This window comes from Onychomys torridus, chromosome 4 (assembly GCF_903995425.1).
Source record: "Onychomys torridus chromosome 4, mOncTor1.1, whole genome shotgun sequence".
Lineage (NCBI taxonomy): Eukaryota > Metazoa > Chordata > Mammalia > Rodentia > Cricetidae > Onychomys > Onychomys torridus.
The window spans coordinates 135,772,051-135,830,793 of record NC_050446.1 but is presented as its reverse complement, the minus strand read 5'-3'; the positions used below and the strand labels follow the sequence as shown (position 1 = coordinate 135,830,793).

The window sequence follows — 58,743 nt, the reverse complement described above, 5'->3', positions numbered from 1 at the left end:
TAGGGCCTGAGACATAAAATAGTCACATGGCTGAACAGGTAGGAGGTAATCTCCTGACACGGGAGCGAGGAAAATGTCAGCTTCATGTCACTCTGTAATAATTTGACACACCTTACAGCAAGGTACAAGAGGCTGCTGGGGCAGGGGTGGAGGGAAGGGAGCTCAACGCTGCAAGAGCAGAGTTCACAAAGCACCAAGGGTCCTTGGTCTACGTATAGGGGTCTAGGGGCTGCATGTGGCTAGCCAGATGGAGTGCAGCTGCCTTCCCTGAGGGCAGAGGTGCTTGTAAAATGGAAAGCCCAAGAGTCCTCACATTGTTCTCTTACACTCCGCTTTGCTTCATCTTTGACAGTTTTGAGGAAGTTGGGCAGTAGTAGTTCCTACTTGGTAGGCCCGCAGGCCTATCCTCCATCCCTCTCCAGGGTGGAGCAGTGTTGAACCTCTGGCTTCCCACGCCATACTTCACAATTTACATCAGTGTATGTGTGGAATGTGTGGGGTCTTTAGCTTTTTCTGAAAGAAAGGTGAAAAGTACTTTCTCACTTAATGATACTTGTTGGACGCTGACACAAATGTGTTCCAGGCCAGCCTGAGCTAGAGGGAGACCTACCTGCCTTTAAGATACATTTATGCTGCCATAGTGGTTCACTCATTGTAATTCCTGTCTGGCATTCTGATGCATTAAATTCTACCCCTTTGCATCTGCCATCTTTCTGTTGGAATCTGTCCTGTGGAGGTCTAAGCACAACTTTCCACCTGTGAGCACACTTGGGTTGTCAGGCTTGCCTAGTGAAGTTTTACCTGTTGCATCAGCTCACTGGCCCAGTTTCCATTTTTTTACTACCAAAAAAAAAAAAAAAGGCTCCAATTTAGCCAGGTGTGGTAGCTCATGCCTGTAATCCTCAAAAGGCTGAGGCAGGAAACTGCCAAGTGTTCAAGACCAACTTAAAAGATTTAATCGGGGCTGGAGAAATGGTTCTGTGGTTTAAGGCACTGGCTACTCTTCCAGAAGCCCCAGGTGCGTTTTTCTAGCACTCACAACTGTCTGTAACCCCAGTTCCATGGGCTCTGATGCCCTCTCCAGGGCCTGTGCATTCCTGGTAAGTACATCACCACCCAGTCACATTTCCGGCTCTATTTGGTAGTTTTTATCTTATGTATATGGGTGTTTTGCCCACATGTATGTGTAAACCACTCACATGCCGGGTGCCTGTGAAGCCCAGAAGAGGGTATTTAGGTGCCTCAAGAACTGGATGTTCCAAACAGTTGTGAGCCACTCTGAGTGCTGGGAACCTTACTGGGTGTTCTAGAAGAGCAGCCAGTGCTGTTTAAAGCCCACATGAACAAAACTTATTTGGAGCTGATAAATCTTTCGTGTGGTGCTGCACCACCACACACCTTGAGGTAGATCTCATCGTTTATAAGAATCTAAGTTTCCAGAGGCCTAAATGGTGGAGTGAGGTAAACACAGGTTTGCTGACACTACAGCTCAGTGGGCCATAAGATGTGAAAAAGAAATAGAAGGAAATATAACCTGGCTTCCAAGCAAGTGGCAGCAAGTAAATAACGCTTATTCAAAACCCCATGTCAAAGCTGCCACTGGAGGTCACAGGAACCCACATTTCAAAACCAGGAGATTTGGGCTTCTCCCTGGTCATGAATGCTGATGACATTGGATCCAGTTTCATCTCTCATGAGCCAGGAGCCTTGGGTTGTTCAGAAAGAGTGCAGTTCTTCTGCACACAGACACACTTGGAATGGCGTCTGCCATGCTCTCCACACATAAGTGTTCTGCAGTGGGAAGCACATTTTCCCAGCTACTGTGGAGACTGTTGGTGAGAAGGCATGCAGGTAGCCTGCAAAGATGCTGGTCCCCACAGCCACTTCAGCTCACAATTATGGCCCCTGGAACATGTAAGCCTGTAACAGGATCCATGTGAAAGTCCAAGAGGAGACTGGGAGAAACATCAGGTAGGCTGCAGTGGCCACCTTGGCCCCTGACCTATGTGGACCACACCATGGATGGTTTCAGCTTCTACAAGGGAAGACAATTCTAGCAGTCCTGTGGAAAAAGAATAAGCCCTAAGCTGGGGATGTGACCCCATGGCTAAGTAATCCCCAGCATTTTTAAACAAAAACAACAAAAGCCCCACTGTCCACAACAACGCAGAGAATGCCAGCGGCACGGTCCTGAAGAGTAACAAAGTGGCGGCTGTAGCAGAATTGTTAGAAGTCTTATTAATAAAATCAAACCCGAGGCCAGGTATTGGGGTGAACGCTGGAAGATCAGAGACACAGAACAAGCCACCTCACCTCACCAGTTCCTCAGCTGATCCTGTTTCCTCAGACTGCAAGCTTCTGAGTCCTCATCTAAACGGCTCTCAGCTGAACTGCTGCTCCAAAGCCTAAAAGCTTAACCAGCCAAATGCTTTTAGTTTCTGGTCTTCACACCTTATATATCTTTCTCTTTCTGCCATCGCTCCCTGGGATTAAAGGCACGTGTCTCCATGCTGGCTGTATCCTTGAACACACAGAGATCCGCCTAGCTCTGCCTCCCAAGTGCTAGGATTAAAGGCGTGCACCAACCACAGCCCAACTTCTGCTATGGCTTGCTCTGACCCATTTTCTAGCCACCATTTCTGGCTCTGTTCTAGTGGCTGTCTGTTCTCTGACCCCAGATACATTTATTAGGGTGCACAATGTTGTGGGGAACACAATACCACCACAGATGGCACAGGCGTGGCTAGCATTTACCTGGGGGAGGAAGAGTTTCTCCAGAGGGCAAAGGCATCTGAAAGGATGCCCATGCCCATATTTGCAAAGAATATAGATGAAAACTCACCTTTGAGAACCAAGGGATGGGGGGCTTAGTACTAGGAATGCAAAATGGCACAGCCACTGGGGAGCTGACTTTGGCAGGCGTGACTTTTTTTTTTCATTTGTTTTATTAATAGACTTAATTCTTCAGAATAATTTTAGGTTCATAAGAGAACTGAGCAGAAAGTACAGACAGTTCACACTACCCTGCCCCCTACACCCTTGCTTCCCAGGCTGCACCTTCCAGAGGTGGGTCTTTTGTAACCAGTAAACTTTTCCCCACAACTCAAATCCTAGATGTGTACACAGGGTTCACTCAGTAGGTGATGCTGTGCACCTCTAAATGAATGCTGCTTAGTTTCCAGCAGAAAACCAAGGTCAGAGCAGAGAAGTTTCAGTGTCTAGTAGGGCTGTGTCAGTGGGAACAAATGTTGTGTTTTTACATAGTAAAAGATGGCAGGGCACTAAAGGGACTATGGCTGGACACCTCTTTTCATAAGGGTTTAGTCCCATGCATGAGGGAAGCACCCTCATGGCCTCCTCACCTCCTAGAGGGCCTGCCTTGTAATGCTATCACATGGGTACAGTTAAACCATACCAACATTGTATAGTCCATGTATATTGTTTGAGACTGTCTCCAAATACCCAGACTGGCCTCCAAATCTTTCTTTTCCTTTGTAAGCTTCCTGGATGTTTCTGGGGTTACAGGTATACTTATTGTGCCTGGCACATTCCCTATTTAATACTGACACACACACTCTGTAACAACACCAGAACTCACAGTTCACCTGGACCCCAAGCCCTTCCCTCCTGCCTTCCCAAACAAAACATCATGTTGTGATAGCACACTGTGGCCTATTTAAAGGAACTTCTCTCAATAACCACAATTAAGTTTCCCCAAGTCTTAGGATTTTTTTCCCTTTTGTTTTTTTTTTCAAGATAGAGTTTCTGTTCGTAACAGTCCTGGCTGTCCTGGATCTCGCTCTGTAGACCAGGCTGGCCTTGAACTCACAGAGATCTGCCTGCCTCTGCCTCTCAAGTGCTGGGATTACAGGTGTGTGCCAACACTGCCTGGCATTTTTTTCTGACTTTTTTTAAAAAGATTTTTTAATGTGTATAGAATTTTGCCTGATGTATGTAGGTGCACCATGTGTGAATGTGGTGCCTACAGTGAACAGAAGGTGGTGTCTGATCTCCTGAACAACAGTTATAGGTTCTTGTGAGCTACCATGAAGGTTCTGGGAACCAAATCTTTGTCTACTGAGCCATCCCTCTAGCCACACAGCCTTTCAATGGGGTGACTGTGCCAAGGCCCGTGTGTGGGAGTCAGGGAGCAACTTTCAGACGTTCAGGAGTTGGTCTCTTCTTCCATGTGAATCCTGGGTATGGAACTCAGGTCACTAGGTCAGGGGGCATGTGCCTTTACCCCTTGAGCCATCTCACTGGTCCTCCCCATGCCATTTTAGGGCTTGAGGTCTCCTTTCTAACACTAACATTCGATGGCCTGGATGTACCTGTTTGCTTGCTGAAGGAGTTCATGGTTTCTTCCAAGTACTTGTCATGATTACAGCTACTGTAAACATCTGTGTACAAACTCGTATGGACATAATGCTCTCTGTTGGTAAATACAAAAGTGGTTGCTGGGTTGTTGCAGTAGGGTGGTATTTAGTTGGGTTTTGTTTTTGTGTTTTGAGGCAGGGTCTCACTGTGTAATTAGATTGGCCTTGAACCCAAGAGCTTCCTGCCTTCCCCTCCAAGCTGGGATGGCAGGTATGGAGCACCATGAGCATAGCATGTTTAGTCTTTTTTTTTTCCCCTTTGGTTTTGAAGACAGGATTTCTCTGTCTAAACAGCCTGGGTCTCTGGAAACTTGCTTTGTAGACCAGGCTGGCCTCAAACTCAAGAGATCGGCTACCTCTGCCTCCCAAATGCTGGGGAAAAGGTGTGTCCCTGCCACCCGCCTCTGCATGCCTATAGCAGTGCTGAGCATCCTGCTGCTCCGTGTCCACCTTTACCATGTGTCAACAGATCACACGTGCTTCCTTGTTCTAGGCTGCCATCCCCAATGCTCGATTCATTGGGTCATCTATGGTTCATTTCTGGTGAGGTGACAATATTTTTGTTTGTTTGTTTGTTTGTTTTAATGAAGTGTGCTACTTCCATGTGACCCACCTAGTATTTCTTAGGCATTTATCTAAGAGAAATGCAAGCTGATAGGCTAGGTGTAGTGACTCACACCTGTAATCCCAGGTGTGAGGAAGCTGAGGGTAGTGGTTTCAGGCTACACAAGACCTGACCTCAAAAAAAGGTCTAGATAGGTATCTCAATTGTTAAAGTACTTGCCACAAGGCCCTGAGTTTGAGCTTCAACACCCACATAAAAAGGTCAGGCACAGTGTGTGCTTGCAGTCCTAGAGCTGGGGCGGCAGAGACAGGTGAATTCCTGTAGCTCACTGATCAGCTAGTATAGCCTAATCATGCACTTCAGGTCCTGGAGAGTCACTGTCTCAAAAACCACATGGATGGCACCCAAAGTTGAACTCAAGAGGTGTAACTGTAACAAACAAAGCAGAAAGAAAGGAGATGTCTACAGAAAAACCTGTGTACAAATATGTGAGTGGTTTTCTTCACAACTGCCCCCAACCTGAGACAGCCTAAGTATCTGTCAGCTGGTAAGCAGGTAAAAGGTGACACTCCAGTGCTTAGTAACAGAAAGAGACACACTCCAGCTCACACACGCCCACAGTGACTTTCAAAGATGCACTGTTCAAAATGAAAACAGTCAGACTGAAAGGAGGGGCAGAATCTTGGGGACAAAGCCAGGCTGGGGTAGTCAAGGCTGGAGAAGTTTCTCCAGTGGGTTTTGGCAGCATGTGGCCATACAACAGTATGAACTTGTTGGAACTCATGATGTTACACCTCTCGAGAAGAGACCCCACTTCCCCACCAAGCAGATGTGAGCTCTGGGCAGCTCCACCTTCTGGTGCTTGCTCCTTGGGGTCAGACTGGAGGTAACAGGCATGATGTGCCCTAACAGTCAGGTATTGTGGCGAGCACCTGTGGCAATGGTGCCATCTTCCCTGCACAGCTGGTGAATTCCAAGCACATCAATACTGGAGGACCATCTGTGCCTCTATCGACAGAGCCATGACACTGGATAAACTTTTGGGCTCCCTCCCAAGTAGCCAGGCTGACCTCCAACCCAGCTGTTTTATGGCTTCTGACAGCAACCTCTAGTCCCCAGGAGAGAGGATAATTAAGCAGAGCTGCTACAGCTCAGAAGTCTGAACCTGACATGCCACCCTTTAATGCCCTCTCCACCAGGACAAGCTATTTTAAGACAATCAATTTGCTAGGCCAGTTCTACAGAATATCCAGTCCAAACACCTACTCCACTTGGGTATGAGGACTTGTCTATAGCTCTTTCCAGAAAAGTCAGAGCCCCGAGACAGTGAAAAATTGTCCAGTGTAAACTAAATGTCAACCGCAAGCCATTTCCAAAGAATCTCTACTTGGGCCTGAAAGTTAACATTTATATCTTCACAGATCTGTGCACAATCCTCAAAAACAAACCCTAGAAGTGACTGATTTTTCTGATATAGATGGTATTGACAATTATAAAAATAAACACTTCTCAAGTGTATTTTCTTGCCTGACATTTCTATGTGTGGTGGGAGGTTGTTGGTAAAGGCCCATGCATAGGCATGATGAGATGAGAACGCAAAACAGGCTGAGGTCAGTGGCCAGGCCAGAATGAATAGCAGATATCACTGTCTGCTGTAGACTGTTGCTCCCCTGCACATGTGGTCAGTGTAGATGGCTCTGAGGACAGTCTAAGAAGGATAACTTCCACAGAGCACACCAGGAGCTGAAATGCAGTACTCACTGGAAAAACCTCACACCAAGCATATAGAAGGTAGTGAGGAGCCAAAGACAGCAGTTTTTGAGAGGTCAGCTGCTTTAACAGGCTGCAGGTCCCTACATGTGGTACTCACATTAGACATAGAGAAGTCTAAAGGCTGAGACAGGGGGAAGTCATGACTCTGAGGACTTCCTGTGCAACTACTCCTCCAGGTCCAAGAACTTGAGGAAGGGCAGTCTTCCTTGCTGTGAGCCTAGTGCCAATCAAGACTTTTGGTTGGTGCTCTTGACATTTTGGGGTTATCGGAAAGTTGTTTTCCCCTCAGTAGTGGGGATTGAGCCTAGGGCCTCATCATATGCTCTAGACGAGCACTCTGTTCTTTTTACTCTGACAGAATCCCAACTAAGATTTCTAGCTTAAGTATGCCTTGTACTTGTAACCCTGCCTCACACTCCAAGGACCTAGGATTCCAGATCCACTACTAGGTCTAGCTAATGTTAGATGTCTCCACCCTTTAGTCTGTGGAGGTGTTAAGGAGGCATAAAATTTGCAACTCCCTTTCTAGAAGGAGAACTTTCCAGAGCCTGGCAGGAGCCTTCCCTCAAGGGGCTGCCTGCAGGGCTGGTTCACTAACAGGGAGAGGGGGCTCCCAAGCGTTTCTTCTGATTTTCTAGTCTTAAACCTATAGGACCTAGGAAGTAGATGGCATATCGTCTATACTGGAGTATATCGCCTGCTCAGACAGCTAGTTCAACCAGGACTAAGATTCCAGGGCACTGGGGCTGTGTGACATCCTCCCACACATGTACAGTCCTAGGCCTGCTCCGTACAAGACTCTGGAGTGTGACACTGACCCTCTGACTGACAGGAGTAGTCACCCTAAGCTCTGGGGAGCCTGAGAGCTCTGAATGCCTGTGGAAGCTGTTCTGTTGGAACTCCAACGGTCCTCTGCTTCCCAACACAGGGCTATGAAAGCACATTTACATGTACGTATGTGGGCGCAGTATCCTTCCTCCTTAAGAGCATTATACTCCCAGAGCATCGTGGGTCCTCAGCCAAAGGACTTCCTCATGTTTACTCTCCAGCAGGGATTGAAGAGCTGGATTTTGGAGGGGCAGGTTCAAAATACTGATGTACATCAAAGCCAGGCCTGCTTTTTCCAGCCAAGACCTGGCAGGATGCTAGTGACCTGGCTTCAGAGAACTACCAGAGTAATGAGATACAGCAGATAACTTAAATCATTTAAGAAGTTATTTTTTTATATAAAACACTCCAAATATGTTTATCTTCTCACTCTAAATCTCTAATAGGTCATGTTCCTTGGACTTGTGGAAATATGACTCATTTCTATCTTCAATTAAATAGCAAGGGGAGCTGTTTGAGATGAGGTCTCACTACGGGCAGCTAAGTTCTGTTTTCTAAGACATGATCTCATATACCCTAGGCTAGTCAACTCACTTTGTAGCCAAGGATGACTTTAAACTACTCATCACCTGCCTCTACAACCCAAATGCTGGGATTATAGGCACGCACGCATCACTGTACTCAACTTCAGAACATTACACTTTGAAAAGCCTGCTGCCCTTCCCTCCTAGGAGGATGTCTCAAGTGACAGGGACCACTCTGCAAGCACCAAGTGCAAGTTTGTGCTCACACGTGAGTGTGTGCAGGAGGCCATCTTTCAATATGTATCTTCCATGGGAAAGCTCATGATGGAAACTTTCAAGAGCTGTGCCGGGTGAGGAGTGTGCCAATGACGTACTTTTGGTGCTCCTGACATTTTGAGAGTGACAACTTACACATATGTTGATGAGGCTGCAATACAAACTGATCACTGTTATATTCACCTGGCACACAGCTGTCCTTTCTAGCAGCCCTTATATTGCCCTCTCCCCTTATATTTCTGGTTTAGGCACATGAACACAGGAACTGGATGTGGGGGCTGTGTACATAGTGAGGAACCCTAAAACACGCAGAGCCTTGCCTCAGCAGATCACATGGAGATGCAAACCCACTGACGTTACTCCATTCACTGGTCAACCTTCTCAGCTTTCTACCTTTTTGTGGGAATGAGCTGCATGTATGTGTACATAGCCATGGTCCGGAAAGGCAAATGACCCTCTCAGAGGCACAGAGGGTGCCCTGTTCTATCAGACACTTCACAATCTCCTCTTGGAATGATGACAAAGTCACAAACCTTCGGATACATCCCAGAGTCATCAGAGGCTTTGTTAAGGGGTCTCAGTAGATGGAGCAGAGATGCTGGCCCTGGGAGATCCCCTGGCTGCCACAGAAACGCCTTCAACCGGTATTGACTTTTCAAAGTGTTTTAATGACAGAAGTGGTTTGGAAGCCTGGACACAGTAAGAATGCCTTCTTATTCAGAAGTGTCTGATGTAGTGACTCACACTCTATATGAATACACAGGTGTGCAAGTGTGCCAGAGCACAGGTATGTGCACACAGCAGATTGTCTTTGATGCAAAGAGCTCCACTGTGATCCTTGGTGTCACCATTTCTACATAAAGTCCATCACTTGACAGGAATACAGAGATGGACACGCCTACTTGTGTTTAAACAATTTTAATGACACCAGGTGAGTAGATCCTGCTTCTAACCTCCCACTGCACACAGCTTGATGGGACTTGCCTGGACTGGAACATGCATGCCAGGGAAACCAAACACAAGACTGCAGGGGTCAGGAAGGGAGTACACAGGTGAGGGGAGTGAAGAAATGATCCCTCAAAGACGGAGTGGTCCACAGTGACAGTGAAGCTGTGGGAGTGCTGTGGCCAGAGGCAGGGCCTCCTGGTAGGCTGGGAGCAGCCCTGGGGACTTCTCATCCAAGTCACAGTGTTCCTGCCACTCTGGCTTGTCACGGGGACACTTTTTGGACAGTACAGTGGTCATTAATGTGTTTGCTACTCTTCAGCAGAATATTCAAGTAGTTTCAATTTAAGTATTTTCTACAGTAATCTTTACCTTATTCAGACTGGTAGAAAATACAGAATCTGGCAACTTGTCACTTCATTTCATGGGTGCCCTCCACAAGGAAGTGGACCCTGGCCTACAGGTTATTTTCAAGGTCCATATTCCTCTCCTTCTTTGGGTCTGGGTTTGAAACTCTTCCAGAAACCCACCCCATAGCCTTGAGAGGAGCACACAGACCCCTCTGGTTCTCCCTTAGTTACACATCTGTAACAGAGTGCTGCCAGCTCAGCTGGCCTTGTGCACCTCTGTCAGGTGTGAAAAGGGTTGGGGACTTCTGAGGCCTCAGTGAATGTGAAGACCCAAGTGGAGCTTCATGAAGGGGCTGTGACACAGTAGAGTGCTGGGCAGAAGTCCTCCATCAGGTCCAAGGCCATCTCCATGGTCATGGCTAGAGAAGCAGGTGTCTGCCACTAGGAAGCTCAGGTACCACTCACAGAGTCCAAGCTCCCAGGCCTCCTCCTGGGCTCCCAGGCCTTACTTAGTAGATGTCTGGGCAGTCTGAGAAATTACGCTCAAAGTAATCCCCTGCATACAACCAGTCAGGAGTCCCTGTGTAGGGGTTATCGCCTGGATAGAACCACCTGCAGAAGACAAGGAAGGTGGTCAGCAGATGGCAGGGTCCTTCTAAGTCCGTCTTCTCACAGCAGTGTGTGATACTGGAGAAATGCAGTCTGAGGCAACAGTCACTGACAGTGACCGACCAGCCTCCACGTGGCTGTGCTCACCCACATCACCACCACATCACTGTCTATTTCTCAACAAACCTCAAGGCTTTAGTCCAACACCCAATTCTCCACAGGGCTACTTTCAAAGGCTGGTCTCCTATGTGCATGGAGATGGTACCCGTGCAGTTGAACCTCACCAGGTTCAGTCTGCACCCCTGCAGCTGCACTCCACCAAACAGAAGCAACTAAGGTCACCAGGAGTACACCAGGAAGTGATGGGCTGGTCTTACAGCGGGCCACGTGCAAAGCCCTGAATTTCATCCCTAGTACCACAAAGAAAAAAAGTAGAAGTAATCATCCTCTATGAAAACACTGTCATTTTCACAACGGATTATTTGTTTGCTTGCCTGCTTTTGTTTTTTTCAAGACAGGGTTTCTCTAAGTAGCCCTGGCTGTCCTGGAACTCACTTTGTAGACCAGTCTGGCCTCAAACTCACAGAGATCTGCCTGCTTCTGCCTCCCGAGTGCTGGAACTAAAGAAGAGCACTACAATTGCCTGGCTTGAGTTACCTATTTTTAGTACTTATTTCTTGAGACAGTGTCGTCTTATGTAGCTCAGACTTGCCTGTAACTCAGGCTGGCCTCAAACTCAAGATCCTCCTGCCTCAGCTTCCAGAATGCTAGAAGTAGAGATGCAAGTACCTACACTGGCTTATGTTCTTTAATACTTTAAAAGGCCAATGAAGGGAGATCACTTTCAACAGTTTTCCTCTAGAGCAAGGACAAATTCCAAAACCGTGGACAGTAAAGGCACAGTATTAAATCAGAAGCCCATGCATCAGTAAGGGCTCACAGAGGCTGGCACAGTGGTGAAATGGTAGTGTCTGCCACACACATAAAGCTCTGGGTTCCATCTTCAGCATAGTAGAGAAGGGATGGGGCAAAAGACAGAAGAAAAACTGGTTTCAAAACCCCAGCCCCATGTTAATATGACCTAGAAAAAAATAGCACAGGCAATGTTCTCTCAGCTAACCAGGTCCATAGCTACTCTGGGGCCTGAAATTTGGAGCTGCTGGAGTTCAAGACTAACAACAGTGAAACTCATCTTAAAAATGAAAAGAATGATGAAATAACCAGCTTTATAAGAACTGAACTGTTTAAACATCCACAAATTTTTACAAAAGACTAAAAATATTTATGTGCACTTATATAGGTACCTTGCTCATGCTTAATTAGTATAGTACTTTGACTACTGAAGAAAAAATACAACCAATGTAAGAAATCTGAGTCAGAAGTAGGGCTAAAGCTCCTGGCAGCTGGTATAAGCCCATGAATCATAACACATTCTCTGCATGCTCCCCATGTTGGCAGAGGGCTCACCTCAGGGCTGCATCTTCACACCCACAACAGAGGTTTTCCTGATACCACAGCAGGCTGGCAGCAGGACCCAGGCTTCAGCCTGGCACCACATTGCATGGGGATAGAGTAAGTGATGTGTGTGTGTGTGTGTGTGTGTGTGTGTGTGTGTGTGTGTGTATGTGTTACCACAAGGTATAAATGTGGGGACAACATCAAAATTCTCACTTGTTTAAATGAACCGCTGGGTTCAGGCTATATTTTGTCTTTAAACTGGCCATAGTTAAGAAAACCATTTTGGGGCTGGCAAGATGGCTCAGAGGTTAAGAGCACTGAATGTTCTTCTAGAGGTCCTGAGTTCGATTCCTAGCAACCACATGGTGGCTCACAACTATCTGTAATGAGATCTGGTGCCCTCTTCTGATGTTCTGCAATGTACACATAATAAATAAATCTTTAAAAAAAAAAGAAAGATTGGAATGATGACATTCTCCAGAATCGCTGTACTGTCTTGATGAAAGTACTTTTGAACAAGAAAAGAAAAGAAAAACCATTTTAGGTCAAATACACTGTGAAGCATGGCAACAGGGCCTGGGAGTGTGGTGACTTGTGTCCTATGACAACCAAATGGTTTTAAGCAAAATATGTGCTAACCAGGGACACTGGCCTTTAATGCATGGTTCAATCATAAGCACTGAAGGGAGCAGTGCGGGGAAAACTATCTTTATGGACCCACAGATTGCTGCTACTTAGCCATAGAGGCTGAACAGGAAAGAGTGAGTAAAAGGGTACTACCTATGATGTGGGTGTGGCTTCCTCACTGCCCAGGTGTGTAAGGCTTCACTGTTCAAACTCACCTAGTCCGCCACTCTGCTTCCTCTTTGGCACGTTCTTTTCGGGCCTCTCTCTGCTTTTCCTCTAGTCGTTCCTTCTCCTGGCTGGCCAGATCTAGGTCCAAGGAAGGAAGCAAGCACTTAAATCTTCCGGTTATGTCAGAGAGCCAGACCCCATCCTGACCCCTAGAGGACCCCACTTGCAAAGTGTGGGAAGTGAACTTTGGCTCTAGTATGTCAAGTGAGTTGTTCCTGCCTGGATGAGTGAGGGGCACTTCCCCAGGACAAGCACAGTGGGAGGCATCGCACTGGACCACAGAGAGTATTCATTACTCCAAGTGTGGTCTGTGATATGCCAAGCAGTTTAATGGCACCTGAAGTCCAAGTGGAAAAGCAAGTACCTGAAACAGTGAGCTCACAGAACCTCCAAGTATAAGATCCCAAATCTATTTGCTGTTAAAAGACAAGTCTACTGAACTTTCACCTTGCAGGATAAACTCTGGCTTCTGATGAAGGGCAACGAGTGAATTCTGAGGGAGGAGTACCACCTGCCCAGCACGGATCAGGATGGAGAGTGGCCCTCCAGACATTCTGTATTCATTTGTTACTTCAATGTAGCCTTGGATCATAATGATAGGCATTCCCAGCAGAAAGCTTTGTTGGTATTCAATCTTACCTTGTAAGCAAGAAGCACGCTATCACACCGAAAACCTGTGCACAGTGCTCATTTGTGGTGTGACTGCCTAGTCTTGGGTTAGAATGAGAAGGACCAGGGCAATGGCTCTGCTCATATGAGCTTTGCGTGAAGTCAGTTCTGAAATGCACTCTACCTCTGAGCTGCACTCAACTTCTGAAATGCAACTTTAACCCACTGAATTAAATAAATAATAAAGTATTGGGATTTGGATTTTGTTCATTTTTTTTCACTCATTTTCTTTTCTGTCGTTGCTGTTTTGAGATAAGGTTCTACTAGGTAGCTCAGTCTGGCCTGGAGTGTATATTAATCCTCCTGCCTCATCCTCCCAGGAACTGGGATATAACAGGTGTGTGTTACCACACCTGGCTAACACATTTTCAATTTAATTTTAACATTTTTACAAAGGACTGGTCTGCGGCAAGCTGACGTTAAAGTTGTGCACCACCTTTCAATGCTCTGTAAAGTACTGTCCTTGGAGGGCAACACCTGTTTGTTAGTCTGGATGACGGGTCTGGGCATCCTTCTCACAGAGAAAACCTAAGCTCACCCACACAAGTCCCATGGGACCCAGCAGTTACCCATGTTGCCATTCTCCATGCCTCGGATGTCAGGGCGGAGGCGGCAGTCTGTGGGTGGCAGGGTCTTCTCCATGCCTGACTCCAGCTCATTGAGACTCACAGTGAAGCTGGTGAAATTGTACATCTGCAGGAGAAACCAACAAGCACTGTTACAGTAGTTGCAAAAGAATCTGCATCTGTCCTGGCCTGATCCACAGGTACCCTAAACCCATGATAAACAGTCATGTCTCACCCGCTCAAAAGAAGGGCAACTGTGTCCTATTCAAATAGCAAAGATGTTTATCCTGACTTCTGAGGTGTCCATCTATTCAGTCACTGTGTGTTGAATGTTTGGGAGAAATCTCAAGCTCTGCACCTGAGCCAGGACTGCCATTTGCTGTGCACATGGCACCCCTCAGATTCTTTTGTAGCCTTTCCAGGCCTTGACTCCACTCATCTTCCTATCAGCCTTCTCTTCTTTCTTGCCATCATCTAAGAACATGTGGCTTAAGGGCCACAGGGAATGTTAAATTTTCTCTGATCACCCCTGCTTGAATGATTTCCAGGATACTATCCCAGCTCCCCAACTTGATCCTCAGGTGGCCACAGCTCACACCTGATTCTTTTTAGAACGCTGCTCCATTACCACACCCTGCCTGCTCTGGAACGAGCTTGCCCTTAGAGGTGGTAGCTCCCATAAGGGTGCACTCTGCCTTTCCATGGCCCTGTTCCCACAAACCCCTGGTAGGCATGAAGGACTAAATCAGAACACTGAACCAAAAAGGAAGAAGAGTTCCATCTTAAAAGAAATTTTCCTCAACAACACATAGGCTTTATTCTTCTAAAGATACTCAGGCAGAATACTTTCATGCTCTCTGACGGGAACAGTGTGCAGTGACTGTGCTGTGCCAGGTTGTTTGTGGCTGTTCACGTTGGCAGCTTTGACACAAGCTGGAGTCATCTGGAAAAAGGAGCCTCCACTGAGAAGACGCCTCCTCAGGATGCCCTACAGACAAGTCCATGGGCATCCTCTTGACTAATTACTGATGTGTGACCCACTCCTGGTCCTGGAAGGTGTAAGAAAAGTAGCTGAACCCAGGGAAGAAGTCAGTAAGCAGCACTCTCCCATGATTCCTGCTTGAGCTCCTGCCTAGTCCCTCAGTAATGGACCGTTATCTGGAAGTGTAAGCCTTCCCTCCCCACATTAGTTTTGGTCAGTGTTTTATCACAGCAATACAAGTAAACTGACAGCTGGCAGTGGTGGCGCACGCCTTTAATCCCAGCACTCGGGAGGCAGAGCCAGGCGGATCTCTGTGAGTTCGAGGCCAGCCTGAGCTACCAAGAGAGTTCCAGGAAAAGTGCAAAGCTACACAGAAAAACCCTGTCTCGGGAAATTGGGGGGGGAGTAAACTGATATAGCTGATATAGTAAGGCAACATATTTACAAGTAAATGGGCCACTTTGTTCTATTTATATTTATTTATTGTGTATGTATGTGGGTGCGTATGTGTAGATCAGCTGATTCCTTCCATCTACCATGTGTATCAAGGATCAAACTGAAGTTGTCAGGTATGGTAGCAACTCTTACCCAGTGAGCCATGTCACTGGCCCAAACAATCTTCTTGGTATGTTGCTAGGGACAGAATTTAGGGCTGTTGTGGGATAATCTTTTTGTACACCGTGAAGATGACTTTGTCAAGGTGCCTTCTGACTGGTTTAATAAAAAGCCAATGACCAATAGTTAGGCAGGAAGAGGTTAGACAGGACTTCCGGGGAAAAAGAGAAACCTGGAAAGGATCTAGGCGTGTGAGAGATACCAGCTAGATGCAGAAAAGTAGGATGTACAAAGTGGGAGAGAGGTGAAAGCCATGTGGCAGAACATACTTTAATAGAAACAGCTTAATTTATAGTTATAAGAGCTAGTTGGGAACAAGCCTAAGCTAAAAGCCAAACTTTCATAATTAATAATAAGTCTTCACATATTTGTGGGCTGGTGGTCCAAAGAAGGTCCAATTAAAAAGCTTACTACTTTTGGTGTCCAGCGTTGAGCACGTATATTCAAGCATGGAGCAGCTGGCTACCTAGTGGGTAGGAATAGAAATGCCTGCCATGCAGGCTCAAAAACTTCCCAGAGCTGGGGCAGATAAATGTTGCTCCTGCTGGGGTCTACACACATGAGGCTGGGCTCTCACCGACTTGAGGGTGGGCAGAGCCAGCCTGCAGCGCCATGTGCTAAGCAGAGCCTCATGATAGCTGGGATAGCAGGTTAAGATTTGACTCTAACAACTGTGTGTAACTCCAAAATCTGTCACCCTCACACAGACATACATGCAGGCAAAACACCAAATCACATAAAATAAAAATAAATGAAAAGATTTGGCTCATGCAGCCAGAGGAGACTACAGGTGCACAGAGAGCCAGGTCCAGGCCGAGAAAGCCTTTGAACAGGTGTAGTATGCTTGAAAATGTGCTTAGATGCTAAAGGAAGAAAAGAAAATGAGTATAGGCAGTCATAGTTAAAAATGGTTCAAAAATAATAAAATCTTTAAAGAAAGAGTAAACTAATATAAAAAAATAAGCCATGTAAGGATGGGAAATACAGAGGGCAGCTGGATCCTGTATGGTGTTTTGTGACTTTGAATGTTCTGAATGCTGATGAGCGAAGGGCAAATGTTGCTTGAGATATTAAGATTATGGAAAAACCTGCTGAATTCAACCAGTCTATATATTTTAAGGATGTCTTAACTTTAGAATGGAAGTCAGAAAATTTGCTGTGTTGGGGGAGAAATGCAGATTAGTAGTCATCTATAACAATCAAACTTGTAGTCAAATTAGGTATGTTTTCAAGGTCAAACAGATATATTTTAGATACAGGTGGTCTTCAAACACTTCAGAGACCTACAGAATATGGCCTTTAAGATTTTTGTTTGTTTTTTCAAGACAGGGTTTCTCTGTGTAGTTTTGGTGCCTGTCCTGGATCTCACTCTGCAGACCAGGCTGGCCTCGAACTCATAGACATCCACTTGGCTCTGCCTCCCAAGTGCTGGGATTAAAGGCTAAAGGAATGCACCACCACTGCCAGCCTATGATGTTTTAATAACAAGGCTTTTCATGACAGTGAGAGACATTTGCTCCTGGCAGCACCAACCTACTTCAGAGAAGATGATGGCCATCAAAGAACCTCCATATAAACCTTGCTTTCTATGGCAAAGCTATCCATTGGTCAAGGAACTGTCTTTGCCTCAATTGACAGAATGCTGTCCAAATGGACAAGCAGGACACAGAGGAAGTGATTGCCAAACTTTGCCAAGACAAGATAGGACATTCCTTCAAAATTCCTGTTTACAGCAAAGTCCGTCAGATATTCTAGGCCTGCAGACCGAATAGATGCCCAAATGTTGCAGAAGAACCTTAGGTGATGGTTCAGGTAGCCAGCTGTCTCTGTCTTTTCCATAGTTTTAGTAATATTTACCAAATAATTTTACTCAGGTAATATTTTATCTTTCTCAGGTCTAATGGGGTTGAAGACTAGCTAGTTATACTGTTTTTGTTACCAAATTCAGAAAAGAAACTTATAAAAAGATATAAAGTTTATTTTTTAATATTAGTATTTCTTTTTTTTTTTTAAAGATTATTTATTTATTATATATACAATGTTCTGCCTGCATGTATGCTGTCACACCAGAAAAGGGCACCAGATCTCATTACAGAGAGTGTGACTCACTATGTGATTGCTGGGAATTGAACTCAGGACCTCTGGAAGAGCAGCCAGTGAGTTCTCTTAACCTCTGAGCCATCTTTCCAGTCCCCAAGATGTAAAGTTTATAAGGTTGAGAGACATAAAAGTTTAAGTTATTTGTCTAAAAAAATGTCTTAAGGTGTAAAAAGATATTTTTAGGATAGTAATACAAGTTATGATAGAAAGTGGTTTAGGTTAAAAATAAAATGTTGGATTCATCAAGATAAAATAGAAAATAAGAGTATTTTCTCTGAATTTGCTAAATACTAATGGACTGTACATTGTGAATGTAATTCTTACCTGATAACTGTTCTTATTGTACATAGTTTTACTGTGTTAGAGTTAATACCTTTTCTTTTTATTTTAGACATAAAAGGGGATATGTTGTGAGATAATCTTTTTGTACACTGTGAAGAAGTGTCTTTGCCAAGGCACCTTCTGATTGGTTTAGTAAAGAGCTGGATGGCCAAAAGCTAGGCAGGAAGAGGTTAGGTGGTTTAGTAAAGAGCTGAATGGCCAAAAGCTAGGCAGGAAGAGGTTAGGTGGGACTTCTGAGTAAAGAGATAAACCTGAGAAGAATCTAGGCTTGCAAGAGATGCCAGTGTGATACAGAGCAAGTTGGACATACAGAGTTGGGGAGAAGTAAAAGCCTTGTGGCAGAACATACATTAATACAAACAGCCTAATTTAAGTTATAAGAGCTAGCTGGGAACAAGCCTAAGCTAAAGGACATGCTTTCATAATAGGTCTCTGTGTCATTATTTGCAGGCTGGTGATCCAAAGAAAGTTCAACGAAAAAGCTTACTACAATTTAGGGCCTTGTTTGTGCATGCTAGGCATTCCATCACTAAGCTACATCACAAGCCCTGGAGCCTTTCTCTTTTTAAAAATAAATGTATATTATTAGTTTTTTGTTTTGTTTTGTTTTTTTGTTTTGTTTTGTTTTTAGGGAGGGTTGAGACAGTGTTTGTGCAGTCCTGGCTGTTCTAGAACTCAATCTGTAGACCAGGCTGGCCTTGAACTCAGAGATCCACCTGTCTCTGCTTCCTGAGTGCTGGGACTAAAGGCATGTGCCATCATGCCTGACTTTATTTTGGTTTTTGAGATATGGTCTCACTATGTAGCCCTGGCTGTCCTGGAACTCACTCTGTAGACCAGGCTGGCCTCGAACTACCAGAGGATCCATCTGCCTCTGCCTCCCAGTGCTAGGATGAAAAGGTGTGTACTGCCACACCTGGCTACTTTTTATTTTATTTATTTAAGATATATTTATTTATTATGTATACAGTGTTCTGTCTGCATGTTTTGCCTTCACACCAGAAGAGGGCACCAGATCTCATTCTAGATGGTTGCTAGAAATTGAACTCGGGACCTCTGGAAGAGCAAAGTGCTCTTAACCTCTGAGCCATCTCTCCAGCCCTACTTTTTATTTTTCAATTACATGTATGTGTTTATACCTATGTATGAGTGTGTATAAACACAACCAGAGACCAGAGGTGTTAGACCCCCTTGGAGCTGGAGTTACAGGTAGCTGTGAACTGTTGACATGGTGTGCTGAGAACTGAACTCAGGTCCCCTGGAAGAGTTCTGACAGTATGGAGAATGGAAGCACCAATGCTGCAAGTATACAGATTTAGCCATGGGTTCTGCATCAAGATATCAACGCTAGGTGGATTTCTGTACACAATTCCCAAGTCACACATGGGCACTACAGCAAGCAGAAGTCACGCTCAGGCTAGACCATAGCATTAGAGTCACATGCAGCTCCAGGGAGGAAGGGCCCTCAGGACTGTGGGGATGTGATGGAGCCTCCCTGTTTGCTTGGAAACAGCTGGTTGACTACATACAAGAACAAGGTAGAAAGTCGTGGGCCTGCCTGGGATGGTACAGACAGGACTAATCTGCAGCAGACAGGCCTGGTCTCAGAGAGGGGTGCTAAGGTGTAGGACACAGACCTGAGCTGAGTTGGGGGGCCGGCTGTTGATTCTCCAGAGAAGCTTACTGCCAGGGATGACTTGCACAGTCTCCTGAGCCACAGGAACCTCGTCCGTCATATTGTCACTGTTAGCTTTCTCAGGGCTGTCATCCTGAAACACAAAACACCTCATGATGGCCTCTGGCCAGGAGCCCTGTCCTCAGAGCACTTGGAGACTTGCTCCCAAGGCCCTGTGCAAAGCCAAAGCCTTTTCTAACTGAGGAGAAAAGAATTAAAACTCTCTCCTGTTAGTAATGCCATCAGACTTCAGGCTCCTGCCTCTACATGGCTTTGCTTTCTGTAGAGTTGTGACAGGCTGGATTTCTACTCTCTCACAGAGAAGAGAAACAGGTTGAAATAGAAGCAGGTATACATACTGTCTTCTCAGAGACATGCTTGGCCATATGCCTGCCTGCCTTCTGGACACATAACACATTATCTGAGACAGAGGGCCTCCTGATACCGTCTGTTGTACAACCAAAAGCAGTTCTCCTGGGCAAGGTCACAAGCCCACCCCATTTTAAGAGACACAGCTGTTTGCCTTTATGTAGTCCTTGCCTTAACAGTCTGGAACTTGCTGTGTAGATTAGGCTGCCCAAGACTCACAGAGATCCTCCTATGTTTGCCTCCTCAGTGTACTATCACATCTGGTGAAATTTTTTTTCAAGATAGGGTTTCTCTGTTTAGTCCTGGCTATCCTGGAACTTGCTCTATTGACCAGGCTGTCCTCAAACTCACAGATATCTGCTTGCCTCTGCCCCCTCCCCCAGTCCTGGGATTAAAGGCGTGTGCCACCTGGCTTGAACTATCACTTTTAATTTTAATTTTGCTTAAGAATAATTCATAGTCACCAGTATTCCAAAATTCTTAGAAGAAAGTCTTTTCCAGGACTTCCTGATTGTTGAATATATTACTGAGAACTCAGAGTTGGAAGAACAGAAATGAAATGCACTTGACTTCTTAAATAGGTCTCAGCTAACTCAGGCAACACAAGAGAGATTTATTACAAAGAACTACATGAAAGGGCTTGCATCCCCTTGGAAGCTTCCAGCTTATAAAAGCAGCTACAACATAATCAAAATCAAGTCAAACTCACCTCTGCCCCCATTCCAGAACCCAGACAGAGGGCAGTTTTGCCTGGACAGACATATTCCACGTATTACATATACCTCCTGGCTGAGGCCACAAAAGCAGTGCTTCTGGAGGGCTTACCCACCTCAGGCCCCACCCTGACCAGGGTCAGCTGGAGCAGGCACTCACCATCTTGGCCTTCCTGGTGTGGTCACTTCTCCTTTCATGCTTCTTAAAGGACTCATATGAAACAGGATCAATGCCCCACAAACATTCTGTCCACTTGCCGTAAATTATAAAGAGCTTCTTCCTGCTGCAGCAAAGGAGTTTAAACAATTAACAGTCATCTACAGTGCAGCAGCTGGATGCTGACCTGGTGCGCCCTTTCTGTCAAGTGTCTGCATTCTGGGGACACAAGGGAGAAATTTTGTATTTCAGAACCTCAGGCATGCTGTTGGCTATCCCTGATGCCAAACAGAAAATGAAGACACAAGAAACCTAAACCATTATCAGGGCCTTAGAAAACAAGGGGAAAAGCACAAACACATTTTCCTAAAAGCTACACGTGCCAACCTTTTGCTGGGGTAAGTGCTCTACTACTGGGTTTTGATGTACTATGAGTCCTTCCAATCTTGTTTCTATCAAATCTACCCACAATGCCTCCAAGGTCACGTGATGGTATTTGCTCTCTCCTTAGTTGTCACCTACTCCTTCATCTAGTCTCAGCCCCAGAAAGCCCCTCAGCTGTCACAGATGCCGCCTCACACCAAAAGGATCAGAGCCATTTAGGATGGACTTCTTCCTTTCTCCTCTGCCTGGGAAGAAAGAGTGCATGGTGGCCACATGCTCCTTGGGAAGTGCTGCCCTGACAGACAGTGCTATCAAGAGGACACAGGGATATGCGTAGGCACTTGCTGCGCTGATAGATGTGAGCTCAGGAACTCAGCCCAGCTCCTTAAGCAACTCTAACTGCAACGGAAAAGTATGCTTGGTGCTGTAGAGAAGGTTCAGTGAGAACTTGCTGCATGAACACAAGGACCCAAGTTCAGATCCTTAGAACCCACATAAAGCTGGTTATTAACTCCTTCACTGGGAAGCAGATACAGAGCCAGCTAGCCAGACAGTCAAACCAAATCAGTGATCTCCAGGTTTAGTGAGACCCAGTCTTAAAAATAAAATATAAGAAAGAATAATAGAGAAGATATCTAATATTAACCTCTGGCTTCCACATGCATGTCCATGTACACAACACATATGCACAAGCATGTATATACACGTACACCACATAAACAAAAAAGCATGCTTGGATCCAGATTGCAAAACCAACGGGTCCTTGGCTGGAGACCCTCAGCCTGCTTCAGACCATGGGCGGCCAGTCTCCAAAGATGCCTTGGTGCCTTGGTCACCATCATGATTATGACAGGGCCTGTGTCCTTTATAGCACACATGTGAGGTCCTAACTTGTCTCATTAATTTAAGTCTGACATTAATATACAGGTTTGAACAGACGAGTTTCTGGTTCCCTAGAGATAGGCAGTGAGAACAAAATGACTCTCTTGGAATTATATTACTGAAGGGGAGTTGGTGATAAATAAAATTGAGACCCAGAACATAATTTTACCAAAGGGAGAAAAATCTGGAAAATGTGTCAAAACCTTGCTGGCCATTTTTCTACACAAAATCTCCACAAGCCCTGGTTTAGAGTAGAAAATGCAGGCACATAAGTAGTGAATGCCTGCATGCTTTCCTGATATGTAAGTGGGTGCCCACACGGTCAAGTGTTAAAAATCTAAGTTCTGTTTGTAAAACTTCAGCACTAGAACCAGCAAGGCAATGCAGGCTGTAATCCAGCATTTGGGAGGTGGACACAGGATTGTAACACTGATACCAGCCTGTGCTGCACAGTAAGACCACCTCAAAAAACAAAACAAAACAAATGGGGTGAGCTGAGCCATGTCTTAAGTAAAAAAATGTTTTATTTCTCCCCCCACCTCCCCAAAGACAGGGTTTCTCTGTGTAGTCTCAGCCATCCTGGAACTCACTCTGTAGACCAGGCTGGCCTTGAACTCAGAAATCCACCTGTCACTGCCTCTTGAGCACTGGGATTAAAGGCATGAGCCAACACCACCTGGCAAAAATGTCTATTTTCTTAGGCTGACTTATCTTCTCTTTCCAGATGGGACAAGCTTCACTTTCCTATCACCAGAGACTACACTCAAACCTTATCCTTTAAAAAAAAGAAAAGAAAAGAGAGCTAGCATTGTTTCTACCATGAATATATATCATTGCATAACCACATTGCAGCACTGGCCACTGTAGACCCACACCCACTGGGCATCAATGGGTAGACCTACTTTTTGTCTTGAATGTACCCTTCTACTCTGTGAAGTTCCTTTCCAAACAGTCCACATGGCTTGAAGTGAAGTATACACTTATCTCCAGTTCTGTGGGAACAAACACAGGCATTAGTTTACATAAAACAAGCTGCAGGGGAGAGAAAAGGGACTTGGCCACCTAGGAAAGGAGGCCATGAATAATGGTTTAACATCACAAGGGGCCTTTGCTCCTAGATGGAAAGGCTCTGTAACTGACTTGGGGCAATTGTTTGCACAACTAGGGTAATTTACTAAAATATCACTTCGGTGCCCATTTAGAAAATAGGTGAATTTTATGATTTATAAATTTTCTCTCACTAAGGTGTTAACAAGCAAAGCCAATGAGTCATAGCTCCCAGCTGTAAGCCTAGGCCCTTCTGGGCCTAGTCACTACATTTTTCACCTTCACTGACAATACTTAGGTGCACTTCACATTTTTAAATAAATTAACAATGGTAACGAAAAACCAGTCAATCAAATGGGACATTCCTGATTATTTCAATACCTGATTATTCCAAACAGAACTAAATCTAGCCAGACACCATGTCTAGGGGCCCCATTATAGGAAGGAAGAAGCTGAGGGACAGGAATAAAGGGCTAGAAATCCAGAGAAGGAGTGCAGACAGAGACTGCTCCCTTTAGGTCAGTCAGTTCATCATGGCTTGTCTTGCCATATACAGCCTGGCCTGTCACCTTTGGCTCAGAATCACCATCCCAAATACACAGATGGGCCTGTCACCTGTGATTTAGGATCTCTACTATCCCATACTGCTCGATCCACAGCTGCCCAAGGATGACATTGTGCACACAGCAGGTGGGGTTGGTCCATGTGTAGGCTTCATTGTGTCTGTGAAAGCATCAAGAACAAACAGGGCAGTGAAGCTCAGAACTTGGGTGACCCAGAAGGCCATGACCACACAAAACCAGACTTTTCTGAGAGCAAAAAACTGAGAGCAAAGCAGTGCTTTGAAGTCTTCCCAGTGCAGGCCATTTAGTTAGCATGCATCTGAAATTTATTTCTCCTTTCCTTTGTAGCATCAACAAAGCTTTCTACTTAAATGTCAAGACAAGTTAATAAGCAATAAAGGAAGACTAAAACAAAAGAGAGACAGCTCTCCTGGGAAGCTGCCAAGAGGAAATGCTTGTGAGAATCATGGTCCCGCTGCAGCCTGGCTGTGGGGAGTGTAGGAGAGGGTTGCTGTTGTTAACACTCAACTCTTCCTTTGAAATGACCCTGCCCCAAGGGTAAACCTCACAGCATGAAACACAGTGGTGCCTAGACTTGTACCTATGGGAGGCTACATCAAGGAGCCATGACTGAAGGTAAAAGCATCTTGACACAGGGTGGTTGGTATCTGGACTCTCTCAAATGGCCCAAGTAGAACCCAAACATGTTTCACAAAAGCGTTTTCAGGTTACCAATTCTGCCCACCTCAACTCCCAAAGCAAAGACTAACTACCATGACACAGGCCCAGCAGCTGATAGTCATCACAGGTGCTTCCCTCATGAGTCTGCTTCTGTGTTCCTGGGGAGATGTACAGAGACAGCCCCTAGATTCTTGTTTGTTCAGTTTTTGAGATAGGGTCTCACTTTGCAGCCTTGATTGTCTTAGAACTCGATATATAGACCAGGCTTGGCCTTAAACTCAGTGAGATCCAATTGCCTTGGCCTCCTGAGTGCTGGGATTGAAGGTGTGCTCAACTAGACCCAGCCTGCCCACAGGTTCTTAAAACTGTATGGCAAATGGCCAGTGCAGAACAAACGTGACATCAGCGCTCCCCACAGTAAGCTGATAATAGAGAACCACTGTAGCAACTGAACCCCTGGGCTGTGGGGGTTGCAGTGGGTTCCAAACTCTAGAGACTTGCTACTGGCTGAGTATCTCTGATGGGAGCTGGGCTGGACAGCCTCTAAGAGGGATGGATGTCCAGTGGTCCTCACCTCTAGGCACTCAACTTCATATGTACAAACATGCCTGTGTGACCATCAGCAAGCAGAGGTGTGTGTATGTGGCAAAAGGGGAGCTTTTGTAGATCCTGTCTTAGCTGCTCTCTCTACAGGATTCCTCTGCCTAAGGAAGGAGGACAGCCACTGGAAAGGGAGTCTATGGCCGAGAATGAAGTTCTTTCTGACCCAGGGCCAGTTTGTCTAGGTATAGCCTAGAGGTAAGGAGCTAAGATAAGCAGTGATGTGCTGTTGGGTTTGGGGTTGTCATGCAGCAACAGTTGATGGCTAAAGTGAGTAGCTCTAATCAGTGTGTGAGAGGAAGCTGAGACCCATCCACATTGGTAGACAGAGGAACTCTTCTCACCAGGAAGCCTAGCAGAAGAAATGTTGCTGGCAGAAAGGCTGTCTGTCAGTCCCCAGAAAGAAGCCTTATGAGACATGGAGGGGATAACTTCCTCCCAGTCAAAACAGGGCACTCACTCTTGCTTGCTCTTGTCACTCACTTGAGAAGCTCCAGTGTGATGGTCCCCCGGGGTTCTGCCTCGACACTCTTGCCCCAAAACTTCAGTTTTGGGTAGATGGAACCGTGGAACATGAAGTCTTGGTTGAGACCTTCTGAATAAAATGCACTAATAGGAGGGTGGTGACTGACCTGTTCAGATATAAATCTGAATCCTAAGTCTTCCCTAGGTCCAAAAATGAGAATGGAAGGGGAAGAGAAAAAGCCACATTAATGACAGCAATAACAAAGGGCTGCCAACTCACCCACCAGTTTCATCAGCCAGTTGGCATGCTCTGCCCTCCCCTAGCAGCTGATACAGGCTCTGGGCCCAGGAGCCTCCAGCTGTGATAGGCAGCAGAAATACCCAGCAAAAACCTCTCAGGTGGCACATCTGGCCACATACCACTACCCTAGAGCACATCTGCCCCCCACCAATCACACTACTGGGAGGGAGCCTCCATCTGGCCTGCTGCTTATCCCACTGACAGATACCTGAGCCATACAGCCAACAGTCAGGCCGGCCTCAGAAGCAATCCCAAAGTCTCATCTCCATCTCCCAGGGACTCCTAATGCAGTCAATCCAAATGAATCTAAAGCCCATGAAAGGGTGCTCCTGTCCAACCTTTGTACAGGCTACCAAAACTTCTATGATGGAATGTCTTAGATCCCAAAATATTCCTTGCCAGGAAATAGGATTTTTAGCAGACTCCCTTATTCAATAAAAATGTCAGTTTTTAATTGTTCCGGAACTATGAATACACCTACAGTTGTAGTCATTAAGAATTATAAAAGCTAAACCACATAATTACTAACGTAGCTGGAATCAGAATTCCCAATCATTACAGAGGAAGGAAAGTTGAAAAATTAGATTTTAAAAGGTTGCCTGCCAAGGTATGTAATCTACAAAATGAATACTTGTCTAAGAAAAGCAAGTATATTTTTAGCTGTTCAAGAGGGATTTGAAGGATGAAGGATGCTTGCTGTACACAGCCAGGTCTGCACAGTACTGTGGAGCAGGGCCACTTAGTGTCAGGGAAGCTCAATGTGGAGACACCAACAAGCAAGCCTAGAGAGGAACACACGCCAAACTGAGTGTGAGGGGGTTTTCCTGGCAGCCTGTGAAACTAAATCCAAGTCAGGTTAAGCTTCCTGTCTTACATCCATTCAGCAGTTCAGGCTATTCCTAGTCTCTCATCCATACAGTGGCTGCTGCTGCTGCTTTTATTTTCTTTTTTGTTGAGACAGGTTCATGCTATGTAACCCAAGCTGGCCTGGAACTTACAATCCTCTTGCCTAAACCTCCTGAGTGCTAGAATGTAGGTATGAGTCACCATGCCTAGATCAAAAAGTTGTTTTTTTAATTACCCAGAATTTTTTGCCTTTTATTCTCTTCCTCCCTCCCCCACTCAATTTTTAAAGATTTATTTATTTATTTATTATGTATAATGTTCTGCCTGCACATATCCCCGCAGACCAGAAGAGGGCACCAGATCTCATTACAGATTGTTGTAAGCCACCATGTGGTTGCTGGGTATTGAATTCAGGACCTTTGGAAGAGCAGTCAGTACTCTTAACCCCTGAGCCATCTCTCCAGCCTTTTCTTCCTTCTTTCCTTCCTTTCTTTTTTCTTTCTTTCTTTCTTTCTTTCTTTTTTAAGATTTGTTTATTTATTATGTATCCTTCTCATTTTTGAGACAGAGTTTCTCTGTGTAGCTAGCAGACTGCCCTGACTGTCCTGGAACTCTTACAGATCAGGATGGCCTCAAACTCAGAAATCTGTTTCTCTCTGCCTTCTGAATGGTAGGATTAAAGGTGTGTACCACCACTACTGGGCTCCTATCTTATCTTTTTAACCAGTATCATATCACTGTGGTGCTCTAGATAGCATAGCTCCTTACTGGCAGAGTGTGAGAAGACCAGAGGCTGGAGCTAGTATGTTTTTTACTTTTCCAAACTGCAGTGCATTATCTTAGCTGGTCCCCAACAAGCCTACATGAACAAAAATGACAATTATTCCCTGATGGACAGATTCCAGAGCTGAAGAAAAGACCATCAGGGTAATAGGGACAGACAGTGAAACCATTTGCACACTAAAGGCAGGCTCATCTGAGACAGGCCAATCAATGCCAGGATCCCACAACTACCCACCACAGAAAAGGCTTATCATCATATAACACACCAGCAGAAAGCCCAAGAACCACCAAAAGTTCCAGAGAAACTGTCCTCTGAATTCATTGACTAATCAACATATCATTGCTTTTATGACAAAGAAAAAGTGGTACAAATTAAACTATGACAAAGAAACACTGCAACCAGAAAAATAGGTCTTAGAATCAACAAGAAACTACCATTTAGAAAACTATAACATGCCAGATGGTGGTGGCACATGCCTTTAATCCCAGCACTTGAGAGGCAGATGAATCTCTGAGTTTGAGGCCAGCCTGGTCTACATAGTGAGTTCCAAGGATGGCCAGGGCTACACAGAGAAACCAAAAAAGAAAAAGAAAAAGAAAAAGAAATGAAATGAAACTATAACATCAAGGAAAATGATTATGGCTTTATTGTTTGTTTTTAAGACATCCCCGGCTGTCATGGAACTCACTTTGTAGACTAGGCTGGCCTCAAACTCAGAGATCTGTCTGCCTCTGCCTCCCAAGTAATAGGATTAAGGCGTGAGCCACATGTCCAGCTAAGGAAAATGATCGTGATACAATGCAATAGTCATCAATTAACATCTCACACACAAGAAAATCTATCAGGATGTTGATACCATTTGTCTTTGGCAGGTGACATCTGACTGTTTTCTACTTCTGTCATTGCCACGTTCTACACAGAACATTCTATTATCATGGCTAAAACACCAATAGACTCCATTTAGTGAATTCCCCAAATTACCAGCTAACTCTGATTCCAGGGCAGTGGCAGAACTCTTCTCTACAGAAAAGATATCAGAGCAGGTGGCAGGTACTAGCCCTCCTGCTTGCAGCCCCGTGGCCTGTGTCAAAGAACCATTCTGCCAGCCAATGAGAATGCCCCATCTAAATCCTTCCAGCAACTTTCTTACTCCATCAGAGAAGACCTATCTGGTAAACTACTCTGTTGTTCTCCGCAGTCCCGAGGCATAAGCACAGTACTGCATCAGCCACACATGCAGCATAGAATGATAGGTCCCAGAGTGGTAGACTAAGTATGATCCTGAAGAGCACAAATGGGCCCACTAGGAACTGTACACACTCAGTGACTAGTCCCTGAAGGCTCAAGCAAGGCTGAAGTGAAAACGCACCAGGGGTATGTGACATGTGGTCGGGAGTGTTGTCACCACAGCAGCATCTCCAAGACAGTTTTCTGCATAATTGCAGGAGGCCCAGAATTGACAAAGTAGGTAGCAACAATCTCCCAGTCCAGCCCTCTAGAGGTTCCCCACCATCCAAATGAACTAGGATTAAGGGCCTAGGCTCAGAGATCTACTATGTCCAAGGATGAGGGTGGAGGGGTTATACATTACTCATGTGCAGGAGCATTTACCCTTCATCTGCCCTGTCCCCAATACCCTGGAAGCCTCACATTCTAAGGGCCCCAAGAGGCATAATACTATCCAGAAGAAACTACACAAAGGGATTTCAGCAAACATTCACAGACTAATTCTTCAAGAAGCTTGGGGCCTGTCCAATCATTCCTGAGACCCTGAAACACAGGCATGGACTAAGTAGGGACCTGAGCAGTTCCCTCTCCTTATTTCTCTCTCACCAAAGTGCTACAGCAAACGGCACAGACGTACTTATGAGTTCCGGCTCCACTTTTTTTTAAAGATTTACTTATTTATTTATTTATTATGGACACAGAAGAGGGAGCCAGATCTCATTACAGATGGTTGTGAGCCACTATGTGGGTGCTGGGAATTGAACTCAGGACCTCTGAAAGAGCAGTCGGCACTCTTAACCTCTGAGCCATCTCTCCAGCCCCTCTGGCTCCATTTTTTTGTTGAAAACTAGTGACTCCTCATGTCTAGAACATGTAGTATATATATATATATATATACCACTAGTAGTCTACATAACATGACCTCCATCCTTGAGACCTCTGGACTAAGAATCTATGCCAACCCTTCTTACAGTACCAGGGTTCTATTCCATCATTAACATGACATTCCACATGTGTGAACACCTTCTTACCCACAGCATTCCAAATACGTCAGTACCTATTTCCAAGCATCTATCCTAACCTGAGGAATAATGCTAAAGAGAGAATTGAGCTCTTCTGTCATCCAAGAGCCCTTCAAGACATTCATGATGACCCCCTTACCTGATCAACTCATATGTCTCCCCCAGGAGTGGGTTGAAGGGTTTGCCAGTTCTCTCCCACTGGGAAGCCACAGCGGAGACCGCAAAGGCAGCTACAGACTGCAAACAATTCAAAGATGGATCAGAAAGCTTTAGCCAAGCCAGCAAATACCTCACAAGGCGTCAGTCACAGGCATTCAGTCAGCGCCACTCCACTCTGCTGACTTCTCAGGTTTCCACTCACAATTGCTTTTCATATTCTCTATTTTTCACAAGTTTTTTTAAAAAAAGATTATAGAACTTCTGGGGAAATACCACTGTTCGGCACTACTTCCCAATGTCACACAAAGAAGGAACAACATATTTTCTCCTATACACCGTGCAGATGCTGGAGCAATGTTCATGTGTTTGTCTCACACACTGGCACTCCTTTCAATATAGTCCCACATATATGGATGAACACACACACACACACACACACACACACGTAAAAACCCATCACGTAAGCATATGCACACCATTGAGATACCAGAGGGAAGGCTTACTGCTAGGAGTTCTGACCAGATACCTAGAGAGAATACAATTCTTCCAGATAGCTCACCAGCAGGATACCTGGGTCCCTACAACTATGGGGTCAGTCAGTCAAACAGTTGTGGCATCAGGACTGTCCTCACAGGCATATGCAGTGCTCACCTGCATCCTCTCCAGGGTCTGGGGCTGATTCGAGGCTTTGTGAATGAGGTACACATGCTCCATGTACTCTGTGATCCGTTGCAGGAAGCTCAGTGGCTCATTGAAGGCAATTGGCATTGTAATCTTGGATAGCTCCTAGAAGGAGCCAAAAAGACACCTGGTTGGGTTTCTGAGGCTTGTGGGCATGCTCCAAATACAAGTATCCTACTCTACTCGGAGTGCTCCGAGGATCAGACCCTCAAACTCCCATACAGACAAGATTTTAGAAACCCTCTGTGTGGGCAAACTATCTGTTGTGAGCACGGGCTTCCACCTTACCCAACATGGAATGTCTTCCTGAGGGGCAACCGTGGCAGTTCTCCATCTCCCAGGCCTGGGGGCCACTCACCACCTGCATCACATGCAGTGATCACAGGAGCTCCTAGAGAGTCACCTTATCTCCCCTCACCCACGCCAGATGAGTGGTACCAGCCTTACTATTAGAACTTGCCCTTGCTGGGTAATGGTGGCACACACCTTTAATCCCAGCATTCCGGACGAAGAGACAGGCAGATCTCTGTAAGTTCAAGGACAGTCTGATCTACAGAACAAGTTTCAGGGCAGCAAGGGCTACACAGAGAAACACTGTCTCAAAACATAAAAACCAGACCAAAAACCAAAAAACTTCCCCTCATCGTCCATGGCTTTCCAGTATGAAATAGAAGCACTTTAGGTGGCAGGCAAGTCTTTTTACAATGTGGCTTTGCCTGGAAGGCCTTTCAGAGTCTGCAAAGGTGACTCAGGAATCTTTTCTCAAGCACAATGGAGCAGAAGTGAGGTTGCAGCTCCTGCCTCCAGAGTTCATACACAGAGGACAAAGGTCTGCAGGAGCTATTTCTGAGCTGGGCTTCTAGAAAGGCACTAATAGAAAAAACAGAAGCGTTTCCAGAAGGGAAGTGGAACTTTTTTTTATAATAGAGAAGGCTCAGATGCTCCAGGAATAAGGACAAGCTTTGGATCTTAGGTTGATTTTCAGACTTTCTGTATTGGGAACTAGAATGACCCCTTTGCTCTCACTAGCCCCAAATGTCACTAATGTCAAGGCAGAGAGATTGACAGAGTGCCCTGGGGGAGGTGGTATGCTCAGCAAATTACCAACAAGACAGCCTTCCTAGCCAGGTTCTAGGAGATGGCATTCTGGGAAAAGTTAGGGCCTTGTTTACAATGCTGATCTAGGCAGATCCTACTGACAGCCTGAACTCATAGACTGTGAACCAGAGTCAGTCAGGCTCCTCAAAGAGGCTACATGACAAACTGAGAGATGAATGGATATCTCTGAATATGAGGGTGCTGGACAGAGTGCTGAGACAGGAGTCACAAGTCAGGTGACTTCTGACATATAGAGGTAACCAAACCCACAAGAAAGTTGCATAAGATCAACAGGAAGGAAAGAAGCTTATGACTACATCCACCATATCAAGAACAAGTACAAAAGAGCTAAGGGAAGAAACTCTGAGACAGCAGCCAGAAAAAAGAAAGGCAAGAAAAGACAAGGCTTCATATGCTTTTTGTGCATTATACACACATAAAGTAAAGTTGAGCCCAGAGCCCACAGTGCAAGAGGTCAGAGAGGTCAGCAGTGGGCAGGAAGAAACACAGAAGTCCCCAGCAAGAGGAAGGCTAACTGGGTTCACAAGCACTTGCATGCACACGCTTCTTTGCTCTAAACCCTCAGCTTTGGGTTCCACAGGTCAGGCTCCACCTCTGCTCCTGGGTACAGTAGTACAGCACACAAACAGACTTGGCTACAGCTAGCAAAATGCTAGCACATTTCTCCTTTGATCTAGCAATCCCATGTCTGGGCATCCATCTCTGAGCCTCAGCAAACATACATGCAGGGCTAGCTCCTGTAACCTGCTTTGGTTAGCCAAAAGCTGGTCTAATGTCCAAAACGTGGCACCATCCACTAAACTGAAAGACAACCAAGAGAGGGGCATGAAGTAGTTACAAGATCACCCAAGAGATTGGCGGCTGAGTAATAGGAATAAAGAAAAGCCTATTGCCTCTCTGAAGGCATGGGGAGAAGACTGAGACATAATTCAGGGTATGGGGCATGGGGTGAGATACTATGAGGGTGGGTGACAGCTATCTGTGGAGAGGGACAAAGACAGGAAGCTGAGCTTCCTAGGACACACTGCCATACTCTGGATGTGGTCTTAGTATCCCAAGACTTCAGCAATTAACTCTGAAGAATTAAGAGGATGACATTTAATCCATCTACAGTGTTGAATGCCAGTCGTCTGGGAAGCCATTAAGATTAGGTAAAGTCATTGGGTGGAGCCTCCATGGTTGACTATGGTAGCTAAGTAAGAACAGGCACGGGAGCTGGTGAGATAATTCAGCATATACACTATAAAAGAGAATGGATTCCTGCAAGCTGTCCTCTGACCTCCATATGCATATGTGTGTACATAAATAAATATAATTAATAATAATAAAAGAACAGAGCAAGGGTTAGGGAAATAGCACAGTGGTAGAATGCATCTGAGACTTTGGATTTAATCCCTAGTACTTATAAGCAAGCAAACAAACAAAAAACAGGAAGAGAGACCAACAGACATACAACTGTACACATCACTTCCCAGTCTCCTACATATGATGTCCTATGCTACCACATGATTCTGTCAGTATTGAAGGCATCACTAGATGCATGCCCTTGGCCTTGTACCTCCTGAGGAGCTAAGAATAAGCCATAAATAAGAATAAAACATGGTTTCTCTGTGTAACAACAGCTCTGGATGTCCTGGAACTCACTCTGTAGACCTGGCTGGCCTCAAACTCACAGAGAGATCCACCTGCCTCTGCCTCTCAAGTGCTGGGATTAAAGGCATGCACCACCATGCCTGGCAAGCCAATCTTTCCTTTACAGTTCACCCAATCTATGGTATTGTAGTACAGGCAACATAAAACAGATGAACACACATTTAATGAATTTGACTTTGGACCCATATTTTGAAAGAAAATTATAAAAGGAATCTGTAAAAATAAAAAATGAAACAGATGAGCCTACATGATTCTCCCAGACCCATGCACAATCACTGATGAAAAAAACAGGAAAACTTTGCAATAGAGATATACAATCAATTAGGGTAAGGTCAACATCCCCAGTAAGATGTATGGACATTATGCAATTCTGAGTAAGGACAGACAAGAGCTCCTAACTTCAGTGTGCTCCTGCCCCAAAGAGAACCTCTGATTATGCTTTCTTCCAGCTTCTAATGTCAAACCCCATACCAATCTATCTACTTTCAATCAGTCTGAAGATATTTAAAATAAAAGGTTGGAAGGAAGTAAAGTTTTCTCTGGGAAGAAAGTATGGAAATAATCACAAACAACAACAAAAAAAAATGGCATTAAAAGAATGTAGGTAGACACATCTGAAATTTGGCAATGTGTACTTCTGGACCTTTTGACTTGAGTGTCTTGTTGCCAAGTGCTGGTTTATGCATGAAAAGTGCCTGAGCCATATGGGCACAACAGCTTCTATCAGTCAAAGACGACCATATGGAAAGTTAATGGCTACTAGACACTTCCTGATACAAAGCCTCAGGACTTGACAGAAGCTATCTGGAGCCTAGTGTGTAGCTAAGCTGCTCACATGCAGAAGGTGTTCAGGCCATAAGCAAATTTTCAGAGCACCAGGAAAAAGTCCTTATGGAATGTCTCCTGCCACCAGCTATTCCTAAGTTATGTAGTTTCCCTTATGCATTTGTTCCTTTCCTGCCTTGTTATCTTAATTTCATGAATATAAATATATAGCATACATTCTCTTAGATACCAATAGTGTAGATCTCATGGGAATTAATACCTAAGCTCAATGCTTCAAATGAGTTATCTTCACTCACCAAACCAATGCATTTTTTCAGGATACTCCACACGCTGAAATCGCTTCTGGTGAACATGGGGGCAGGAAGGGCTGTCCTGTGAGTAATTTGAGAGCAACAGGCATTTATTAACCAATGGAGTATGTATAGGGGTGGGTATTTCTCACAGGAACTGCTCAAGACCATCATCTTTGCTTGAGAATTAAATATCAGTGTCTCTGAACAATGGCATGACTGGAAGAGAAACCAGGTCACAGCTGAAACTCTACAGGGTGTCTGCACCACTGTTTTTAAGTCCTGGTAATGGTTATTGGTTTTGGCAACCTTGGAGTCTTCAGCCGACCCTGCAGTGGCTAGGCCACTGTTTTCTTTCTGTGAGCTGGAGACAAGGCTGACAATAAGAATGGAGTCCTTCTGCTTGCATCCCTTCTGCCTACTTTAGGAGCTTCTGCCCAACCCCAGCATGGTGGACAGAGCTGAGACTGAAGAGTGAAATGAGTCAAGAAAATCCCCTCCAAAATTAACTACCCACCCTCTGACACAGACCTAGCTTCCCAAGGTGCATTCCTTCTCAAACTACCCTCTACCCGTAAGGGCCCAGCGGTAACTTTAGCCTCAACTCCTGCTCTGGCTACCTGGGGACAGACTATAGCTCCCTCCAGAAACAGGCTATACTGAGCACTGTCTCTATGGAGTAGGAAGAAGCCTCAGCAGCAATCTGACTACCTTGTGGAAGGAATATGGCCCTTCACAGGAGTGCAGAGAAGGTATCACAGAGCAAGCCCTCAGATAATAAACATGACTGCGCTGAGCCCTTAGAGGCCACTCTAGTTTTTACTGTGGAATTCTCAATGACACTCCACTGAAGTTGAGCAGGAGAACACTAACTGGGCATTTTGATCCTGGGATGATGACAGCTGGGGTCTGCCTGGTAAGACCTCAGAAAGGGCTCAATGTAGGTAAATGAATCAAGATAAGAGGGAGAAAGGAAGCCCTGAGACAAAACAGGAAAGGAAAAGAAATCTTAATGTTTATTGAGCACTATGCACCAGGGCTGCCAAAAATAGCTGGAATGCTGTGCACATGGCAAATTGTGAGGGCCACAAGAAGTGGAAAATATAGCTTTGTAGAGGATCAGGGTAAGGCACCAAGGATACAACCTGTGCTAGTTAGTTTTTGTCAGCTTGACAGAAGCTAGGATTATCTGGGAAGAGGAAACTCCATTGAGAAAATACCTCCATCAGATTGCCTATAGGCAAGTGAAAGTGTCTGTCTGTCTGTCTGTCTGTCTTCTCTCTCTCTCTCTTTATATATATATATATATATATATATATATATATGGCATTTCCTTGATTAATGACTGATGTGGGAGAGCCAAGCCCACTGTGGCAGTGCCACTCCTCGGCAGATGGTCCTGGCTTGCATAAGAAAGCAAACTGAGCATGCCATGGGGGCAATACAGGAAGCAGCATTCCTCCATGGTCTCTGCTTCAGTTCCTGCCTTGGCTTCCCTGATGACATATTGTAACCTGTTAGCCAAACAACTCCTTTCAGTCCTGATTTGGTTGTGGTGTTTACAACAGCAATAAGAAAGTAACTAACACAACCCTTGCAAGATGGGAAGGAACAACAGGAAAAGACATGAAGGAGGATGGCAAGGCTCCAGGCTGAGATAGTAGTATGGGGAAGAATTTGGGTATGCACAGCTCAAAGCAAGAGGCACCAAGGGAGGCATAGCCAGGAGTGAATGAGGACAGGTCTGAGTACAAGGGATAGGGGAGATGTCAGTCCTCATTTCAACACAGTGACCATGTAGATCAACGCCCAAGATGGAGTACTTCTGTGAGCAAACAGGGCACTATTCAGAGCCACTTGGGACTGGGGTGTGAGGCTAGGGATGAATCCCGGCTACATTAGCTTTAGGCAGAGAACAGAGGTGGCACTGACAGCTCTGACTGTGATAAGTACCACTGTACTTAGAAGGAAGAATGAGGGGAAGGGGGCATACTTGATGTATCGTGGGCATAAGAGAATCTGAAGATCCAGGCACATTTAGAGGCCAAAGCATCAGATCAGGGTGACAGACAATGAAGCAGTGGTCCCAAGCTCAGTGATGTGTTGATCACAAGGTGATGTACACTTACAAGTGCTGTTTGAATCTTAGATGTCTTTTAATAAAAAACCCAGAGCCAAATATCAGAGTGAAAGCTGAAAGATCAGAGAGGCAGAGTAGCCAGCCACTCTTACCTCTACAAAATCTTCAGCCTAAAGAGAGTGAGTTCCTGTTTCCTCATACCTTATATACTTTTCTCTGCCCAACCATGTCACTTCCTGGGATTAAAGGCATGTGTGCTTCCCAGTACTGAGAATAAAGGTGTATACCACCACTGCCTAGCACTGTTTCCAGTGTGGCCTTGAACTCACAGAGATCCAGACAGATCTCTGCCTCCCGAGGGATAGAATTAAGGGTGTGTGACACCACTGCCTGACCTCTATGTCTAATCTAGGGGCTGGCTGTGTCCTCTGACCCTCAGGCAAGTTTATTAGGGTGCACAATATATCACCACATAGGAGAGAGATGGTGAGGTATAGAGTGAACATAAGCTGCCTTAGACAGCCCTTCCCAACCCATGTGATGTGCTCCTGCACCCACTAAGCACATGAGTACAGGACCAGAGAAGAGTGAGCACCCTAGGCATTGAGGGAACCTGCACTGAAGGCAAATGGGCCCATGTGTAAGGTCAGCAGTGAGGCTGCAGGGTCCACTGAGGCCCCAAATATCTTTTAATATATGTGTAAGGAAGCCTCTGTCTCATGGATTACCCTTGTGGGCTCCTGCTTTTCCTAACAAAGACTGAGAACGTTCCACGATAACCACTGTTATCATTGTCTAGATACACAAATGAACAAGGTGGGGAAAAAAATGGAATATAATTTTGCTGCAGCAACTAATCAAACCCTTTCCGTCCCTACTGGTTCAGTGAGCAACATTTCTCAGTAAGACACAGAAGGGACAACAGAATTAACCTGGTGTCTGTGGAGGGACAGGTGGGTCTATGGGTGAGGTCTGTGGATCATGTTTTGCACAGGCCCTAAGCCATTCTGGGACAGAACGACTACTTCATGGAGGAGGATTCATGGATCAAACACTGTCCTCCACTGGTCTCCATGCCCCCAGCAGACAAGTAGCAAGTCTCATGAGACTTTGGTGGCTAGACTGCCTGGAAAAGTCAACTTGGAACTGGGGGTGCACCAGCTCAATTTATGAGACCTGAGGGGATACCTTATAGTACATATGGGAGTGATCATAGATATACTTTGGAAAATTCTGAAACAATGCATGTAAGACAGCCTACCTGTGTTTTTGAATTCCATTCTCTTGTGGTGGTCTCTCCCCACTTTTCCCACTCCTAGTACTTTTGCTGGTATCCAAATCAATCATCCTACTGATTTTATTTGCCTCTGAAAAGTCCCCTGTAGAGTTATCAGAATCAAAGCCTGCAAGAAATAAGCACAATGGTCATGTTTATTAGACCTGGGAGATATAGAAACCTACTTCAAGACTATACCAACAAAGGCCTAAATAAAGATCTGCAAACCTTTTATTTGGTTTTGTTTTTTGAGACAGGACCTCACTATGTAGCCCTGTCTAGCCTGGAACTTTTGTTTGTGTTTTTGGTTTTTGAGACAGGGTTTCTTTGTGTAGCCTTGGCTGTCCTAGAAATCGCTTTGTAGACAAGGCTGGCCTGAACTAGGAGATCCTCCTGCCTTTGCCTCCTGTGGTATTAAAAAGTGTTCACCACTACCACCTGGCCGGCCTGGAACTCTTTATGTAGACCAGTCTGGCCTCAAACTCACAGTGATCCACCAGTCTCTGCCTCCTGAGTGCTAGGATCATGTGCCACCATCCCCGAATGACTGTTCTCAAGTGGTACATTGAGAATAATTATCTTTGTTCCCAACTCAGTAAGAGTGAGGGTCCATCTCAGTGTCAGGACACACAGAAAGAACACTGCTGCGTGGGAGCAGCACCTCTACAGTCCATCGTGATCTACTGGGATGGTGGAGATCATCTGAACATCAATAAGGCTAAAGCCATTTTGGGAAACATCAAGACAAAACGTATCCAAAAGCTCAGGGGACTTTGGAGTAGTATTTGCTACACTGAGGTCCCTGGGTGAGGGAGAGGGAACTTGTATGGGACTTGTGAGTAAGGAGACATTTGAGGTGGTCACTCCATGGCAGGCATGGCCTCCCAGGTATGGCCTGGGGACTCCTTCTCCGAGGACTACTAATGCTGCTCCACAGCAAGCTCCATTTGTAGGCACACACTAATGGGGAAAAGAATCACTGAGGTTCAACCATGAATAATGAAAATTATTCCACTGAGCTCTGGAAATGGCAAGGAGCTCAGTGTCTCCTTCTGGAATTTCACTAAGTCCACAAGTGTTCTTGGCCAGCAACTGGGACTGAGCAGAGAGTGTCTGATTGTTCCACACCCAGATGCTCTACAAGAGTAGAGGTTCTAGCAAGCAGGGGACAGGGAGGAAAAACCCCGGTAGGGCTGTACCTGGGGAGGCACTGCAGTACTTCAAAGCTACAGTGTTTGTGTACCTAAAGTCAGGGCAAGAAGTGGAACAGACAAGCCTCAAGTCCCTTTCCATGGGCAGTGAGTAGCCCTTCACAGAAAATAAAAGGCATTCTGAATATGGACCTTAAAGGACAGCATAGTAGATAACTGAAATGTCACGCAACAGAGAGCTGTGACTTGAAGAACTGCCTGGGGGACCCAGTTCTGCCAGCACCAAGAGGAAGAGCAGTTCTCCTCTGCCCTGTTCACTGACGTTCTCTGTCCCACCTACCAACCACTGTCCAGAGTTACAACTCTCTTCAGTCAGGCACAGTGATGCACACCACTTACAATGGTCACTTCAAACATAAAGACTGAGCTTTGAGATTGCTACTGTGAGGGCAGGGAAGGTATTAGTGTCAGAGTATGTGTGTTGTGTATGCTTGTGTTCACATGTCTGAATCCATCTAGGACAGATGAAGGTATCACATGGCTTCCTCTACCACTCTCCATTTGGTCTTTTTGGACAGGGTCTCTCACTGAGCATGGAACTCAACATTTTTCTGCTAGATTGGCATATCAGCAAGCTCCAACAATATTCCCATTTCTGGGCCTCCTCCCCAGAACTGGGATTACAGGCATATACAGCCAGGCCATGCCTAGCTCCTCCCCCTCCACCAACATGGTGGCTCACAACCATCCACAACTAAAGTCCCAGGAGATCTGATATACTCTTCTGACATCCATGGGCACCAATCACACCTTAATGTATGTGTAAGGAAGTCTATGTCCCACTGACTTATCCCTATAGTTATTTTATTTTACTTGCTTGTCTTTTGTGCTCACATGTATGTGACTCACATGCATACATACAGGCAAAATAGACATACAAGTAAAATAAAATAACTATATTCAGGGAGGTTCTTTCAAAGAGTCCAACCTACATTGCCCTTCATGTTGTCTCTTAAGATCCAGTCAGGGTTCCCCTTATGAGAGAAGACATCACTGTCTTTCTAAAAAGCTAAGGTCTCCTCTAACACACCCCTGGCCTTGCTGTACTGAGCCAGGCCAAATCCCACACTGCAGACCCCACAGATTCCCACACAAGATGCAGTACCTGGGCCACGTCTCTCGCAGTTGCTCACCTGTGACGGCATCAAAGAATTCCTCCTCCCCGTCCATCCCTCAGTGGCCGGGCTGTCACTGTTCTGGGGTTTAGTCTTCCTGCTGGATCATATCCGATCTGTATTTATGTAGAAGTTGTGTGAACACTAGAAATCTGAGGAAGAAATATTTTGGAATGAATTCAGCTTCTACAAAGCTTATGCTCTGGAAACAGCTTTTAAATACCCACATTTTTGGGGGGGGGCTGAGGATTGAACCCAGGGCCTTGTGCTTGCTAGGTAAGCACTCTACCACTGAGCTAAATCTCCAACCCCATTTTTTTTTTTTTTTTTTTTTTTTTTTACTTTATGTGCATTGGTGTGAAGGTGTCGAGAATTACAGACAGTTGTGAGCTGCCATGTGGGTGCTGGGAATTGAACCCAGGTCCTCCAGAAGAGCAGCCAGTGCTCTTAACCGCTGGACCATCTCTCCAGCCCCCAAATACACTTTTTTTTAATTTTTACTTATTGGATTTTGTTTGTTTGAGACAGGGTCTCATTATGTAGCTCTCTGGCTGGCCTAGAATTGACCTAGAATTCAAAGATCCTCCTGTCTCTGCCTCAAGGGCTGGTATTAAAGGTGTGTACCATCATGCCCAGCTAACTACTCATTCTTTAAATTGATCTAATTGATCTCCATAAGGGCCAGGTGCATTGAAACAAGTCTTTAATCCCAGCACTCCCCAGGAATAGGCAGTAGATTTCTGTGAGTTCAAGCCCCATCTAGTCTACAAAGGGAGTTCCAGGTTAGCCAGGGCCACACCATGAGACCCTATCGAGAGAGAGAGAGAGAGAGAGAGAGAGAGAGAGAGAGAGAGAGAGAGGGAGGGAGAGAGAGAGGGAGAGAGAGAGAGAGGGGGAGAGAGAGAGAATGAACCATAACAAATATACTCTTCAAGCATCAGGAATGAAAGGATGAATACCTAATATGAAAATGAAAAAGAAAGTTGGCCTTGTAGCACACACTTGTAATCCTAGAGGAAACTAAAAGTTCAAGGCTGATGGCCAATCAGATGGCTCAGTACTGATAAGGTGGAAAAAACTAACTCCTACAGACTGTCTTCTGACCTTGCACATCCCTATCCCCCCACTACACAATAAATAAGTAAACAAATAAGCAAAAAACTAACTAAATTAATTAATTAACAGCAGTTAACATACAAGCAAACAGACTGGAGTCCAGAGGCCCAACCCCACCCATGTAAATAGGGCAAGGCAGTCTGCCTGTAATTGCAGCTCCAGATGTGGGGACCTAGAGCAAACTGACTAGAAAGTTCTGAGTTTGTTAAGAGACCCTTAAGTGGAAGAGCAACTGAAGATTCCAGACACCAATCTGTAGACTCCACATTCATGCACACACACATACATGTACACGTGTACCCCCATACACGAAAATACACATACACGAACACACACATTTAAAAACAGAATGAAGCCGGGGGTTGGGGGGGGCAGAGAGGCAGGTAGATCTCTGAGTTCAGGACAGCCTGGACTACAGAGTTGAGTTCCAGGAAGGCTCCAAAGCTACACAGAGAAACTCTGTCTCAAAAGAAACAAAACAAGAAATGTAAAAAAAGGAGGGCTGGAAAATGTAGCTAAGTAGTAGAGTGCTTGCCCAGCATATGCAAGGAAGGCCTAGGTTTCAGTAGTATAAAAATCTTTAGTAACAACTAATAACTAATACATCAACAAGTGATCATTATTTTAAGAGTTATATTTTAAGGCCAAGCAGTAGTGGTGCATGCCTTAATCCCAGGCAGATCTCTGTGAGTTTAAGGCCAGACTGTCTAGTCTACAAAGCAAGTTCCAGGACAGCAAGAACTACACAGAGAAACTCTGTCTGTCTGTCTGTCTGTCTGTCTGACACTCTCTCTCTCTCTCTCTCTCTCTCTCTCTATATATATATATATATATATATATATATATATATATATATATATATATATATATATATATACACACACACACACACACACACACACACACACACATATATATATATAAAACTATTTACGGTTGTTGAGGTTAATTGAGGAAGACACGGTAGTTCGAGTAGTTTCAACAGGCAATCACATGAAGGTGGGGCTCTGCTGTGAGTCATAAGGAGCTGGATAACAAGTACTAGACGGACACAATATTTGCCTTTCATCTAACCCAAGCCAGCTGTTCTTTCCTTTGTGGTGCTGGGGATGGGACCCAGTACCTCACACACTTAGGGAAACATTCCACTAGGAGTGACATCTCTTGCCAGAGAATCAAGACAACTAACTATATAACTTAGTTCTAGCACATAACCAAAAGAAGCTTCAACTTTCTCAAAATTATTTAACTTAGCATTTTAGAACTACTATACAAGAAGAACTGTTTTGTTTTGTTTGAGACAGTGTCTCTCTATGAATCTCTGGATGGCCTCAAATTTACAGAGATCCATTAGCCTCTGCCTCTGGAAGATTGAGACTAGTAAGTATGCCACCACACCAGCCCAGGAACAGTATTTTAAAACAGTGAAGCAAAAATTCAACCTGTATAATCATGTACTCCTTTAATTTCAACTTTTTGTTTTGTTTTGTTTTGTTTTTTCGAGACAAGGTTTCTCTGTGTATGCCTGGCTGTCTTAGAACTCGCTCTGAGGACCAGGCTAGTTTGAACTCAGAGATCCACCTGCCTCTGCCTCCTGAGTGCTAAGATTAAAGTCATGAACCACCACTGGCCGCCAATCTCAGCATTTTTGAGGCAGAGGCAAGAGGATCTCTATGAGTTCAAGGCTAGCCAGGCATACATGGTGAATACAAAACAAACAACAACTTTTAAACTGTTTGAAAAGGTTTGTTTTTTTCTGAAAATAAGTAGAGTCTCTGAGCAGTTGCCTGTGAAACTTGACAGACAAGGAAAGATCCAAGTGAAAAATATGCCTTCTGCCCTTGGAGCAGCCCACACAGTACTAGAGACAACACTCACCCAATCTCTGAAGCTTTGCATACTTATAAGCACCTAAGCTTCTAATCATCAACCAACAGGTATTTAGCGCGTGCGCACACGCGCACACGCACACACACACACACACACACACACACACACACACACACACACGGGCGCACGCCATGCTTTGGGTACTTACCTTTTCTTTGCTCACTTCCCTACGAGCTATATAACTTAGTTATGAAGCAGACACCTGTGAAGCAACACAGAGAGCTGCCACAGTTCACTGCATGGTCTGCTGTCCCTTGTAAAGCAGGGATGTGCTGCTTGCTTCTAATGCTTAACAGTGCAGAGCCAGCCCTCAACCACCTACAGCTGCAGGAGAAAGGTAAGTTCTCTGAAGAAGAAACAGCTAAAGCCAGGTTGAGCACTATTCTGTCCTGCAGGTATTAAGACAGCCAAATAGCCACTGATGTGCTATGTCTGTCCCTCCAAGATGGATTTCTACAAGGTGACTAGGCCAAAGGCCTGCCCTTCACAAGACAGGATTTCTCTGTGAAGCAGCTCTGGCTGTCCTAGAACTCACTCTGTAGACCAGGCTGGCTTCGAACTTAGAGATCCACCTGCCTCTGCCTCCTAAGTGCTAGGATTAAAGGCATGTGCCACCTCCACCTGGCAGGCCTGCCCTTGTGGACAAATAAATTATCAATGTCATTCTGTAGGGTATAGGTTCCTAGTGACAGGTCAACTCCCACCTATACAGACACACTTGCCCTTGAGTGACTGTCTCCTCCTTTTGCCCTTACACAGCCTACTTTCTGCAGTTGTGATGCAGCAGGAACAACCTCACTGGACACTGGTACCATTTATTGCATTTTCCAACATCCCAAACTGAGAGCCAGTGTGTTCTGCTCCGTGTAAACTGCCTACTCTGCAGTATCGCTACAAGAGCACAAAACAGACAAAGCCAAGAGGCCAAACCAAAAGCTTCAACAGCAAAGATGAGACAACCTGGATATCAATGAACTGCAAATAACAGACCTATCAAACACAATGATGGCTCATCTTCCTAACAACACTAACAAAGAGGTGACCAGTCACCAAGAGTCAATTAATTATTTTGAAAACAAGGAAAGAGGGGCTGAGGATGTGGCCTGACTGATAAAGTGTGTATCTAACATGCAAGAAACCCTGGGCTTGATCCCCAGTACCATGTAAACCCTAACCCTAACCCTATAATCTCAGCATTCCAGAGATGAAGGGTCAAGAGTTCAAGGTCATCCTCAGCTCTCACGGTGAGGCCAGGCCAGGAAGCATGAGACCCTGTCTCAAAACAAACAAAAAGAGTAAAATTGTTTCTTAGCCCTTGGCTAAGATCAAATGTGACCAAAGAAGTAACACTCTGTTCATTCTTGGGGGGGGGGGGTGGGGAGGAACCACATGGCCAAGGAAAGCCTTACTGCTGAGTAAATCATGCCAAAATGCAGCCCAGCATCTGGCTTGATCTACCAACTTAAGGAAGTGCTCAGAAAAGGATTGTGCTAGACACTGTGGGAGCCCAAATAGCAACACTTAGACTCTGGAACCTTCCAGGCCAGAGACAGTTTCTCCAGTAAACAAGTCACAAAGGAAAGGCAGAGACAGAGTGGTAGAGGACAGACCCCACTGAGCAGTGGTTCTATGGTAGTACGTGTCATGCATAAAGGAAAGCAAAGGTTAACACACATGCTGAACTATATAAGGCCATATTATCATCTCAACCTTATACCTCAAATGTATGCATTTTATTACATATAAATCACCCACTTCAAAAGCCACCTTAAAGCCTGGTGTGGTAGCATGTATATGACCCCAGCAGTCCTAAGGTACAAGCAGGAGGATTAGGAAATCAAGGTTACACTGACTAGAAAGCAAGTCAGAGGCCAGCTGGACTACATAAGACTTGTCTCAAAATAAAACCACAAACAAATAAGTGAAAAGCTATCTTGAGAGGCTACGGGTGTGGTTCGGTTGGTGGAACAATTGTCTAGCATTTATAAAGCCTGAGATCAATCCCTACTACCCGAGGTGGGAAAAGCTACCTTTAAAAAGACACAAATGAGCTGGGCGCTGGTAGCACACTCAGGAGGCAGAGTCAGGTGCAACTCTATGAGTCCAAGGCCAGCCTGGTCTACAAAGTGAGTTCCAGGACAGCCAAGGCTACCCAGAGAAACTCTGTCTTGAAAAACCAAAAAAAAACCAAAACCAAAACCAAAACCAAAAAAAAAAAAAAAAAACACAACAATGGCTGCCAGGCACATCTTTAATCCCAGTACTCAGGCAGAGGCAGGTAGATCTCTGCGTTTGAGACCAGCCTGGTCTACATAGTGAGTTCCAGGATGGCCAGGGATACAGAGAACCCCTGTCTCAGAAAGAGAAAGGAGGGAGGGAGGGAGGGAGGGAGGGAGGGAGGGAGAGAAAGACAGAGAGAGAGAGAGAAAGAGAGAAAGAAATGGAGGCCAGACATTTGGGAGGTAAAGGCAGGCAAATCTCTGTGAGCTGGAGCCAGCTTGGTTTACAGAGCAAGTTCTAGGACAGCCAAGACTACAGAGAGCCTGTGTCAAAAACCAAAACATCAAAAAAGACACTAACAGGACTGGAGAGATGGCTCCGTGGTTAGCAGCACTTACTGCTGCTCTTGCATAGGACCAGGTTTCAGTTCTTGGCACTAACATGGTTGCTCTTAGCTGTCTATTACTCCAGTTCCAAGGAACCCAATCCTCTTTTGACCTCTGCAGGCTCCTGCATCCATGTAGTGCATGTACATACACTCAGGAATGTACACACAAAGTTTTTTTTCTAATAAAAAAAAAAACCACTAATATGCCTGAAGCCAAATTCAGACAAGGTTGTACACAGTTCAAGACCTCAGAGAGGCTGGTGAGATAACTGGACATTTGGCAGCATGAGGCTCAAGTTCATGTCAAAGGTGTCAAAGACATGGTTTTCAAGAGGTATCATATTCTAGAGCTGTACATAGACATGCATGCAGATCAGGTAGCAGCCTGCTAAGCATCTCTTCTAAAGAATCAGAGTAGACCCACAGCAGGGCAGGCCACGGAAAAACAGGCTGGACAGAAGTACACGAGGGACCCTTGTACGTTCCTGCTGTGTTTGTAAAAGCTCCATGATAAAAAGCATGCTGAAAGCTGGCCTGCTCTTTTTACATGCTTTCTCATCTAAAGCAAAACCCCTAATGTTAAAAGTAAATTACAGCCGGGCAGTGGTGGCGCACACTTTTAATCCTGTTCCAGGACAGCCAGGGCTACAACGAGAAACCCTGTCTCAAAAAACAAAACAACAGAAAGAACCCATCCTGGAAAGCCTTTTTATAAGACTACATAAAGTCAAGGGCCCAATCTTCTCATGCAGCCTCAGGATGTCTCACAACTGTAAGTAAAACCATTAATTCTAATTAACTCCCAGCATGGCTGCAGGTGGCCCTGGAAGAGACAGAAGGTGCTCAAGGGCCTGAGAAGATTGCTGTCCTCTGTCAGGCCAAACCTGGTGCCATTTCACTAGTTTTCAGCAGACCAACATCCACCAGAAGCTGGGCCTCAGAGATGGGGCAAGGCTGGCCACACAGTGTTTTCAGGGAACTCTCCTGATGGACCTCTACAACTGATGTGGGGATCTACAGGAAGAAGGGGCTGTGTACCACTAAAGCACCTAGGTGCCCAGCACTCCAGATGGCCACAGGGTGCAAGAGCACCTACCCTGGTCTGTCCTCAGATCTTCTCCAAGTCCAGAACATGGCTCTCTACATCCCTGTAACCTACAGGCTGTGTTTTCAGTTTAGCAGAACACCCTGAGAGAATGCAAAGCTGTGTTTGGGAACTGAGCCTCTTCTGTTAAAGGAAACCAAGTCCAGCTTTCTGAACAGAAAATACCATTGTGGAGAGCTGGAGTGCTGCAGACCCAGAGCCAAACTATCTTGGGTTTTCGTTCTTCCCTTTAATTGCCATTCATTGCCCACCTTATTGTTTGACCTAAGATCCCTTTGACTACCAAGGCAAAACCTCTGGGATGTATTCTTAGCAAACTGCTGGCTTCCACCAACCAAAGGCTGAGAGCATCATGAGACACAACACCATATCTACAACCTACAGCAGCAGATCCCAAGCTCTGCTGTGCTGTCTACCTCATGTTCCCTTTTGCTCTGTAACTACACAGAGCTCGTGACACTGCCTCCATAATGGGACATTTTACTCGGGACAACCCCAATCCTTATTCTTGGGCCAACATGACTCACTTTCAGCTTAGAATAAAATCTCCTTTTCCCTTTGTGGTGAGGGCTGTGGGTTATTTTGCTTCCTATTTATTTATTCCTGTGTGTATGTAGGGATGAGAAGGTATGTGTGCCACAGGTACATGTAGAGATCAGAGGGCAACTTGTGGAGCTGTTTCTTGCTTCTAGCATGTGGGATGGAACTCAGATAAACAGGCTTGGCAACAAGTGCTGCTATGGAACGGTCTTTCTGTATGCTGTGAGTATGTGCTGCTACTACTGGTTAATAACTACATAGATGAACAGAAATGGGCTAATTTAAGATGTAATAGCTAGCTAGCAATAAGCCTGAGCCATAGACCAAAGAGTCTGTAATTAATATTAACCCTGAGTGATTGTTTTATAAAAACAGGAGGGACTGAGAAACTTCAGTCTACAGATGCTCTTACCCACTGAGCAACTCTCTCACCAAGTTCTATGTTTTGTGTGTTGACACAGCACTCTGCCAAAGCTGAGATCACACACAAAGTAGATGTAAAGGCAGACCTTACTTCTTGGGCCATGGACACACAGATTCTCCTGCTCTCAGAACCACCCACCAGGACTGTATTTCAGGAAGGGCTCTGCAGCTCTCACTTCTTTGATCAGTGCTGTCTGGTCAGGTATTCCCCTCTCTGAAGTCTACAGAAAACCCAGGAAATTAGCTCTGGCTAGGCATCATTTTGGCCTTCCGCCTTCTCCACAAATAATTCTAGGTTAAGGGCAAGGCTCTTCCCTTCCATCTGGTACCAAAGCACACCATCACTGTAGCCCCTACCCAACCTGGGACAATCAACAATTGTTCTGCTACCCATTAACTGCCCACCTGTTTCAAAAAGAGCCCCTACCAGGCTCTCATGAAGTACCCTCTCTTTGCTGTCTTCCATCTTACAAGGACCTGACCCAACCAGGCCCAAAAAGTTCCACTACTTCCATGAATTCTCCTACTTTACTCTTACATTGTATCTTGAGGTTATTTATAAAAATAGATCTAGAGCCAGATATGCTGACACATACATACATATGATCCTAGAACACACAGGAGACTAAGGCAAGAGGATCTGGAGTTCCAGGACAACCTAGTACACCCTGAGACTTTTTCTCAAACAAATAGGAAAGGAGAGGGAGGGAAGGAGGGAGGCAGAGAAAAAGAAGGGAGGGAGAAATCTAGAAGTTTGGACAATGAGTCATTAGAACAACCAGGGGGATATCACTGTTAGCTTGCTAAAAAACCTAGTCATGGGAAAGCTCTGCTGTTAAAACCAAGTAGGGCAAGCTAGATAGGTCTCTACAAAGCACAGCATGAGTAATTCCAACATTCTAAAGCCACTTTTTCTCACATACCTGTCATCTTAGCATATGGAAGGTGGAGGGAGGCAGGAGGATGGGGAATTCAAGGCCAGCCTGGGCACATGAGACCCTACCTGAAAAAACCATTTGTGAAACAAATGTGGCAGAAACTCTCTAGTTAGTTTCTGTGGGCAAATGTTAAGTCTCCAATCTCCAAAACCTCTGCTTGACCAGAAAGGAAGCTCATTGATGTTACTGAAGGACTTGTCCTGTCCCAAAAGACTATGCAGCAGGATCATAGCGCAGGAGTCTTCAAAAAGTGAAAAGTCTCACAAGTGCCTAAGCTAAGGCTAAATGCCACAGCATTTACTGTCAAAGTTGACAGGTAAACTCATACAAAGGGCAAAGTATAACATAACTGATTAGGACCAGTCAGGGTACCACCATATCCTCAACATGGAGTCAGCAACCCAGCATGAACTCTCTGGGTGTGTCCCCTAGTTGGGCCTGTCGGACCCCAGACACATGATATGAAAAGAGTTACTCAGGAACACTGTGAAGAGAACATATTCTGTAATGGTCAAAACAGCTCTGCAGAAATTCAAGACAGCTCTGCTAGACCGAGGTGGAGGATGAGAAAGCTAAGTCACAAAGACAAAGTTGGCTCCACGATCTAAACACACAGCTACACGCACAGCCCTTTCCCCAGCCCAGAGGCAGCTAGGACCCAGGCTTCCGTTCCCCACCCCGTTCCCAACATCTCCTAGAGCCACCACCAGTCCTGTGGTCAGAACGGCCAGGCCTAGTGAGGGACCCTCCTTCCTTCTGCAGCAAGGCTACCTTGGGTGGACAATGCTTCTTGGCTGTGCTTCATTTTTGGCCACCTTCTTTCTCTTCAGTACCTATGTCTTCATCTGTCACCTTACAACACTCAGCAAGCCACCGTGCCACAGAAAACAGAGGCATGATGGAGGAAGGGGTGTCCAACATGATTCTATACACCAAGTATTCTAAACAGCCTGGTAAGGCAGTGTGGTCCAATGTCCTCACAGGCTAAACCACTGACCCAAGAGTGCTTGTCAGCTTCGAAAGGGTAGGAGGAAACAAAGCAGATTTTCCATTCCCATAAATCTAGGCCTGTACTGGGGCCTGTGCTAGTGTAGCCTAGCTCAGTTCAACACTACAGCTAATTCCCAAAGACCAAGCAGGAGACAGAGAATGAGACTGTCTGTGCTTGTCTGTCTCTTCTCCAAACCACCTTGTAGTTCTTGGTTCATACAGCCACTGGTTAAAGAGCAGATCTGAAGAGCCCTGTCATGGTACAAGTGTAGTATTTTGTTTTTGTTTTGTTTTGTTACAAATTTTGTATAAATTTAGCATTGCAAAAACAATCCCTACTCTTTCACAACAAAAGCCTTTTTTTAAGAAAGAAGCGCGAGTGGCTGGCTGGCTTCAGCCTTGCCCGCAGTCATGCCGAGAGCGCACGGGTCACGCAACCTTTGCTCTAAGCATAGGCAGTCTGGAGGAAGGAACCAGAAGTGACCTTTACTGAACACTGGCTCCTTATCCTTTAGCCAAACACAGTTAACTACAGCGTACAAGAAGTGCCATTATAGGCAAGACAAATGGGCTTTACCCTTCTTAGCTGTCACAGAGCCTCAGCTTTCTTAGGGTTCCCAAGATTTGTGGTTTTCTGCCAGGAGCTACACAGTCTATCCCAAAGTAAAACCTAACCATTCTTAGAGCTGTGTAAGTGAACAGCTGACCTCAGCCTCCAGTCTCCACTCAGCAAGTAGCAAGAGCAACTCTTATTAGTATACACCTGCTGAGCAAATTTTGCAGCCACAGAGGACTTTGAGTTTATTAGGAATTCATGTAGGAAATGGGAAGTGTCTAGGTCTTGAGAAAGGCAAGGGAAGCAACAGCATTAATCGCTTGCTGTTTCCATTCTCCACACCAGCAGGGTGGCCCTCAACTACAGGCCAAGAAGGTTCTCAGCAGCCATTTAGGCGAGGGGGGGTGTTGGGTTTCATCTCTAAGGGGAGCCTGAAGCCCTAGGACAGATTACTTCCTTCACTAGATCACACTCAGTATCAAAGCAAGCACCAAAAGCATACCACACACTTCAAGAACATTATCTTATAATCCAGCACAATGTATTTCAAGCACATACAAGATGAGTTCAATGCTTTTGTACAAAAATGTTTGTTTTAGTCATCATTATCCTACAAACAGAAAAGAACCATTAAAAAGCTGCTCAGAAGAGTGGGTGGAAAAGTTGTAGATGGGTCTCCCCACAGCTTATGTCTGCACTGAGACAACAGCAGAATCAGACAAGTGATCAATCCTCTGCTACATGTGGCTGTTGCTCCTCTCAACACCCATCACCACCACCACCTTGCCGATCTCTGCTGATCAAAACCACAGCTTTGGCAAGAGTGGGGGCAGGGATAAAAAGGAGGAGGAGATGCTGCAGAGCCAAATGGATAACCCTTGACCACCCATGAGTGAGATGTCCTCAGTGCACTCAGCCTGCTCCCAGATGATTCTGACATCCTCTTTGGCCAGCTTCCTCTTCCACTCCAGGTCCTTCCTCATCATCTTGCTCAACATCACTCTGCAGTCCCCTAACTGAACTGGTTTTACTGCGCTGAGAAATTTGTCATAAAACCAAACCTACCCAGGTCACTCCCAAGATTCTTACTGAGCACTGGGGGAAGGGTAAACAGCTGTTGAAACCAAGGTCAGAGAATCCACAAACCCTGATCTCTCCTGCCAAAATACAAAAGAATAAAAAAGGAAAAGCTGCTTGTGGTAGTATTGTGTTCCCCAAAATATTGTGCATGCTAATAAACTTATCTGGGGTCAGAGAACAGAACAGCCACAATAATAAACATAGAGGATAGGCAGTGATAGCACACACCTTTAATCCTAGCATTCCAGAGGCAGAGATCTACCTGGATCTCTGTGTGTTCAAGGATACAGCCAAGCATGGTGACTCACGCCTTTAATCCCAGAAAGTGAGCCTTTAATCCCAGGGAGTGATGGCAGAAAGCAGAAAGGTATATAAGGTGTAAAGACCAGAAACTAGAAGCTTTTGGCTGGTTAAGCATTCAGGCTTTGAGAAGCAGTTCAGTTGAGATTCATTTGGATAAGGACTCAGAGGCATCCAGTCTGAGGAAACAGGATCAGCTGAGGAACTGGCGAGGTGAGGTAGCTGTGGCTTGTTCTGCTTCTCTGATCTTCTAGTGTTCACCCCAATTCCTGGCCTCAGGTTTGATTTTATTAATAAGACTCTTTAAAATTCATGCTACAGCTGCTAAATTCAGTGTTCACGTTGTCTGCAGAATGGTGATTCAGCTATTAAGTGACCAAAGGTCCCTGATCCAAAGAGGGGCTTTGACAAGAGCAGATCCAACCTCTGGGACTCTGGGAATCTAGAGTTCACGGGTCTGGGACTCAACCAAACAGAATCTATGCTCTCAAAGTGCCCCAGGTTTGCTGATGATGAGCCAGGACCACTTCTCTCTAGCCTTCCGGCCCCAACTGCCCCACCTGCCTAAAACCTCCTGGTTGAATGTAACTATTAAATCTAGAGTGTTGATTTTGCTACACATCACTGGGAGAAGCCAGCACTGGGATTGAGCATATGTAGGAGTGAGGTACACCCGAGATCTGGCCCAAGTCCTTTGACAGCTTGGGGGGGGGGGACTCACTTATGACACCTACTTTGGTGTTCCTTTTCTCTGTCTGGGGTGTCCACAAACTTACCCTATTTCTAAAGCACTGTCATTTCCTGTCAAGATCAAGTAGCACAAGATGCCAGGTTACAGCTAAAACTTTCTAAACTTTCTAAAACTTTCTTTCTAAAACTAGTCTTTAATGAGCCTGTATTCATCTGTCAGGTGTGCCACTGTGGCCTCCCCTCCCTACAGCTGCCTCCATATCTTCCAGAGCAGACTCAGCATAGCCTTCCAGGAGACCTCTTCTTCTCCATGAATATCTATCCCCACCCCAAGAACACCAGTATTCACTAGTCACAAGTGCAGGCACTCACCAGGCATCTTTCCAAACCAGGAGACCAGCCCTTCTTGGAAACTTGCATATAGACACTAGCCAAGAGTCCTTGGGACCCTATCTACCTGCTACACCTTAGTATAGGTTCAGAATACTCCAATACCAGGGTTAGGCACTGTCAGCCCAACAGGTAAACATCCCACTCTCACCCAGCTTTACTTAGCACAGACCAAGAGCTCAGAGAGTGTTTCTCAAAATTAACCAGGAAGTCTAAAGTGGGGGTTGGAGGGAGGCGGGCAGGGAAACAAGCAAAGGAAAAGACACACACAAGCAGCTAGCAGCAGTCCATACAGCCACCTCCTGGAATCAGTCCTTCCAGGCTCACCACCACCACTGCACCAATTGAAAGACATGGTGTTTGGAGGCTCTGCCAAGTGACCCCACTTTCTTTTCTGAATTTAGAAAGAATGGGAAGTGTCAACAAAGTTCAGAGACACATCACAGTGAGAGCAATGGCTACAGGCTCGGATTGAACCAGCGGTCTCAGGAGGCCATAGCACCACACAGCAGAAATGTGTTAGTAAATCAGTTTGAAAAGTCAAAACTTAGACATCACAGATACAAATTCAAGACTGAACCAGACACCAAAACCATTATCAAACTAGAGCCTAAACAATGAACTCTTATGACTGAAGTTTGTTTTTGGTTTTGTTTTTCTTTCCAAGACAGAGTTTCTTTATGTAGCCTTGGCTGTTCTGGATCTCACTCTGTAGCCCAGGTTGGCCTCGACCTCACAGAGATCTGCCTGCCTCTGCCTCTTGAGTGCTGGGATTAAAGGTGATTGAAGTATTTTTTCAATCTTATTTATTTATGTGTATTGTGTTTTGTCTGTACACCACATGTATGAGTTACAGGCAGTTGTGAGCTTCCATGTGGGTACTGGGAGTTGAACCTGGGTCCTCTGGAAGAACAATTAGCCCTCTTAACCACTAAATCATCTCTCCAGCCTTGAAGTATTTTTTTTAAAAACTGTCTATTTATTTTGGGGGGAACACGCATACAACAGTGCACATATAAAGGTCCAAGGACAACTTGTGGAATCAGTTCTATTATCCCACATTCACTGGGTTCCGAGGAATGGATTCAAGTCCTCAGGCTCCCTGGCAAATGCTTCTACCCTCTGAGCCATCTCATTGGCCCCATGACTGAAGCATTTAACAGTTATGTTCAAATCTAATCTGTTTCAATCAACCTGAATGTTATACTAAGCTTGGGACTAAACCCTGCACTGGCCAATTAGTGCTAAACAGTACATCAGATGTCAACATCCAAATGGAAGCAGGTAACAACCAGGAGACACTGCCTTAACACCTATGGTACCACTACAGACGGCCGCAGCAAGTCACAGTAAAGAACCCCACAAGTCTGGAAATGTTTTTATATGTAGGAATCCCACTTTGTGGCCTTCATTCCTCGGCAATGCACTCTAAAGAGAGCACAGAGCTGCCCAGCAAAGGTTCTCTGGACTCTCCAAACTGCAGTATGTCATGTGTGGTGTTATCATTCCTAGGTATCCGTCTCACCATGCAGGTGGTGAAGCCAAGGGTGCCCTACTGTACTCCACATACACATGGTGATATTTTACCTACAATCCTCTCAGTAACACACTTTTCAGGCAAAGCATAGAAGGTAAGAGGAAACAAACAGTGAACTGCTCCTGTCCAACAGCTAGAGAACAGCTAGGACCCAGGACCCTACCACAAGCCTCCCCTCTCCCCACTACATATGTCAACCACAGTGAAGGCTGTCACACAACTTCTATGCAAAGGCCCCCATACCTAAACACCAAAGATGAAGAAAATAAGGGTGTCCAGAGGAACATCAGAGAAATAATTTCCAAGATGCAGAAACCCCATTTTAGGCAGCACAGGAGAATAAAATGACCAAAAATGTTCTAATTAAAAAAAATTAAAAAAAAAAAAAACACAGAAAAAGAAATAACAGGGCCTAGAAAAATGGTAGTTAAGGGTTCTTGCTGCTCTTACAGAGGACCAGGAGTTCTGTTTTCAGCAATCACTGGTAGCTCCAGGATATCTAACATCCTCTCCTGTCCTCCACTAATACCGAAATGTGTGCATATGGAGTTCTGTTTAAGAATGTGAATTTATCAATGCATGATGGCATATGACTTTAGTCTCAGCACTCAAACAACAACAAATCACCCCCCTCATAAAAAGAATGTGAATTCATGAGCAAGATACATAGCTCACTAGATAAAGGCACTTATTGCCAAGCCCAATGGCTTGAGTTGGATCCTTGGCACAGAAGGTAGAAGAAGTTAAGAACCAACTCCCACAAGTTGTCCACTAACCTCAACATGTACATTATGAGACACACACAGACACACACACAGATTAAATTTTTTAAATGTAATTTTAAAAAGAATATGTAAAAGGAGAATGGCACACTTGGGGAAGTAGGCAAGAGAAAGAAACAAGGGGGATGAATCTGATCAAAATATAGTAATGTGTATGAAAATGTCACAATGAAAACCATTATTATATAGCTAATATATGCTAATAATTTTTATTTTTATTTATTTATTTATTTTTTTTTTCAAGACAAGGTTTCTCTGTGTAGCCTTGGCTATCCTGGAACTTACCCTGTAAACCAGGCTGGCCTTGAAATCATAGAGATCTGCCTGCCTCTGCTTCCCAAGTGCTGGTATTAAATAAGCCACCACTGCCTGGCTTATTGTGTTTTGAGATAGGGTTTTACTATGTATCCTTCACTGGCTTAGAATTCACTATATAGATCAGGCTGGCTTTGAATTCAGATATTTGCCTGCCTCTCAGAATGACAGAATTAAAGGTACATATCATCATGCCTGGTTTTACATTCTTTTTAAAACATGTTTGTATTGTCAGGCATGGTGGTGCACACCTTTGATCCCAGCACTTGAAAGGCGGAGGCAGGCAGATCTTTGAGTTGGAGGTCAGCATGGTCTACCTACCAAGCTGGAGGCCAGCTAATGTTATACAGTGAGACCCTGTCTAAAAAACAAAACAGCAACAAAAAGAATATGAACTTGCTAGGGTTGTGGTGCATGTCTATAATCCCAGAACAAGGGGAGTGGAAGTAAAAGGATCAGAAGTTCAAGGTCATTCTCAGCAATGCTGTAGTCTACCCATTACATAGATCCTGACTCAAAAATCACAACAAAAAGTTGGTGAAGAACACATTAACTGGTATCCAAAACCAAATGATCAGCCTTGAAATTATAAATACAAATAACATTATATGGGCTGAGAAGGTTGTTTTATGTATTTAAGGGTACATACATACATACAAATGAAATAATAAAGAAATAGAGGCCATGAGTTTGAAAGAGAACAAGAAGATTTGGAGAGGAAATGATGTAATCATAATATCAAAAATAAAGCTGCTTTTTTTTTTTTTTGGTTTTTTGAGACAGGGTTTCTCTGTGTATCTTTGTGCCTTTCTTGGAACTCACTCTGTAGCCCAGGCTGACCTCGAACTCACAGAGTTCCACCTGCTTCTGCCTCCTGAGTGCTGGGATTCAAGGCATGTGCCACCAGCTCCCAGCTAAGCTGTTTTTTTAATAATGTGAAATTGGAGCTGAGGAAATAGTGCAGAGGCTGATCATTTGTCTGACAGGCATAAGGCTACGTTCATCCCTAGCAAGGCAAAAAAGAAGAGAAAAAAGGAACTCTGGAGTTATGGTGCCTTTGCTACATAATTTACTGCTCTGTGATCTGCAGTAAGCTACTTGACCTCTCTATTCCTCAGGAATAAGGATGTTAGTGACTGTGGTCAGACTCATGCTCCTAACGATCTAGAGCAAATAATTGCTCAAAATTATCATCCCTTGAGATAAGAGTTGTTATTAATAGACTGTACCTGAGGCAAACAGGAAGGTAGATTCTACGGAGGACATGTAGCCACCCATTTCCTTACCCTTTACATGGCACCAGGGAAGGTACTGGGAAGCAACGGAAAACGTGTCCACCCAAATGTCCCTGTCGCCCTTATTCATAGCAGTGAACTAACATTTTGGAGCACCTGTTGCTTGTCAGAGCCCACTGCACACAACTGATCCACACACATGTGTCTCTTACTGGTATAGGAGGTGTCACATGCCACAACCAGAAAAGAAGGTGGGAGAGGGGACAGGTGGCAATTAGGAAGGGCTGAGCTCTCTGCAGAGGTAGCTAGGAGCTCCCAAGCACTCAGGAGCTGACCCTGAAATATCTCTGTCGATACGGAGAAAAGCCCGAACGCAGGCCTCGGCGAAGTGTGTGGAGCCCCACAGAACCAGCCTAATGCGCAAAGGCGGACCCCAGGGGGCATAACCAAAAGCCTATCCTCCTCCCAAGGCTGAGCTGCCCCAGGCCGAGAGCGCAGCGTCTCGGAGGAGTCCAGACCCTCAAGGAGGACTGCGGGCTGCCACCTCCACTTACCTGCCGGGCCCACGGGGCGCGGAGGGCTGGCTCTGCGCAGATCTCACAGCCCTGGATGCCTCACCGGCGCAGACAGACTGAAGGCTCGCTCCGACTCTGTGGAGAGAGGGGGGCCCTCGGACGTGAGGCCATCGCGGGCACCAAGTTCCGCGCGCGCCCCGAGGGGATGCGCAGCTTACCGACCGAAGCGCGGACAGGACGCACCGAGAACGCCGGGATCCCTCGCGCGCGACCGCGGACCTCGCACGAGTCCCACGGGGCCTCGTCCAGCCCTCGGTCGTCCACACTCCCGGCGGCCAGCGGCGGCCAGCGGCGGCCTAGCGCCCCGACTCTCAAGCCCCGGAACGTCTGAGGCCTAGGCGGCACACGGGCCTCCCTGAAGCCGGTCCTCGCCCGCCCGCCCCGCCGCGGCCCACTCACCTGAACGCGGTCCCCGCAGCGTCGCTGACCCCACGGCCGCCCCGACCCCGCCCGCAGCCCGCAACCCGCAACCCGCAACCCACTGACACCCAGGCGGAAGTGCGGCCCGCACCTCTCCGACCCACAGCCCGCCGCGCCGCTCGCCGCGCCCCGCGCCGCTAGCGTCATCCGCCGCCCGCCCAATCAGCGCCCTGCCCGCAGGCCGCGTCGGGGGCGGGGCTATGCTGATCACGTTCTCAGGACAGCTTCTCCATCGGCCCCTCCAGAGTCCGGCTCGCACGGGGGAGTGGCGGCGCGCTCAGCCAATTGCCGCTTGGAAAAGGTGGGTTTATGCAGATACCAAAGCTAGAAGGAAGGGGAGGAAGGAGGAAGGGGCGTGGCCCTGGGTGAGGCTAGTTTACAAACAGTGAGTCAGGTGGCTGGGCGTGGACCATCCCCTGCAGGCTCTGGGCTAGACCCACCCATCAACTGCGGACCCCCATAGATGTTTCTTATGGTTGCAGAGGATTAGACAAATGGCAAATGTCGCGGATGGCCTTTGCGCGCCAATCGTGGTTCAATAGAGCCTGGGGCCAATTTACCCCTCAGGCTGCCTCTCTGGCCGGTTTATCCTGTTTTAACACCCTTAGGTGCCCTGCGGTCTGCAGCGGCTTCTGGTTATGCCCAGCATTTCTGAGGACTCGTCTGCAGCTTGCATCCTTGCCAGCTGTTTGGCCTCAGGAAAGCTAACCGACCTCTCTCAGCACTCAATTTCCTCTGCAGAGAGGCTTCACCAGCCTCCTCATATCGTTTGAATGGTGGTCTGGTTCGAGACAGGTGGGGTGACATGAAACAAGATAGCTACTGACTTGCATAGGACTTTCCAGGGCACAGGAATTGCATAGGGATGGGCATGTGGTCCTGTCCTAGACAGGAGGTTCAGCTCAGTGTCAGACCAGAGGGAACTAAGTCAGATTTCTTCTATAAGCCTTCCAAGAAGCAAGTGAGCGGAGAGAGTGATTGGAGTCTGGGGCTGCTGACGGTGTCTGGCTGCTTGAGAGCATGAAGACAAGGAGTCAGCAAGGCCCCTAGGCCACCCAGAGCCAGCTGCACCTGACATCTGTCCTAGGCTTTCCAGTTACTTGAGTAACTACCTGGGATTTTTCTGAGCCAGACTGAGGTTTTGCCAAAGGGCTTCTGAATCCCCGGAACCACAGGATCAGTGACGTCTGTATATCCTTCAGCATGTGCTGAAGGATCCTGCGCCAAGGCCACACTTCTTCCTCCAGTAAGGTGGTGCTCACGCAGGTCCCCGACTGCCTCTATGGTCCACTCTGCAGATGCTCATGCTCTCTGCAAATATGGAGTGAGTGCAT

General features: G+C 45.7%; 1 protein-coding gene and 1 non-coding gene across 8 annotated transcripts; one reads left to right on the top strand and one right to left on the bottom strand.

The window, feature by feature from the left end:
* Positions 1–8,989: 8,989 nt before the first annotated feature.
* Osbpl2 (oxysterol binding protein like 2) lies at positions 8,990–57,543 on the bottom strand. Of its 7 annotated transcripts, XM_036183824.1 has the most exons (16): positions 57,501–57,541; positions 57,173–57,323; positions 56,969–57,064; positions 39,938–40,071; positions 37,579–37,720; positions 34,244–34,319; positions 30,360–30,494; positions 29,689–29,786; positions 25,388–25,570; positions 23,676–23,783; positions 22,916–23,005; positions 20,751–20,874; positions 19,471–19,602; positions 13,798–13,921; positions 12,547–12,637; positions 8,990–10,249 (listed from the first exon to the last, which is right to left on the bottom strand). In XM_036183824.1, exons 4-16 carry the CDS (start codon positions 39,972–39,974, stop codon positions 10,147–10,149), a joined length of 1,443 nt encoding a protein of 480 aa, XP_036039717.1. In that variant the 5' UTR covers positions 39,975–40,071; positions 56,969–57,064; positions 57,173–57,323; positions 57,501–57,541; the 3' UTR covers positions 8,990–10,146. The 7 variants fall into 7 exon arrangements, with proteins under 7 accessions (XP_036039717.1, XP_036039718.1, XP_036039720.1 ...); XM_036183825.1 differs by lacking the exon at positions 57,173–57,323 and having other exon boundaries at positions 57,501–57,543; XM_036183827.1 differs by lacking the exons at positions 57,173–57,323; positions 57,501–57,541 and adding an exon at positions 57,389–57,452.
* On the top strand, positions 12,170–12,244 carry LOC118583285. Its single transcript, XR_004944871.1, has one exon. It is a non-coding gene; the product is annotated as a small nucleolar RNA MBII-202 (small nucleolar RNA).
* Positions 57,544–58,743: the final 1,200 nt, after the last annotated feature.

Bases quoted from the DNA above. Each gene is read 5' to 3' on its own strand.
- Osbpl2 (XM_036183825.1), bottom strand. From the start codon at position 39,974: ATGGACGGGGAGGAGGAATTCTTTGATGCCGTCACAG. The intron at 30,495-34,243 runs GTGAGTGAAGAT...GGCTCCTTCTAG, and splicing joins TGAAAAAATGCATTGGTTTG to GAGCTATCCAAGATTACAAT. The intron at 13,922-19,470 runs GTCTGTGTCCTA...TTTCTCCTGCAG, and splicing joins GGCCCCCCAACTCAGCTCAG to ATGTACAATTTCACCAGCTT.